This window comes from Schistocerca serialis, chromosome 5 (genome assembly GCF_023864345.2).
Source record: "Schistocerca serialis cubense isolate TAMUIC-IGC-003099 chromosome 5, iqSchSeri2.2, whole genome shotgun sequence".
NCBI lineage: Eukaryota > Metazoa > Arthropoda > Insecta > Orthoptera > Acrididae > Schistocerca > Schistocerca serialis.
Window position 1 is genome coordinate 465,173,672 of NC_064642.1, and position 72,089 is coordinate 465,245,760.

Sequence of the window (72,089 nt, forward strand, 5' to 3'; positions counted from 1 at the left end):
AGAAAGAGATTGAGTAACGTTCTCAAGAGAGAATCTTGCGCATTGAGACGTGGGAACCCTTCCAAGTCAACTCGACTGTGAACATCTGGAACTGCGTCGTGGGTCCTTCGAGAAAACAGTCACAGTTCCGAAAATTTTGGAATATGCTACACATCCTAATTGTAATTGGATGAGGTCCGTAATTTATTATTGAATGTTGCTAGTGTTTTCTCTCAGAAAAAACACATTCGCCAAGTATAACATCACTCAGTTTCCGCCGGCCGCTGTGGTCTAGCGGTTCTAGGCGCTCAGTCCGGAACCGCGCGACCGCTACGGTCGCAGGTTCGAATCCCGCCTCGGGCATGGATGTGTGATGTCCTTAGGTTAGTTAGGTTTAAGTAGTTATAAGTTCTAGGGGACTGATGACCACAGATGTTAAGTCCCATAGTGCTCAGAGCCATTTTGAGCCAGCCTCAGTTTCATGAACTATCCTTCTTGGGAAGACTTTTTTTAGTAAATTAGATATCGACTTTTTTTCGTAAATCGGAGAAGGTGTTGGTCCCGTAGCATTCAGAGCCTCCTGAAAAGAGAAGTAGAATAACAGTAGGGTCATTTAACTTTTCACTAGAACTTTTCAGCAAATGCCTCGAAAATATTTTAAACTGGGTGCCCAAGACATCAGGCCCAGCACAGTTATGGATGTTGGCATGCTAATACAAGCAGGAGAACAAGGTTCTGTTACGCATGCGCCTCGAGTTTATCAAACATCCCAGCTATTTTTTGCCGATGTTTCTCAAAAACGAAAACAATAAAATATAAAAATGTTTCCTGCAGTATCATGGCATATAACCTTACTGTGATGTCTCGATTTGCTTATGAAATCCTCGAGGTGTTCGAAGGTCTTGTTTCCGTTTGAATCACTAGCAGTTTGATAAGCGATCTGATTGTTGATGAGAGGCAGACGTTGCTGCTCCCGTTGTTCGCTTAGTATACTTCTCCCAAAACAGATGCTGGTGGACGATTCAGGATTTTCGAGTTCTGTGGGTACAACTGACATATAATAACAAATGCTAAGCTCATATAGGTTGTCTTGTATTAAAATTATAGCAATAAAAGAGTTAGATGATGTTTCTGTTTCTGTACACATACAGGAGGAATGGAAGCCATCATGATCCAATTTAGACCATCGCAAATTTTTCTGATATTCCAAATAGCGGTTACGCCAAAGAAATTGTTGACAAAGCTGATTCCTTCAGTTAGATTACTTGGCCTACAGTCCGTTGAAAAGCTCCCACTACGTTAATGAAATCATCATCATCAACAATAGTAACTATTTTGTATCCTTTGCTACTCAAGGCCCCCTAATCTACTCTTTTCTATACATTACACTCTTCATCTATAGGCATCCATGTTGATTCTGTTTGATTTCTAATACCATCTTGCCGTGTAGGTGTTTACCCATCTCTTGGAAATCAACAGGAACGTTTGTGGCTCATCTACAATTCATTCACCTGCCTACATTTCCCGCTTGCCTACATTGTCAATATTCATAGTTATAGCTTCCAAACCAGTCTGTTTCCTGTTCCATTGTCTCTCTTCGTAATTCCCAATAGGCATAGCTCAGTTTATTGCTTCAGTGAAAGGATCAAAATCAGCATACTCCTACAGCAGATAGTATTGGTCAAAACTACAATAAAAGTTCCTATATTGATATGTTCAGAAACCGGTACCTGTTGAGATGTAGGTCGATCTGTCCTATAATTGCCATCTCTCTGTTTCGAAGAAGTAGATACTAGAGACAGTGGTTCCTGACACATCCTTCAGATCTTCTTTGCACTGAATCACGCTGATTTTCAAATACACTTCGCTCCACTCGGATTGCGTTGCATGCATTCGTTACACGACCCTGTAACGTATGCACATTGTCGATGAAGTGTGCATAGACCAGTGCCTTTAAAAATGCCGATAGCCAGAAACCCAATAGAGCCAGTTCCGGTTGAATGATGAGACCATGCTATCAGACTTCGACGAACACAACGCCCATGAAACATTACGGTGAGATGCTATGGCACGATCTATAGGAAATGACGTGGTGGCCCGCCGTACACAAACTGCAGTCGTTGTCTTTCAGCAAGGCTAATGTTGTCTAATAGCGCTGGTAATTCATCGTTCAGAAATCGGTGACACGCAGCACCTGTTAATGGGTTCGGTAAAGAACACTGAAGAGCCAGGCAAACTGGTACACCTGCCCAATATCGTGTAGGACCCCCGTAAGCACGCAGAAGTTCCGTAACACAGCGTGGAATGAAGTCGACGAATGTCTGAAGTGGTGCTGCAGGAAAGTGACATGAATCCTGCGGGGCTGTCCATAAATCCGTAAGAGTACGAGGGGGTGCAGATCTCTTCTGAACAGCACGTTGCAAGGCATCCCAGATATGCTCAATAATGTTCATGGCTGGGGAGTTTGGTTGCCAGCGGAAGTGCTTAAACTCAGAAGAGTGTTCCTGGAGCCACTGTTTAACAATTTTGGACGTGTGGGGTGTCGCATTGTCCTGCTGGAATTGTCCAAGTCCGTCGGAATGCACGATGGACGTGAATGGATGCAGGTGATCAGGCAGGATGCTTACGTCCGTGTCACCTGTCAGAGTCGTATCTAGACGTATCAGGGGTCCCATATCACTCCAACTGCATACGCCTCACATCATTAAAGAGCCTCCACTAGCTTGAACATTCCTCTGCTGACATGCAGGGTCCATGGATTCATGAGGTTGTCTCCATATCCGTACACGTCCATCCGCTCGGTACAACTTGAAACGAGACTCGTATGAGAAGCTAACATGTTTCCTGTCATCAACAGCCGAATGTCGGTGTTGACGGGCCCAGGCTAGGTGTAAGGCTTTGTGTTGTGCAGTCATCAAGGGTACAGGAGTGGGTCTTCGGATCCGAAAGCCAATATCGATGATGTTTCGTTAAATGGTCCGCACGCTGACACTTGTTGGTGGCCCAGCATCGAAATCTGCAGCATTTTGAGGAAGGGTTGCACTTCTGTCACGCTGAACGGTTCTCTCCAGTCGTCGTTCGTCCCGTTCTTGCAGTACTATGAGTTTGTCACCGGAAATTCCTGTCCACACATTGATACTAAAGGCGAATCTGATACCTCACTTCGATTAACGCTCAAGGAACTGCATCTGCCCACACGTGTGTATTGCGGTAATTTACTGTTTCATTTATTGTGAATCCTACCTCATCTATAAATAAAATGCAGGCTGTGAACTACGGCTCGTCAATGGCAAGTACAGGGTGATTATAACTGAAGCTAAACTTTCAAACCGCTGTAGAAATAACACCACTGGTCAGAATGACTCCAAATTGCAACGGAATATTATTGGAGAATGGTGAAAACGTATGGCAGAAGAAAAATAAATAGTTACAAAATGTAGCAATAGATGGCGCTGTAAGCATCATCATTTAGTAGTGGTAGACTACAAATGACAAATGAATCATACAACAATGCCTAAGGTGTACGTTTGATGTTAAATAAACTGTACTACTCAGTGTGTGTGGGTATACAGCTGTGATAATGTTAGTTATGTAAGCCCATCCACCACGACAAGGTGATATCACATCGGATGACAAAAAGCGGTTCTTAATTGTGCTGAGACCAACAACCGCACAAAAAGCATTACTAACATCGGTTTTTAATTGTGCTGAGACTAAAAACCGCATAAAAAACTTGACTCACATCGGTTTTTAATCATCCTGAGGCCAAAAACCGCATAAAAAGCATCAATCAAAATCAAATCGGATTATTAATTTCCGTGTGACTGGGGCAAAACATGTTTAATATGCTGTCCACCGTATTCTGCAACAAGTTGAAATCGAGAAATAGTATGTTTCACAACTGGTCGAAGTACAAACTTTACTTTTTCGTGTCGGGAAACCAGGTCACAATCTTTCAGTCAGTATAGGGCCACGTCGAAGGCTTCTGTCTTGTCCAGCCATAAATCGTCGGGGTTGCACCTATAAGCGCAGTTTGGGCAGGCGAGCAGATCTCCATATCGTGCACAGCGCCACAGTCACACTTATTATCCGTGGTTACAAGACCCCATCTAAGCGTATTTGTCTTCACTGTGGCCACCCCTGTCCTTATTCAGTTCAGTATCCTCCATGTCCTCCAGTTTTTGCTGAACCCACTTGTCACTTCCTGTGCAGGTGGGCAATCAGCTGGTGGTTCTTCTGTTATCGTGGCTAAGAACCTTTTATGGGATTTCAATCGACCGGGTTTACATTCACTGCCAAAAAGGGTATACCGATCGTCAATAGTTTGTCAGAGCCTCTCTGTGAATTCATGTGATGTTCTCCGAGATTTCAGATTCGCAAAACCGGCAGCTCTATGTAGTTTTGATATGGAAGAAGGTTTCATGCATCCCGTTTTTAATCGACATGTTTCATTAAGACTTATGTCGATCTTCTTTGCATGGTTTGATCTGGATCATACTGGGCAGGCATATATTCAGCTGTAGAGAAGCACAGGGCTTGTGCGGTGGTTCTTAATATAGAAGGTTTAGCACCACATTTGCTGTAAGCTAGTTTCCGCAGACTATTATTTCTGGCAGTTAACTTTTGCCGCGTCTTTTCGCAATGGTACCTTTAAGTCAGTGACCTGCCGAGCACCGCGCCCAGGTAAGTTGGTTTGTAGGTATGCTCCAGTGTGGTATTATCCCAAGAGACGTTAAGTTTGCGGTTAGCTTGTCAGGATCAAAGGTGGATGGCGCTGATTTGTCTTTTGGATGGGTTTGGCTTAAGAAAGTTGTTTTTATAATTCTCTGACATTTCTCTAGGAGCTTTCTCCAGCCTGTGTTCTACATCCTCAGAGGTCCTCCCCTGTGCTGTAATTGCCAGGTCATCCGCATACAGAATTTTTTTTGTATGCTTAGGCATCGGTTGGTATTTGGTGTACAGATTAAATAGGGAGGGCGCCAAAACGCTTTCTTGGGCCAGACCAATTTGTTGGTTTCTCTATCTGCTCTTTTCCCCATTGAGGATAACATAAAATTGTCTATTTTGTAATAGGGACTCGATAATCTTAACAAATCGGTAGTCTCTTAGTTTATTGTAGAGCTTCTGGAGCAGCAGCCTGTGGTTATTGTATCATATGCAGAGCTAAGGTCGGCAGGGCTAGCGCTGTTATCTTTTTATTTTCATATCCTTCCTCTTTGTGTTCTGTTAAGCACAGAACTTGGCTAGTACATGATTTTCCAACACTAAAACCAGCTTGTTGAGGAATAAGTTTCATCTCAATAGAGTCTATCATACGATTTAAAATAAGTCTCTCATACAGTTCGAAAGATGACATAGGAGAGATATTGGGCGATCGTTCATTGGTGAATCAGATGTCTTCCTGGGTTTCAAGAGTGGCACTATTCTTGCTTTCCTCCACATCTTGGGGATCTTACATGTTTAGAGACTGATTGAAAAGTCGCAGGATCCAGTTCTTTGTGCCGCCCAGTCCAAAGCGTTTGATCTGCTCCGTGCCGCTTTTCATACTGCTGAGACCCTTGTTGAGTTCCTTCATTGTAAAGGGTGTTAAAAACGTATTAGTTTCTGATTCTAAAGTCATGTTAACTTTTACTTTCTGTTGTTTTGTATTAGCCTTTACATTCAAGAGCAGCTGATGAGCCACTTGATTAGGTGTTACCGTGACAGACTTTTTGGGACCATTTGGATCTCCGTCAAGTTTTTTAATAAGTTTCCAAGCTATTTTGCTGCTATGTGTCATATAAATCCCCTCCAGGGTCCCCATCCATCTATTTTGCCGAGCTTCACTCAGTATTTCCATCAAAGCCGTACAACATGCTATTGTTTCTTGATTAAGGGGTCCTTTTGGTATAATTCCTCGCACTTGGCTAGGAGGTGCCTGGAGCCATGTGAGAGACGTGGGATGTACTGCTGCCGGCAGCCTCGTGTATGTTGTCTGGAGATTCTCTGTAGCATTCGCACAAATGTCTGGTTGTTCTCTGGGGTTTACTACAGATTTATCCAGTTTCTCTGCAAAGTTTCCCAATCGGACTCTTTAAAATTAAATATTCTGCGAAAAGGTACTGTAATGGTCTTGACTGCTGTATACACCTGTATCCCTGCTGGTCTATGCTCTGTTCGAGGTGCAGGTTGATATACTACTTTAGTATAGCAGTCTATTATGTTGAGATGGTAATGCAGTTGTCGGGGTTATATGCACGATTCCATTTTTTACTTGTGAAAGAGGGGGGTGAGTTTTGGATCATGGAGGATACAGAGGTTCCTTGTTTCTATCCATTCCTCCAACAGGTGCCCGTTCTCGTCTGTTTCACCATACCTCCAAGTGGTGCAGTGACATTTAAAATCTCCTACAATGAATTTGGTGTTTTGGTTTGTGAAGTTTTTTGGTGGGATGAAAGCAATGTTTTTTTCTGGAGGTTTATATACGGATGTTACTGTAAAGTTTCCAATTTCAGCTGTTAGTATTTCGATATCATTGGCTGTAGATTTTCCGACAGAAATTACCGTTATCTCAGCTCTGTCGAATATGGCACTGCCGTGTTTAGGATGTGGTGCTTCCACAGCCAGTCACATTCCTTGTATCTCAGGTGTTTTTGCCTCTGCAGCTCTGTGGGTTTCTCGGATGCATAATATATCTCATTTATGAGTCCGATAAGATGTCGTGTTTGTTGTTTGTAATTCCCTCGACGTTTAGGCTTACAATCGTCAGGATCGGCTCTGAGGAGTGCCTATTTGTTACCTTCTTCCAAGGTTTCCGATGGTGGAAGGATTGACCTATCGTTATTGATAACGTTTCCAGGGGACTTTGGCATGCTATAATCTGATGATGTTGCTATAGAATGCTCTCGCGGAGGCTCCTTCCTTATCTCCCACTGATCGAAGTGTTTCCGGAGTCACGCTCAGATTGTGTTGCGCAATGCGTGCCTTCAACGCAACTAAGTTTGCAATCGGAACACTGAACTCAACATCTTTCAGATAGCCCCACAGCCAGAAGTCACACTGATTAAGATCAGGTGATTGGGACGGCCAGCCTGTAGGGAAACGGCGGCTGATAATTCTAGCATTTCCGAAGTGGTGCTTCAGCAGCTGGTTGACTGGATTTGCAATGTGCGGAGGTGCGTCGTCTTGCATAAAAATGATCCCATCCACACATCCACGCTGTTGCAGAGCTGGAATGACGTGGTTGCGCAAAAAGACGCTCGTAGCATTTACCAGTGACGGTACAGGTAACAGGATCGGAAGTACCTGTTTGTTCGCAAAAATATGGCCCTAATGATAAATGGTGCCGTAAACCCGAAGCCCACAGTGACCATTTTTGATGTAGTGGTGCTGGTTGATTTGACCATATTCGACAATTCTGTGTATTGACATATCCTGTCACATCGAAGTGGGCTTCGTCTGTCCACAAAATTTTCTAAAGCCCATCATTGTCCACTTTCATGCGAGCAAGCAATTCTAAAGCAAAGGTCTCTCTTGCTGGCAGGTCAACAGGAAGCAACTCGCGCACATGGGTAATCTTGAATAGACAGCAAAGAACGATGCTTCGAAGGATTTTACGCGCCTTGCTCAAGGGTATGTCCAATGTTCGGACAATTCTCCGTGCACTACACGTTTGCACAACACCACTCGTCTCCTCCTGCATTGCTGAGGCCACTGCTTCCACTGACGTCAGATCAATGCGTTTTCTCCCTCTACCAGGTTGCACACCAAAAGAGCCCGTATTTTCGAATTTCCGAATCATTTTCTCCACACCCACGGCAGTCATCGTGTCAACGTCTTTTTTCAAATCCTTCAGTGTCCGGAACTTCTGCAGAGCGACGTGTGCACAGTCATCATCCTTGTAACAAAGCTTTACAAGCAGAGCGCGATCCTGCTTTGAGACAGTCATGACGAACGTCGCAGACGCGAAAGGAGGAAAAGCCGCGTACCAACTTCAATGGCCAGCGCGCATGACAGGTGTTTTCATTTACACATACAGCGCCATATATTGATCAATTTTCACACTACTTTTTTTCCTTCTGCCATACTTTTTTTCCCTTCTCCGATAATATTCCGTTGCAATTTAACGTTATTCTGACCAGTGGTGTTATTTCTGCAGCGTTTTGAAAGTTTAACTTTAATTATAATCACCCTATATATCAATGGGTATTGCCTCCCGGACGTATCAGTATAGAAACATTTCTTCTTGTTTTGACTAATACTACCCTCTGTAGGATTGTTTGCCAAACCGTCGAAAACGTTCGCCATTAATTTTAGATAGCTCACAGGTGGCTGACATCACGACATTCTCCTTTTTTCAGAGTAAGTCCATTAAGGAGTTAAGTTGCATATCTGGTGACTGAAACAAATACCAGTGCAAGAGCTAATCATTTGTGGGAGTGTGGAAAAATCACAATTTAACGTAAAAACACGAAAATAAATAAATAAAAACTGTAACAACAGCGATCAATATATTTGAAAAACACTTGTAACTGAGACAAGAAAATTAGAGGATGGTATCTCAACTTCCATTAGACGTTCAGCAGTGCTGATAAATGATAAGAACATCAGTTAACGTGCCGTCAAGGAGTTTCCAAATTCTAATGTCGTCCTGTCTTCAAAACAGTTTATCAGAACTACTTAAGTAGGTGTTATCTTTAGCGAAACATGTTTCACACACACACACACACACACACACACACACACACACACACATACACACACACACTCACTCACACACACACGAAACACAGAAATAACCCTTCAGCCCTTCTTCCTCCTTCCAAAGACGTATGCACATATAAGCACAAGTTCAAGAATACTGCCGGCCGGGGTGGCCGAGCGGTTCTAGGCGCTACAGCCTGGAACCGCGCGACCGCTACGGTCGCAGGTTCAAATCCTACCTCGGGCATGGATGTGTGTGATGTCCTTAGGTTAGTTAGGTTTAAGTAGTTCTAAGTTCTAGTGGACTGATGGCCTCAGAAGTTAAGTCCCATAGTGCTCAGAGCCATTTGAACCATTTCAAGAGTATTAAAAGTCCACCCGAATACAGATTTAGCAAGCGATGACCGCAATCAAAATAGTGGAACAAGTGGGTCCTCATCAACACACGTATAACACCAAGTACAGGGAAATAGCCTTCGAACCATATTGTCAAACGAGTAACTGCAAAGTCCGTGAATGAGCACAAGGAACCTGTAAGTTAACATCGCTATAGGTCTAGAACATGATAAACTACTAACTGCGTTTTGCAATCAGCTGAATATATACAGTGAACTGACACCATCAGATTGCCAAAAATGCGAAACATACGATAAGAATACCAAGAAGCCTAAATACCCGTCTCATAGGGCTCAGAACATGTCCATCACTTTAACAGTAAGTGTCAAAGTTCATATAAGCCAACTTTTATTAACTCGGTATCCGATGTTATAATTTAGACTTGGTTTTCCGGCCGAGATACGGCCTGAGCAGATCTACGCTTCATCTGGCGTGCTAGACTTATTATAGATCTGTAGGTGACGTCGACGTACAATTACAGACAACACTGAACGTAATCTGAAGGTAAGATTTCAATAAAATGTAACGTAAACAGTAGCGATAACCGAGTGCCCATATATCCCAGTTTCACAAGAGTTTCTGCTACAACACTTTCAAAGGAAATAAAACTATCTCACAGAGGATGCCACAACAGTGGAATCACTTGCGTGGATGAAGACAAGCATTTTTTAACTATAATATGCTAGATGGCGATCCTGTTATGCAAGCAAGGTCACAGATCGTATAAACATCCAGCATGAGTTTATCGCAGCTGTTGGAGTTAATAAATAATGTGACCATGTTCCTACTTATTACACTGCATGATTTAAGGAAAGGAAAGGAAGAATATATATATATATATATAATTAAAAATTTAATTACACATGTAAGGTAAATATTATATTTTTATTGAGTATCCCTCGTGGAGAGATGTTACAGCTTTGTTCTGTGAATCTCTCAATGAACTTCATGCAACTACATAAACGCCTCACTTTCTCTGTCGAGTTCTCTTGAAGGTTCAAGCGAATCATGAAATAAAATCATGCATGCACACCTCATATCATAGAGTTTACTACAATGACGTCTTATAATACACCCATTCAGGTTTGTACAAGACCTTGTTAACAAAATAAACGTAATTCCCTCTGAAAAGAAGAACTATTTTGGTTAGTTACAAAAAATCGCTGCAAAACAAACCAGGCTCTCTCCTAAGTGTACATCTTGAAGACAAAAACAATGAAAATCTTTATCTCATGCTGATGATTGTCAGTATTTAGTAGTGAGTATGTCCTCCCCGCACACGGATGAGTTATTCCACTCTGCGAGGTTGCTCTGGACGAGACCATCAAGTTTATCTTGGGATATAAAGTCCCACTCTTCAATGGCAGCTTCAGTGAGGCCCTGAAGATTGTCAGATGGGCTCGGACATCGTGCAGTAGCCATCTTCAACAGGTTCCAAGCATGCGTTGCATTGATGTCTGGAGGCTGTGCTCGCTAATGCATTCGGTTGGTGTTGTATCTTTGAAGAGACCGAGACACTGCTAGAGGACGGCGTGGTGTTGCTGTGTCATCGGCTAGGATGAAGTTGCCACTGACGTAACGTCTTTAGGGCTTTACAGTGGTTTGTAGGACCTCTTAGAGGTATTCGGGACCAATAAAATTGCCGTAGATGGGAATTAGACGGTTTCAACGTCCCACCATTATTGCCGGCCAGAACATTACTCTTCCACCTGCGAACGGACAGACTTCGAATCGGTTTTCCTGGTGTCGTCTAGCACTCCTCCAAACCCTAACACATCTTGTGTCCGATCGTAATCCAATCCTGATCTTGTCAGCAATCAAGACGTTACACCATATTGCAATGGTTCAATGCTGATGTGCAATAGCCCAGGTCTTTCGACTGCATCGGTTCCACTGGTTCAGTGGAAAATTTCTCATTGTTCTTATGGAATGAAGCCCACCCCGATGCAATCTTTTACACACTATTCGGTCTGAGATATGGATCCCTGTTGCACGGGAGAAGTCATTTCCAATTTTTCTGGCAGCTGATGGGCAACTGCGATCCAGCAGTTGGAGGAAACGACCCTGCATTAGTGTTGCCGTACGAGGATGACCACTACGAGGTCTATCGTTCACATTTCCCGTCTCTCTATACTTTCTCCACACCTTAGACACACCACTTTGAGTGACATTTAACCGATCGGCAGCATCTTGTTATGTATGACCTGACTATATCAGAGTGTTGTATGTGTCTGCGTGGCAGACTGCAGTGCTGAACTCAAACTGAATGAAGCTGTTGTTGATACTGCACTGCTCGCTTCACATGACTGTGAAACGGCCACAAAGCATGCCAGCGGTAAACACCGCCCAGTATATGGGCTCTAACTGGATACAACGTGAAGTGCCCAGGTCAGTGAGACCTGTAGTGTCACTCACTCCATTTCATCTAGTATCGTTGACTGCATTTTATGATAGTATTCAAACTTTTGTTGAGGAGTGTATTTTTGTCTTCTTACTTTGTTAGTACTGCATTACCACTGCGCCAATTGTGGCACTGTGATTGAAAGTTGGATGTACAGTGTTGGAGGACTGGAGGGACTAGCCGGACTAGAGAGAAGCGTGGAGGTATAATAAGAGCAGTTGTTAGAACGTTACGAACTTGCAGGCCCACTTATGCCATATCAGTTGCCCCAAAAAGTTTCTTGTGAAAGTGTTTTGATAAAAAGAATACCAGCGTGCGTTATTTATGGGTGAACTAGTCAGTCCGACTATAATCTAAGCTGTAAATGAATCACATTTCATTTGTAATTCTTTTTTTCCTCATTCAAGTGATTTATATATACCTGAATTTTGGTTGTGCTGAATGCTTTTATGGTAGTGGCTTTATTTCCGTCACTCTGCTTTATACTTCTTACCACTATAACTCTAAAATCTCTTTGGGTGAACGCTACGAGAAGAAAAGATTGTAAACCGGCCAAAAGTAGCAAAATTTGTTCTTTTCTAGGAAGAAGACATAGACTGTATGTCGCGTTCGTGGTCCCTGTTAAGGAAAATTCTGAATTACGAAAGCTACCCTGTCATATTACGTACTTCTATTCTTTTTTACTCTAAACGTGTAACAAAAACAAAATGACATTAACGAGACTAGATGCGTCAAATTACTGAATAAAAATTACATACATCACCGGAAAGAGACTTAAAATACCTTCCTGAAACAATATTATTCACGGAAGCACTGTAACATTTACCACTGAAAACAAATGTTGAACGCACACGACAGAAAATACGTACAACAAATAATCGTAAATAGTAGTCTGCTAATGCTCTGGGGCATCCAATATGGCGGCGCCGGCTTCAAAGAAATCACAACTGCTTTTGTTTCTTTTCGCTTCTCGAGGTAGAAGACGAACTTTGAGATAATATTCACAAAAATGTTACAACATTCTATTCTACCACAAGAAAAAAAAGATTTTTCTTATCTCACCTTTCATTCCCTCTCCCAGAGGAGAGAGCGCGTGCGCGTAGAACTTCGTTCTTTTGAGCCTTGCGAAAGCTGGAACTAGGGCAGAGGGATACCAATTAGACTATAAACATAAAAAAACTTTAAAAATCTGTCACAGAAACAAACGAAATGCCGCCTTCCCTTCTAGGGTGCGAAAACAATCTGCCACAGAATCAGACTATAGAGGCTAAAAACACAGCTTTTCGGGTTTCAACGCTTCGTAACAATATGTCACTCAGACTAACGATATGCAGCTTTACATCCCCGTTAGTGAATGTCATTACTGATCGGATCTGCATGGTTCACTTACCCTTGTCAAATGTCCACTGTGCATATTAATTCATTTTAAGAAGTGATGGATAAATTTATTTTAAAGAAGAAAAGACCACGAAGTTTTAGTCCCAGTGAAGATAAAAAAATGACGTACAAAAGAAACAAAACCTAATACTAACAAGGGCGTACCAAATAAACAATTAGTGGAAAAGTGGGAAGCATTCTGTAAGTGGTGCAATGAGCAGTATTCTGGAAAAATTCCAGTATTTGTTTTAGTTTGTCCGCAGCTCGTGGTCGTGCGGTAGCGTTCTCGCTTCCCACGCCCGGGTTCCCGGGTTCGATTCCTGCCGGGGTCAGGGATTTTCTCTACCTCGTGATGAATGGGTGTTGTGTGATGTCCTTAGGTTAGTTAGGTTTAAGTAGTTCTAAGTTCTAGGGGACTGATGACCATTGCGGTTAAGTCCCATAGTGCTCAGAGCCATTTGAACCATTTTTTTTGTTTTAGTTTGCGCAAGAATATAAAAAAGAAGAACTGCCTGGTGTCATCATCAGACAAGCAGTAGCACTTATTAACATTCACAACAAACGTGAAAACTTATCAGGTTAAAACTTTTAAAAAAAATTTTGACAGCAACTCAAACGATGATTGTAAAATCATTCTTTACGTCTAACGCAAAGTAGATTGCCCTGAAAAAAGAAAAAAAATGTGTTTACGGTTCAAATTATAAATATCGACCTACTTAATTTGTTTATACAGCTCTAAATTATTCCCGGATTAATAAACAATCTTAATTTCATATATTACAAGAACATCTTACTTCTAGATCCTGCTGCTATGCTAGGAACAAGTAAATCCGTGACCACTAAAGGTTCTTTGTTTTTCTTTTACATATCGTGTTGTCAAAGCCAATCCATTAAGGACGCCTGAAAGTTTGCTGGTCCATAAGAATTCAGTTCGAGAGTCCTCAAAGACACCAAATTTTGTTGAATTCACGGCTGTGACTTTTAAAACCTCTGAGGAAAGTGTAATAGCCGCTATGAAAATCGTCTACACAATGAGAAAGGAAAGTATTACTAAAAGAACATACTCCGTATTAAAAGAAGTGTATATAGATTTATGATGTCTTTCTTTGGCCAAATTGACTTTCAGTGACAATGCAAATTACGACAGTTATGATAGTATTAATGATGTGGAGGATGCCATGTGTATAATAATTACCGATGATATTTTATGAAGATAAAGTCAGCCAGGTGGTATTCTATTATGACAGACGAGTCCAGTGACATTACTCAAACAGTATCTCCAATTGTATATGTAAAAATAGCGGAGAAGGGGGAAATGTGCACGCACTACTCAACACTGTGTCCGCTAACAGCATGTTTCGAGAGAGATATTCATTTTTTGCTGTAATTCCGGTCAGGCATGGCACCGACACGAGCAAATACTCCTCAGTTGCTACTGATGGTGCATCTGTTATGGCAGGTAGCTCGATCTGGGGTGGCAACTCTCTTTAAAGACAATTACCTCCATATATTATCCGTGTATTGTGTGGCCCATCAGCTAGATCTAGCAGTCAGTCAAGCAGCTGAATGCTGTTTGGAGCTTGTAAAGTTTCAAGATATTCTAAATAGGCTTTATAGCCACTTTGAACAGTCACCAGAGAATTCCAACAAAGCAGAAAAAAGATAAGCAAGAAATCAGCGCCAAGGAAAAAATTTATTAAAAGTTTTTCCATTCGCAGGCTCTCACTGGGGGGGGGGGGGGGGGGCGGTAAATTCACAGTACGTAAACTGGAATTCTTTGGTATTTGTGTTGGAAGAAACACCAGTAGCTGTAAAGTGCCTAAAAGTTCAGCCAATTTTATTAAAGACGTCATGTTTCTTGTTAACAAATTGTGTTCGACATTTCGAAAGACAAATGTGAATGAGAAATGCATGGAGATACGCACACAATGGCTCAAGGACTTTCAATTGAAATGTAAGTACCTCCAGAAGTTCAAGAAGGTGAATTCGAGTTTCGTGGAAACATAATACAAGTTTTATTGCAGCACAGAAGTGTTATTAAACACACGATCCGCAAATCTTAGATAACTTGCATGTAGATTTAAATGAAAGACTAGGGGATTTAGACAAGGCAGGAGTATTTAATACATTGCATCCAAAAAACTACGGAAATGGCGAAAAGTATGGTAATAAGCAAATCAGAAAAATATATGAACTCATTAATTCTGCCACATTTATAAACTGAAATGATCTGTTAGAGGAATAGGCATTCTTTAAGAAAGTGTTGAACAGTAGATGCACTGGAATGAGTTTCGATGAGCTGGCAGAGTTATTTTATGTTAAGAGTTTATTTATGTTAATAAGATGAGTGAAAAATCCCCTATTATGGATTTAATTATAGAATAAACCGATAGTATTAACTTGCACAGTTGGAAGCGAGCGATAGTTTAGTCACGTGAACAACACAAAAACAGAAATCAGAAATCTTCATTTTGTGGAAAGAATTAGTAAACTTCTGATCATTAATATTGAAGGCCCATCTCGCAATGGCTTTGTTTTGAAAAGGTGTTAAGTGCTTGGAGTATGCACAAAAACCGACGTATTGTAATGTTATAATGCAATGCAAAACACGCAAATCAATACTGTCAGTTTACTGCAGTGTAGTTATGATATGGACTGTCTGGATCGATATGTGTAAAAGTAAATTTAAAAAATCAGTTTCATTTAGCAGATTACTGTTAGCTTCAATTCTAAATACTCATGATTCGCTTTTAAAATCCTCATTAATAGCATAATTTACAAACTTTTTTACTATCAGGATTTGGCAGAAACTTTTCAAATTTTAAACAAATGTAAATTCTGATTTACGCCTATTGGCAACATTATTTTGTTTTCTGGCTTAAACCCTGCTTCAAAGCAGCGTTCAGACCAGATCTCTAGTTTCATTCCCCCTGTTGTACCTCCGTTGTACAAAGAGTGCTGTCACCGCCGGACGGTGTGTATGGCCAGTGGGAAAATCAGTCTTGGCAGGCGCCGACTGCAGTGTGATCAGTGAAGTGAAGATTCGATGCTGGTCCCATGCAGTGTCTGTTTATTGCTTATGAAGTTTACTGCAAGCTGTATCAAAGTCTGCATCTCTGTGTATGGAATACAGTAGTCTTCCAAGAATCCTCAGAACAGCCCATGGCCCTGTCTGAATGTGTGGGTAGGATAGGTGGTTTGCCGAGCTAACGTCAAGAGCAGCTGGGGAAAGCGTTCCAGCTACCAGAACTGACAACGGAAAAGGGAAGTTACAGTAGGCTACTACGGTATATTGATAAGTTTCACTTATGGACCGTCTGACAGCAACTCAATAAAACACAATTTTAGTGCCATACGCGTTTCGCCTTTATTTTCTGCAAGGCATCATCAGTGGCAGGTTGCGTGGACAGTTTCTTACATATTACGCTCCTGTTGCATTTTTGGTGTTGTTCTTCTTCCTATGAGCGCCAATTTGCTGTTTTTTCCACATTCCACAGCACTATGCACTGAACGCTTTACTGCAGTAAAACAAGCGTTCAGTGCATAGTGCTGTGGAATGTGGAAAAAACAGCAAATTGGCGCTCATAGGAAGAAGAACAACACCAAAAATGCAACAGGAGCGTAATATGTAAGAAACTGTCTACGCAACCTGCCACTGATGATGCCTTGCAGAAAATAAAGGCGAAACGCGTACGGCACTAAAATTGTGTTTTATTGAGTTGCTGTCAGACGGTACATAAGTGAAACTTATCAATATACCGTAGTATTACGCGCAACTGAGGAGGACAGGACCACAAAAGTTGAAGATACAGTAGGCTAGTTAATTTTCCTAGTCGTTTAACTACTGTTCCTGCATTAATGTTGCCTTAAAAGCATTCATGAATGGCCTGGTTCAGAATAAGAGTTGTAATTTGTACTGTCTTAGTTCAGCGACGAAGTGTTATCTGTTGATTGTTTTGCTAGTCCAACTAGAGGTGGGTGTTGGATTACAACTAGTCGTCAACTTCCTTATTGTTTTATATTAAAACAAAAAAAAAACCATTTAAGCGTTTCAGTTTTAAAATTTATAAATATTTTCTCATTTCAAACTGTTGTTTTTTATACGAGAGGAATTGCTCTTAATTACAAAGTCTGTTAAGGTTTTACCTGTTGTCATAATTGTGTTTGAGAAATTAAACTAAATCATCAAAATTGCTCTAACTTAAATTTTGTGGATTTTGCTTTGCTCAAGCTGTACCATCAAGGCGAAGGTTCAAAAATGGTTCAAATGGCTCTGAGCACTATGGGACTCAACTGCTGAGGTCATTAGTCCCCTAGAACTTAGAACTAGTTAAACCTAACTAACCTAAGGACATCACAAACATCCATGCCCGAGGCAGGATTCGAACCTGCGACCGTAGCGGTCTTGCGGTTCCAGACTGCAGCGCCTTTAACCGCACGGCCACTTCGGCCGGCCCGGCGAAGGTTCAGTAGCACCATAAGTAGTGGTAGCAGAGTGTGGTTTCATTGGGTTTCAGGAACATACAACTAAGTAAGCCAGTAGTAAGATTAAGTATTCAGAGCGGACAGGTGTCTGGATTGCTCCAGAATGCCAGTGGAGGTGATGAAGGACATGGCCTCTTTAAGCTAAAGTGAGTTATGCTAAGAGCTACAGAGCAAAGGGATAGAACAACAGGGAAACATAGTGCCGCTGATTGAGCAGTTACAGCAAAATATGCATTCCGTGTTGTGCAGAAGATAACCGACACATACAAGTTAAGTGCGGCCACTGTTGCTATTTATGCGGCTCTAGAAGAAATTTCGGGAACTGTGGAGGGAAGTTGTAGTTCTCTGGCAATGGATAACCAGATTAGAAGATTACAGAGTAGATATGCCTATTATAGTGAATGATTGAAGAACTTGGAGGGTGTGGGTCGTGGGAGTGTGAAGAAGGGTGGGGATTAGAATGTATAAAAGGGCATGTATCATTCTGGCAGACTAAATTATCATTCGAGTCCATTAAAAAACATTCCTCAGTTTTGTGTTTTAAGCATGGGTGGTAGATAATGAACACCTAGTGATATTAATTAGTAGCCGCTAAAGAAAGAAGGAATTTTTTGAAACGCGTTTTAGTGGCGCTACAACTCAGGAGTGCAATAAATCAGTTTATGCTGGAAATATGTCGAATTTTTCCACCTCAGACATTGCAGGAACTCATTTAAAGACAATATGACAGAGACCAAGGTTCTCAGTAATCTTTTATTATCTATATAGGGGAGCCAGAAAAAGTGCGTTACCCATGTGTTTACCATATTCCAAAAAATAAGTCGCCCAACACATCTTACACATATTAACAGAAGAAGAACGATATTTTGTAAAATCCCAGAGACATTGAGACAGTTATATGAGTTGGTGTAAAACGTTCAAGCAATGGAATATGTAGATTTTGGAAGGATAAAGCGAATGCTTGTTTTGGGGACATGTGTGTGAAATCTTATGGGACTTCACTGGTAAGTTCATCAGTCCCTAAGCTTACACACTGCTTAACCCAAATTATCCTAAGGACAAACACACACACCCATGCCCGAGGGAGGACTCGAACCTCCGCCGGGATCAGCCTTTTTGGGACAGAAAGCAGTCGATGAAATAAAGAATACAGTGCAGAATGGAACGTGAGACGTATCTCTTTTGGTCTTGTGTGTGGAAGTATAAGAGTGAATGAGAGAGAGTGTAGCAGGGTGGCCGAGGATTGCATTTTATGTTTTACCTTTAAGTGCATAATTTTCGCATACAAAAAAGGCCCAGATCTCAATTTCTTTTTGAACCCGTACAAGCAGCAGTAGTTCAGTTGATAAAAATGCCACGAGCGTTGATCATACGACAGGAAAATACTCAGTCATTTGCATATTGTGCTTCAAGGGAATCGAAAAAATCCCAGACTTGATGTCGTTGGCAGTACACTTACTGCACGACAGATAATGCGCTCCACCAAGAGACAGTGAAGATGATTCGATGATGGTCAATGACAGGGACGCAGATGTACTTGGCTTCGCGGTAAACTTGACGTGTAAAATGTGGACTGAAAACAATTTTTTAACTGTCTATGTCCGAACCAGGTAACATGAATTATATGTGTAATTTGTGCATGAAGGAAAAAGATCCATCATCAGTTACAAACCGCGATTTTTGCTGATCTTCGGTTAGATGATGTTACAATACAGAGAGAGAACTTTTTTTGAATTTACGAGTTTGAAATACAATAAAAATGATTCCTTCACAGGAATTTCTACAAAACGCAAATGGCTGTGGAGTGGTTGGTGTTAAGGTGATGATGATGATTACGATGTCGACGATGATCCATTCGGTCACTCGCTTAACGTTATAATGTAAATACCGTTGTTGTGTAGTACTGCAGAACACGACATACAGAAGTAATATATAGTCCGATACATAAGTGTATTTCATATTCATAGTTTATCTATTCAGCCTTTGCATTATCTTTTAGTGTTTCATAGGTAACTCTCATCCGTCATTAGAATTTTCTTTTACTTGAAACCTGAATTGGTTAAACCAACGCAATCTGATAAAAAGTACGGATGCACATTGCAGTCCGTTGTTTACAGCAGATAAATTACTAAATCTTAAAAGATTGTAAATTACCGGTAATCTCAAAGGAAAAATTAATTTCATATTCCATTCAATGTTAAATAACTGAAATGATGTGGGCGAATGTGTGGGCGACTGTTAAAGACAGATATCAATGAAATAATTTATATTATCTGAGAAATGGAAAGTAATTTAGTAATACTTAATATTTTTGCCATAAAAAGATTAATTGTAAAGAAAAAAACAAGAAATTAAATGTCATATGATGTAGAAAATAATGTAAAAGATGTGTTAAATTGTAAAAGCAATTGTATTTAACCTAAAAAACATATACTCATAATAAGCTGTTATGTTTGGTTTTTTTATATAGGTATGTGGCTGATGCCACTGAGAAGTTGTTGTGGTCATCGATGATCATGTAGGTGTCTGTGTATTGGGCAACGCTGTAACTGTAGCTGTGTCGGGATCTGTAACTTTCTCTTGCACCTAAATAAAATATAAGAAAAGTTATTATCAAATAAGAATCCAAGTGCTGTTAAGCCTGCACCAAAGATAAGTATTGATTTGTCTAACATTCTTCGCTGCGTTTGCTGAGATCTGGTGATGTGTTTTGGTTATTTCGTAAAATAAGTCACCAACTGAAGTAATTAACCTGAAAAAAATCAGTATTCTGTTAGTTTTGGATACAGTAGATACGTTAGAAGGTCAGCTAATACTAGATGCTATGTCAGTAGGAAGGAAGGAAGGAAGGAAGGATGGAGAGATGATGGGAGTGGCAGTGGATGGTATGAAGGGACTATAGAGATAAGTGAGTCGCAATATCTGAGGACGGACGGTTGGAAGCTGGGATAGGATGTATAAATGGTGGGCAGACCACTAAGAAGTAAGGGACGGATTTGAGAGGACTGAGTAGAGAGTTGGGTTATGATCGTAGAGTTTGCGATGTATTTGAGACTTACGAAGATGTTGGAAGAATTTAAGGAGGAGGAGAATTTTATCAGCTGATAGGTGTAGGAGAAGGAAGGAAGATCGAAGCGCGAGGTGGAATTTTGGAAGAGCAGTGATCCAGGCTGCATTAGCTAATGTCAAGGTGGAACAAGTATGGCTTTTCGTAGGTTTCGAGTATTGTGGGAGGATATAATCTTCATATACGGCCTGTAAATAATTTTAGTAAGTGTAATCTATTATAGGCTTTTTGGTGGATCATCGATAGATGGAGAGAAGGCGGAGGATTAAAGTTTAACGTTCCTCCGACAGTTTGGAACACAAGCTCGTCTTACGGAAGAGTGGAGAAGGAAATCGTCTGTGCCCTTTACAAAGGAACCATCCGGGCATTTATCTGCAGCGATTTAGGGAAATCATCGAAAACCTGACTCTGGATGGACGGATGGGCATTTTAAACGTCGTCCTCCCGAATGCGAATTAGTAGGTTGTGTAACGCTATTGTCGATATTACATATAATTATCTGACCTAACCTTTTTGCCTGTTTTTACTTAACGAGATTTCTGTATCACCAAGCTCTTTCATGTAACGTCTCCGTGAATGTTTATTCACTATTTACGACTATTTACAAAGCTGTAGGTAATCTAAGGACGTATTTTCAAAAGAAATATATTATGAACGAAAGTGAATGTTAAAACTTTAGCCGACCGAGGTGGCCGAGCGGTTCTAGGCACTACAGTCTGGAACCGCGTGACCGCTACGGTCGCAGGTTCGAATCCTGCCTCTGGCATGGCTGTGTGTGATGTCCTTAGGTTAGTTAGGTTTAATTTGTTCTAAGTTCTAGGGGACTGATGGCCTCAGAAGTTAAGCCCCATAGTGCTCAGAGCCATTTTTGTTAAAACTTTACATGTAATACTGGTTCATGCATAGTGCATGTAGGTTTGTAATCATGTAAAACTTGGAGCGCAGTCGCTCCACAACGAAACTGGTTTGGCGAGAATAGAAAATGTTGAGCTGGCGGACGAACTGCGTGGGTCCTCTGTCAAGAGCTAGTCGGTGGCTAGCAGGTAAAGTGTTCACATCTTGTGAACTGAACGAGGCAAGAAGATCTGCAAGATTGTGTAATATAGTCTTGGATGTGGACATAATTTGTATTATTGTTACTGGCAAATTTTGGCTATCTCTGTATTACGAAAATCCGACGCTGAGCAGAGTATTTTCAGGCTTAGCTACACAGCAGGAGCCATGAATACCTTTGTCTCATTTTTTGAATAGTATGGTAGACTCACATTGCCATCAACTTCATCTCATATTACCAGTAGAATCCGCTATAATTGAATGGATCAGTTATGCAATTTCTTTTGCAATAACAAGTTCGTGTCTGTACATTTTGTGCTGAGTACCTGTATTTTATCCTCAGTCCTTTACCTAGACAGAGTCCTATCCCAAGTGCTGCGTTATTTTCGAGCATCCAATTTTACTGAGCTGAAAAGTCATTTCATTAAAATTTTCACTACAGTTAATAAACTTTGTGAACTGGTAAATTTCATAATTATTCAGTGATCAAAAGTTTTGAAGTACTGTCTAGCCGACTTTGAAGGGGCAGTATGAGGACTAGCCATTGTGCAGGTTTCGAAGTAACAGTGTTTGTAGTTTCATGTGTATAAAGTTAACTGTGTTTCTCAAATCTTGTTGTGACTACAACGTTCAGCCTTGATCTAAAGGTACTGATAGATTAGTCTCTGGGTCCCCTTGCTAATTTTTGCGCCAGATTGAAATTTTATATTACGAGGATTTCCCAGAAAGTAATGCACCGCATTTTTTTTCTCAGCCGAAAACAATGCTACGGATGCGAGACGTTACGTATGTATTACTTGAAATCTCCTGAGTGAGCGCGCCAAGTTTCCGCCACTTCCGACAGATAGCGTAGTTGAAGGACAGTTTCAAAATGGCGTCTGCAGGTGACGTCCGTTCCAAGCAAACCAGCTGTCACTGAATTTCTCACTTCAGAGAAAGAAACCGCGGGAAATATTCACAAATGCTTGTGCAAAGTCTATGGAGCATCTGATGTCGACGTAAGTACAGTTAGGCGCTTGGCACGGAGGGTAGGGTCATCAGAAGGCGGTTCGACGGAGCTCCACGATTTACAGTGGTCGGGGAGACCATCCACTTCTGTCACACCTGACACACTTGACCTAGTCCCCTCAGACTTCCAGTAGTTTGGGACATTAAATGATGCCATTCGTGGAAGACATTTTGAGGACAATGAGGAGGTGATTCACACAGCGAAGCACTGTCTCCGCCACCAGGACAAGGATTGGTACCGATAGGACATGCATCCCCTTGTTTCCCACTGGAAGAATTCTATAGAATGGGATGGAAATTACGTGGAAAAATAGGGTTGTAGATAAAACACCTTCCTTTCGCGTGTGTGATTCTGATTATGTTCAGTAAAGAATTGTTGAAGAAAAAAATTCTATGCATTACATTCTGGACCACCCTTGTACAACTACAGCATTAATAAAGTGTACTTGCCAGCTCTCTAACATTTGTGGACTATAATAACCACTGGTTACAGCTATTTAAACTATACTAGATCTAGGTACCACATGTTCCATTTGAGTTAACTAGTATAAGGAAGTGAATACTCCTTGAGAATAAAAATAATAATAGGCACAGATAAGGTAATTACCGGAAAAGCATTTAAAGGACAGTATTTTCCAATAATTAAGCTGATAAAAGAATCTCTTGTCTAAATTAATATTACTCCACAACTAGTGATCATTTACGTATAATGATCATTAGCTTCCCACTGTATTCTACTGATGGTTAGTGTTGCTGAAAGCCAGTTGTTGCCTAAATGTGTTAATACTCCTCCTGTGTAGTTCCTGTCAAACAACTGGTACATTACTTGCTAAATTTGGCTACTGCCAGAATTTTAGTATCAAATGAAGTCAATTCCAATAGTTAACTTTCTTTACGAACCTTGCTAGTACCTCGTACAACTCTGCTCAATTATGCTAGCGACCGCTTCCTTATACGTTTTTACAGTTCATTTTATTACTAATTAGAACCTTGGATCGTTCCCCTTTGTTCTGCTACTACTTTCCATTCAGTAGAAATCTTTAGAGAAACAAACAGTCCAATATCTTTCCATTACACACGATCAAATAAGTATCCTTTCACAGGAGTAACATTGTCGGTGTACTACTAATTTAGTAGTAACTGCTAGTGTTATAGTGGGGACGCCAGGATGGTTTGTGGCCGATATTTTAATGTTTTAGCAATAAGGATGGGATGGTTATGGATCGAAAAAGTTAATAAACGATCAAAAATTACAAGTGTGGCAAAATAAATAGGTAAGACACTTCAGGCACAGGCAGGAGAGCATGCGCCTTTCCACCTAACATCAACGAGGGACTACAAGTGAGATTTCTTAACCCATCGAGTGGGTTGATACATTACCTGACGGTCATGGCCCGTGTGCTACCTATCTATACAAAATCTAAAGACACATGAATGATAGTTGCACCTGCAGCTGTGTGGTCACTCCAGAGCATACATTATGGGACTGTGCGCTCTACAATGATGCAGCGGGTGATGGCCATCAGGAATTAGTTTTAGTTTTAGTTTTAGTTATGTTATGTTCCGTAGATCATTTTCCCGATTATTTTATCGATATGATGTGGAACAAGTCAGATTACAAAATATATGTACACACATGAATAACGCTAATATTAATATTACTGAAATGTTTAGTTCTACGCATGCAACTACATTTAGAGGTACAATTTTTTTTTACCATTACTGAAACAGAAACTCATCCATGGCGTAGAAGGAGCTGTCCAAAAGAAATGATTTTAAGCTAGATTTAAAACCTGTCAGACACTTTGTTGGGCAAATGATCAAAGATTTTTGTTGCTGAATAATGTACTGCTTTTAGAGCAACTGACAGCTTGAATAACGGATAGGAAAGGTCATTTTTCACTCTAGTGTTGTACGTATGAACATCACTGTTCTTCGCGAATTGAGATGGATTATTTGTAACAAATTTCGCTAGCGAATATATGTGCTCTGATGGTGCAGTTAAAATGCCTAACTCCTTAAAAAGGTGCCTACATGACGTCCTTGGGTGACCACCACTAATTATTTTCACTGCTCTCTTTTGTGCAATCAATACTTTAGGTCTAATTGGTGAGTTACCCCAGAAAACTATTCCATGAGACATTATTGAATGGAAATATGCAAAGTACGTTAGGAGGCTGATCTGTTTATTACCAAGACTAGCGATTATACAAAGAGCGAAAGAAGCTGATCTTAGTTGATTGAGAAGCTCAGTAATATGCTTCTTCCAGTTCAAGTTGCCATCAATGTGAACACCCAAAAATTTGGAGAAATCTACCCTGTTAACTGAGCCCTGTTCATAAGCTACATCAATTGTGAATACGACTCTATTTGGTGTACAGAACTGGATATAGTGAGTTTTTTCAAAATTAAGGGAGCGTCCATTTTCTGGGAACCACTTAATAATTCTTTGAAAGACATCCTTAACAATATCTTCAGCTGCTTTTTCTGGAATGGGATTTATTATAACACTCGCATCATCTGCAAAAACTACTAGTTCCGATTGCTGAACGTTAAGTGGGAGGTTATTCACATGAATAAGGAACAACAGGGGATCTAAAATTGAACCCTGTGGGACTTCCTTTATAATAACTCCCTATACACTAGAATTTACCATCCAAGATTATTTGTGCTATTCAGCACAACTTTTTGCTTTCTGTTCATTAAGTATGATCCAAACCAGCTGTGTGTATAGCCTTCAATTCCATAAAACCTGAGTTTTTCTAAGAGTGTGACATGATCCGCACAGTCAAATGCCTTGGAGAGATCACAACTATTTGATGGGCAAATGTGTAGTTAGCATTCTCAGTCGAGTAACCCTTCTGAAATCCGAACTGTGACATGCTGAGTAAATTATTTTCACTTAAATGTGAGATTACTCTTGAATATATACCTTTTTCGAATATTTTAGAAAATGAAGTCAGCAGTGAGATTGGTCTATAATTATTTAAGTCACCCTTGTCCCCTTTGTTATAAAGAGGTTTGACAATTGGGTATTTCAATCTGTCTGGAAAAATTTCGTGTGTCAGCGAAGCATTACATATATCGCTAAGGACACCACTTATTAAATCAGAGCAACACTTCAAAATTCTGTTGGAGACTCCATCAACACAACATGAGCTCTTGTTTTTCAGTATATTTATAATTCCCTTTATTTCAGTGGGGATGTTGGTGCTATTTCTAAAGGCCTAAAGTCCTGGGGAATGACATTTTTAACATATTTTTTTGCTTCTTCAACTGAAACCTTTAACCCTATTTTTGCTGCTACATTCAGAAAGTGATTGTTAAAAATACTTGCAACTTGTGAATTATCACTCACAACATCATCATCTAGCTTTATTGCTATGGTATACTGCACACTATCAGGCTGCCCGTCTCCCGTTTGACAATATTCCATATACTTTTAATCTTATTATCCGCATTATTAATTTCTGTCAGAACACTTAAGCTTCTCGGCTTCTTAATGACTTTCCTTAAAATATTACAGTATCTTTTGTAGTAAGCAAGTAACGTCGGATCCTGAATTATTCTGGCCTGTCCATACATTTCCCTCTTCCTCTTACCGATATCTTAATTCCCTTAGTAATCCATGGCTTATTTGACTTTGTAATGGCTTTTTTGGATAACGTTTCAGGAAAGCAACTCTCAAATATTGAGACAAATTTACAGTGGAATAAATTGAATTTGGCATCAACATCATTTTCTGTGTATACTTCATCCCATTCTACCTCTTCTAGGCTGCTCTTAAAGCTGTGTATCCTGTTCGCATTAATAAGCCTCTCTGCCTTGTATGAACCTGCCTGAATCCTGTAAGGTGCTATATGTATTATTTCCATTAACTGTGCATCATAGTCAGATAGCCCATTGACAAATGGGTACACATTAATTGTTTCTGCCTGAGCACTGTCTATGAAAATGTTATCGATAAGTGACCTACTATCCTGCTGCACACGAGTTGGAAAATTTACAACAGATACTAGATTGAAACAATCGAACAAAGATTCTACCTCATTTTTCCCATCCGTATCTTTTAAGAAATCTACATTAAAATCACCACAAAACACTAACTGCTTCTTTTTGTTTGACAGGTATATCAATCATGCCTCAAAATTTTTCATGAAAGCTGAAAGTTACTTTGAGGGAATCTGTAGATCGTTACAACTGCTATAGAAGTATATTGCTGTAGCACCTCACAAGCACATGCTTCAAGGATCTGATCTACACAAAAACTATTTGTTCCAATATTTTTGACTTTGTGTCCAGTTTTTTATAAGTAGCAACTCCTTTTTCCACGTTGACTCTACATGAATAAGATACTAATGTGTAATCCCGTAAGGATGTTGAACCCAAAGCAGTGCTCAGGAGCGAGTAAACCTGGTGTATCTTGGACGATACTCAGCCACAGTATCGAGGAAGACCAAGGAAGACTTCACGAGGTATACAGTCGCAGGTCAGCATGCTAGACAATATACTCGGCAGATGGAGAGAAGACAACTGAGGTCGGTGACCACTGAACGAAATGGTTTTAACAATTTACATTTCGTTGGTGTAAGTCAGCGGGAAGTGCGGATTGTAAGACGTAACAGTGAACCATGGAATTTTTTGTTATAGTGAAAACGCTGCTGACATACCGTCCTCGGAGTCTTTCGCGGCTGAATATCTGAATAAAATCTTCTCGGTTTTCTAGCCGCGTCATCCGAATAAAATCCTCGAACTTTCGATGGCTATCTCCGCCACCGCCGTCAGTTTCGTGTACCCGTTGAGTACAGTGTTCTTTACGGGTGCGACAGCATCTACATAGGTCAAAAAAATTGCACAATTGCGGAGCGTTGTGCCAAACAAATGGTTCAAATGGCTCTGAGCACTATGGGACTTAACTTCTCAGGTCATCAGCCCCCTAGAACTCAGAACTTCTTAAACCTAACTAACCTAAGGACATTTCACACATCCATGCCCGAGGCAGGATTCGAACCTGCGACCGTAGCGGTCGCGCGGTTCCAGACTGTAGCGCCTAGAACCGCTCGGCCACTCCGGCCGACTGTGCCGAGCACAAAAGACTTATTAAACAATGGCAGCTTGACAAGTCGGTCATAGCTGAGCGCTGCCTGGAAATCGGACACAAAACACAGTCTGAAAAGCAAAAGGTCTAGCTCATGCGTCATCATATTGAGATTCCGTTAAAAAAGAAGTAATTGAGATGTAGAATAAACGGCGACAATGTTAACAGAGAACGGCGGTACACACTTAATAGGGAATGGGGTCGGGCTTTGGATACCGAAAGGAAACAAAGACGGCTTGTAGGGAGGCGGGAGCGGCGGTTTCAGACGTGCCGCCGGCCCCTACCGCCACGTGACGTCACTTTTTTCGACACAACCTCCGTTCAATGCGACAGCCTTACGCCACCTTACTGTGTGGGCCTGTATGCCCACGTAGTACCACTCAACTGCTCGACAAGGGAGTCTACATCTTGGTGCATCAGTAACCTCCCCTTCATACACGTACTGCTTTCTTCAATAGGCGAAACAGATGGCAGTCGGAAGGCGCGAGATCACGGGCTATAGGATCGATGAGGAGGACAGTCCAGTGAAGCTTTGTGAGATGCTCTTGGTTGCACAGACTTGGGTGAGGTCTTGCGTTGTCATGGAGAACGAGAAGTTCGTTTGCATTTTTGCGCAGATCAACACGCTGAAGACCAACAATGCTGGAGTAGCAACTGTGTGCGGGATATCGAACGGGTTTGCGCGGCCTTATTGCAATACTGACAAGGGAACCTCCCCATCGCACCCCCCTCAGATTTAGTTATAAGTTGGCACAGTGGATAGGCCTTGAAAAACTGAACACAGATCAATCGAGAAAACAGGAAGAAGTTGTGTGGAACTATGAAAAAAAAAAAGCAAAATATACAAACTGAGTAGTCCATGCGAAAGACAGACAACATCAAGGATGATAAGAGCTTAGGAGCGCCGTGGTCCCGTGGTTAGCGTGACCAGCTGTGGAACGGAAGGTCATTGATTCAAGTCTTCCCTCGAGTGAAATGCTTACTTCCTTTATTTTCGCAAAGTTATGATCTGTCCCTTCGTTCATTGACGTCTCTGTTCACTGTAATAAGTTTAGTGTCTGTATTTTGCGACCGCACCGTAAAACCGTGCGATTAGTAGACGAAAGGACGTGCGTCTCCAATGAGAACCGAAAACATTTGATAGCAAGGTCATAGGTCAACCGATTCCTCAACAGGAAAACACGTCTGATATATTCTATACGACGCTGGTGACCATGTGCGTCACATGACAGTAATATGTTGTCGACCCACCTAACTTGTACACTTGGAGAATGGGTAAAAAGATTATTCTATCTTGCCCGATTTAGGTTTTCTTGTGGATGTGATAATCACTCCCAAAAAAGTGATGAAAGCATAAGAGTTTGTCACATAAACTGCAACAAATGAATGCAACAGTTTCACAGTGGCACAGTTTTCCCTGTGCTCTGTCAAAACATACGTTTTTAACGTTTTCAAATTTTTCCGTGTATAGACCGTCAAATCCTGCATATGTCCAAGCAAACCTGAACATGTCCCGGAATTTTGGAGAGCGAAGTTGATTATGTGTGAGTGCCTGAACTTTGATAATTGTCACACGATCACGTAAACAATACTGCTCTGTGCACCTGTGCAGCTTCGCAAAATCATAGAATCTTTTCACAAAGTATTTCACGGACGGACGGACAGATAATAATTGTCTGAAAATAAAAAAATAAACTTTTCACTCGAGGGAAAACTTGAACCAAGGACCTTTCATTTCGCAGCTGGTACGCTAACCACGGGACCACGGTGCTCCTCAGCTCACATTCTCCTTGATGTTTCCTGTGATCTGCATGGACTACTCAGTTTGTATATTTTGCTTTTTCTCATAGTTCCACACAACTTCTTCCTGTTTTCTCGATTGATCTGTGTTCAGTTTTTCAAGGCCTATCCACTGGGTCAACTTACAACTAAATCTGAGGGGGGTGCGATGGGGAGGTTCCCTTGTGAGGAGCACCTCGCCCAGCAACTCACCGTCCTTTTGTTCACTGATAGGTCTCCGTAGATATTCTGCAAGCGTCTATGAATATCTGCGATGCCGTCTTTTCCCGCCAAAAGAACCTCAATGACAGCTTTCTGCTTGGAACGCATCTCCGACACAGAAGTCAGTTTGAAGGCTACGTTTAGCGCCGCCACCTATCGGGACCTCACGAAACTATAGGGTCTGAAGTGGGAAAATTCCACAATATCCCACAACAAACGTTAGAGTTTTTCAATCTAAACTGGCCGAAAGAGAAGTGTTGCATTACTGACTGAACGCCCGTCGTAGATACCGTTACTCCCATCGGCTTCGTGCAGCTTCGCTTTGCATATCCAGGTATGTAGCACTACGTGGAAATCGGATGTTTAGTGAAAGTTGCCTTCATAGTGTTGAAACTTTAACGAACAGCATTGTAATAAAAACTACTATTTGTGACACAAGTGTATCTTTTTCATTTAGTATTTTACCAGTCAGAACTCCGAAAATAATTGCAGTGGATGAAATTAAGGAATATGATCTAGCCGATTGTTACAAGAATGTCAAAAATGATATTTTTTTCTACCCTGTAATTGCGAAGGGAAGCGGTGGCGTTGACGAAACAACAACCCTGAACGGGATCCAGCAGTAAAAGCTGGCGCACATCGAACGCCACAAATCACTGCGCACAGCGGCTGTCAGCTTCGGAGGACGCCGCGGACTTGCGTGGGCAGCTGGACTGGCGTCTGGCGGGCGCAGCTTCGATCGCAGCGCGGGGGCGGCGCGGCTCTGGCAACAGCAGTCCCGTGCGGCCTTGGGGGCGGCGGATCTCCCGCCACGGGTCGAAACTCTGGTGCCACTGGGCGACGGTCCTCTGACGTCAGGCGGGCCGCAGTAGCTCACGTAAGCATGCGCCCTTTCCTGGCATGAATGGCCTATTTGTCCGTAGGTCAATGGACTCAAACGCGGAAGATTTCATGCACGATGATATACCCTCTGGTTTCTTTAGCGAAGCGTAGTGTTACTGGACTCCCAATTTGGGAGCAGGAGGGACGAATGGAGCAGCAGTACTGCTGTTCATCAGTCAGCGGCAATAAAAGATATGGTTTATATCCAGCGAAACCCATTAAGACAATGGGATTAAAATGCAACAAAAGAATATTTTTTGATAACATTACTATAAAGACAGTGGAAGAGAGAATGGCGACGAGGAAATAGGAAAAGTCGGGGCGAGGAGGAAATGGACAGAGAGAGGGGGGAAAGAAGGAAACGGTCAGGGAGAGTGGGTGACCAAGAGATGGACGGAGTCAAGAGAATGAGGAGAAGGCTGGAGAGAGGGGGAAAGAGGAGACGAACAGACAATGAGAGAGGAGGAGATGGGCAAAGAAACGGGCAGGATGGGGCAGTGTAGGAGGCATGTGGAAGATGAAAAGGGAAGTCAGCAGCTGAAAAAGGCGGAAGAAAGACAGTGTGAAGTGGCAGTTGGGGAGTGTGTGACGAGGCAGGGGTAAGGAGGACAGGTTCTTAGGAGACATGTGGCATGAGGAAATAAATAAATACCCAGGCAAAGTCAGGAATGAACAGAGAGATGGACGAGGAAGGGACAGACAGAGAGAGGGGAAGAGGAGATGGACACAGTGGAGTTAAGAGGGGGAGATACAGGAGGCAGAAGGTGTAGACGGAGAGTGGTCAGATGGAAAAGGAAGAGGGGGATGGTGATATGAACAGAGTGAGAGAGAAGAGGATATGGAAAAAAGATGGATGAGGAAAGTATGGTAGAGATGGGACAGAGGATATGGACAAAGAGAGGGGAGAGGAGGACATGAAGAGAAGGGAGAATGGAGAGAAGCAGGAAGTGAGACAGATGGAAGGAGGAATAGGTGGACATCAGGTGCCAGTAGGTGCTTACAAGCTAGGAAAGAAGAGTGAAGGGATGAATTGTATAGGTGGATCGCGTTATATTGGTGTGGGTGAGGTGGTGGTGGGGGAGGGAAGCGTATGATGATGATGATGATGATGATGATGATGATGATGGTGATAGAGTTGGTCATGGGATCAATAAGTAAAGTCTGGAACAGGAGGGTGAGGCGGAACGATGGGCTTCGGATTCAAGAAATTATAGGAAGTGTTAAAATTTAGGGATTTTGGAGATCCAAGCTAAAGTGGCGAATTTAATTGCGAGGTGTGGAGGATGGGACAGGTTTGGAGGCTAAGAGGGGTATGAAGCTTTTGTCTAAGGCTCTGATGAGAGGATGTTGGGGCTATGGATGTGGTAGGATGGATCATAAAGAGGTCTGGGCTAGGAAGAGGTTCCTGAACTTTTCTCGGAATGGAATACGAATGGTGTGGAGGTGGATATAGAGGGGGCATATAGATACAGGCATGGCGTAAGCCACATTTCGAGAGGATTCGCGACACAAAAGAGTCTTAGACTTTAAATTTACTTGACAAATAACATTTGTGAAGAATTTCAAGACAGAAGGAAACTTAACTGGCTGCTAGAGGGTGCATGTGGGACACGGATGACTGGCACGGAAGGTGAGGCGGGACGATGGGCTTGGGATTCAAGAAATTATAAGAAGTGTTAAAATTTAGGGATTTTGGAGATCCAAGCTAAAGTGGCGAATTTAATTGCGAGGTGTGGATGATGGTGCATTGATGTAATCCCTCACTTACGGCCTGCTAGTAGTTTTAACAATTTTATTCTATTGTCGGCCTTTGTTGGGTGGTTAGCAGAGATGGTCGAAGATTAGCATAAAGTATTCTGATCTTTTAGTAACACATTTAAAATGATTATGGCAACCAGGGTTAGTGCATCCTTTCATTATTACCCGATTTTTGACGCTGCTGATTTCAAGGTACCACATCTACTGTGAGCAGGGTATACACTGCCTGACAAAAAATGTGAAGCTGCCAGACAGGGTACGTGATGTTATTTCAGTGCTTGGCACTATGACCCACTTATCGGTATGACGTTATACTCATCTGGTCTCGATATGTGCGCTGATGCTGTTGGGAAGAGTGTCGTAAAGCTCTTTTATCCTCTCCTGGCCCACAAATGTTGTAAAAGGTCCTTGATATACTGGGGTCTGGTACCGGGACGTAGATGTCGTTTCCACACACGTGCTGTTGGGGCGGTTCTGAGGTTCTCGCTGGCCACGAGCATCACGCAGTGTCAGGTGACACATATCTTGTGTGATCAAGCACTGTCCTGTTGAAAAATGGGATCAGAATACTGTCACTTGAGAGGTAACACAGGAAGTCCTAGGATGCCTGTGACGTACAGTTATGCAATCAGAGTTCCCTCAGTCATTACTATCCTGAAGTCATACGCAATGGCTCCCAGCACCGTAGCTCTAGGAGCAACACTGATAAGTCACAACTAGACTTGGGACAACTTAAGGAAAAAACATGGAAGGTGGACCCACACATTTGTCATTTGTTGTTTCGTATAATACACTTAATTACTTAATGACAATATTAACAATGAAATTTACAAACCTATTAAAGGTATCAGAAATCTGGGCAAAAGTTGAACAATGATTTTAAAAAAAAAATAAAACAACTTTATCAATTATACCATTAATAGCAGGACATGAAAATCAGGAGCACGTCACACAGCTGAACATGGGCGCAAGCAGGCTCAATAAACAATTCTATCACCTAAATGAATTACGATAACAGCCGTTAAATGTACTAACAATTGCTGAATTCATTGAAAAAACTGTAACAACTACACCATTAGGAGCAGAACTTTAAAACTGGAAGCACAGAATTCCCGAAAACAAGAAAAGTTACGTCAACTGAGAGGGGCTGCAAGCAGGTTCAACAAACAATTTTATCAACCAAATGAATTACAATAACAGCTGTTAAATGTACTAACAAATTGCAGGCCTAGCTGACTGTTACACAGTTGGACAACATTCATCCAGATACCGGGTTGCTCACAAGACACGCCGCTGATTGTAGCTGTTGGAAGGCCTCTTAGCAATGCGTAAACCTTAATAAAAATCCCCTAAACAATAAAATACACAGTCCCTCAAACAGAACAACTGGAAAGTTACAAAATTTAAACATAAATGGCCACCCAAATATCGCAACCAAAAGTTAACAGGCCGGCCGAAGTGGCCGGGCGGTTAAAGGCGCTGCAGTTTGGAACCGCAAGACCGCTACGGTCGCAGGTTCGAATCCTGCCTCGGGCATGGATGTTTGTGATGTCCTTAGTTAGGTTTAACTAGTTCTAAGTTCTAGGGAACTAATGACCTCAGCAGTTGAGTCCCATAGTGCTCAGAGCCATTTGAACCATTTGAACCAAAAGTTAACAACAACGCTCAATAAATGTACAGTTGCCCAAATTTCAAGATAAAGTGAGATACATGCACCTGAAATGTACTTCAACAAGTACAGACCAGCAGAAACCTGACACAACCTCCAATAACTATACAATTGACCAAAGTTCAAGATAAGTTGAAGTACATGTAATTGAAATGTACTTCGAGGGTACAGACCAGCAGAAGCTTTGACATAATTCTCAATAACTATACAATTGCCTAAAATTCTAAGTAGGCGGAAAGCTACAGCAGACGGCTACCACAGCCAACAAGAAACGAGCAGCCAAATTTCACAGCGAGTGTAGTAGCTAACGACTGTGGATCAAGGTAAGGTTCGGCAGTTTACATTGTTACGTAACAGGTCTTAAACTTAACACTCTGAGAAGTAGTAATACGGGTGCCAGAACAGTTACAGAGGTATACTGAGGAAAACCTCAGGCTTGGCAAACACGCCTTAACCTACTGAGCTTTTTAAATTCATTAAACAGATGCAACTACTGGTTCTCACATGAACGATGACACACCGCCGAGACACACATCAAACGATCACCTTTACTTAACTGGAGCCACACCGACGAGGCTAATAGGGGCGGCCGACTGTCAAACAAACCAGACGGCGTGCGACGACCGGAGTGCCTCCGCGCCAGCAAACAAACGCGCCTCTGCTCTGGGACCAGGGAACAGGAACGCATCGTTTACTGCTAGAGCTACCCTGCCAAGACACATGAAAAGGGAGCAGTAATTTTCACAAGTAAAGCTTCACACAAGAACGGCTAGGGAGTAAAGAAAAAACAGAAATATATAGATTAATATTAAGTGGGTACCAATAGGTTAAATTTAACACTCCTTAAAGTTATTAGTATTCACTAGTGGTTGCATCCTCGTCTGCTGATTCAATAAACAAACATACGCATGTACCACCTTGCCTCCCACACAGAAAGAGCCCAATTTATTACCTTCACGAAACCTCTACAGGGAAAAATCTTAGACATGCACAAGATATGGCCTTGAACACAAATAAGAAATAGTAACACTGGTCGATGGTCATGCGCTCAATCATTGGTAGGTGCGTTAACATAACAGGCTCCATTCCATACAGGGTGTTACAAAAAGATGCGGCCAAACTATCAGGAAACATTCCTCACACACAAATGAAAAAAAGATGTTATGGAAACGCTTAATTTCCACGTTAGAGCTTATTTTAGTTTCGTCAGTATGTACTGTACTTCCTCGATTCACCGCCATTATTTCATACGCGATACTCTACCTGTGCTGTTAGAACATGTGCCTTTACAAGTACGACACAACATGTGGCTCATGCACGATGGAGCTCCTGCACATTTCAGTCGAAGTGTTCGTACGCTTCTCAACAACAGATTCGGTGACCGATGGATTGGTAGAGGCGGATCAATTCCATGGCCTCCACGCTCTCCTGACCTCAACCCTCTTGACTTTCATTTATGGGGGCATTTGAAAGCTCTTTTCTACGCAACCCCGGTACCAAATGTAGAGACTCTTCGTGCTCGTATTGTGGACGGCTGTGATACAATACGCCGTTCTCCAGGGCTGAATCAGCGCATCAGGGATTCCATGCGGCGGAGGATGGATGCATGTATCCTCGCTAACGGAGGACATTTTGAACATTTCCTGTAACAAAGTGTTTGAAGTCACGCTGGTACGTTCTGTTGCTGTGTGTTTCCATTCCATGATTAATGTGATTTGAAGAGAATTAATAAAATGATCTCTAACATGGAAATTAAGCGTTTCCGGACACATGTCCACATAACATATTTTCTTTCTTTGTGTGTGAGGAATGTTTCCTGAAAGTTTGGCCGCACCTTTTTGTAACACCCTGCATAACATAGGCACGGCCTTACAATATCAAGTACTCGAAACAAGAAAACAAGACTTAACTCCACTTAGGTGAGAAGGAGCTGCGACTTGCAGGATTCCAAGCAGGGCGTTATTGCCTCCAACCCACACAGGCGATATTCGAGTTGGCGTAAACCTTAAGTTTGCAGAGTAGGCCGGGAACTTGTCAATCAGGCTGCATGCGACATCCATCTCTCCTCGCGCCGCCCGTGACTACAAATTCTTAAGCGAGCCGACCAGCCTCGCCCCCGACGGAGTTAACCTTACACGGTTCCTCGAGACCCGCCCCAGACAACCGGAGCCCCCGAAATCCCAGAACTGGCCAGCCACGCGCCCCTCAACCAACTCACTTCTCCAGGCCCCACCAAACTAACAACACACACACCCCGACCAAAGACCTTAGCTCGCGATTCACGATCGAATCGATATTAGCACCCTAAGTTGTTAGCGGCGTCAGTGAAATGCCGTACCGCCAAAATTAGAGCCGCCACGACTCAAACACCACTGCTCCTCCCCAAAACATTGGAAAGAAGGGATGGCTCCCGAGGTCGCCGCCATAGTCCAATCCCTGACGATGGTCGTCCGGGCTAGTGCTGAACATTTATTAATCACTGAAATCAATGTGGGCTACTGCAAGTTTTCAGCCGCTGGTGCGGGATGACTCGGAATGTTGCAGAGAGTCTATAAATTGTTCTCGGATGGCAAGCGCAGATGTGACGGGTCTAGTACATAATCGTTGCACAATATGGTGATCCTTCACAGTGGTGGCCAGACATTGTCGACAAGGACCTTGACGACGAGTATGCCTGCCCTAATCATGCCATGCAGTCCAATAACGGCCACTGTTATACCTGAATGCCCCACAAATCTGGATATTGCACTATTCGACCAGATAGCCAAATGGGGACCAAGAATGAAGCATATTTCAAACTACATGTGGTGATAACGCTGTGTCAGTCAAATACTTGGCATCTCTGTATCCTTCACAGTGATCCGTCAACATCTGATGCTGTTCATGCCTCTTATGTATCCTACCAGGTCCGACCGCTGTGGCCGAGTGGTTCTAGGCGCTTCAGTCTGGAACCGCGCTGCTGCTACGGTCGCAGCTTCGAATCCTGCCTCGGGCATGGATATGTGTGATGTCCTTAGGTTAGTTAGGTTTAAGTAGTCCTAAGTCTAGGGGACTGATTGCCTCAGATGTTAAGTCCCATAGTGCTTAGAGCCATTTGAACCATTTATCCTACCAGGCCTGGTAATAACACTAAACACGAACAACACTATATGGCCGTCCCATCCGCCACAGAAATTTACAACTCTTATCATTTACATAGGCGCCGATGGTGTGCACGTGCACGAAATTACATTGACATCCGATCATGTATGGTTTCATCATTGTTTGTCAGGCAGTGAATGTGGCTTCAAGTTAAGGGGTTCAGATTTACATACAGTATGGACCAGTTCGGAATCGACCTAGGCCGCTGAAGTTCCGTTGTTAAATTTGCGACGGATGTGCTGCTGTGTCAAAACATTCGATTTTCTTATTAGCGCCAGGATAACTGATACGCTTTATTTCTACGGCCATGCAACTGCAACAGTCTCCTGTTCCACCCGAAAACGTGACACGTCGGTCAAAAACTCACATTGTAGACTCCGATACGTCAGTGCTGGTTCGCTAATACGAGAACTGAAACGGAACGTCACGTAACCCGATTCTGAGAAGCAACAGTACTGTGGCACTTTCTTCTAACGCCGCACTTCATCCCACACCCACGCTGCCACATACTTTTGGTGACAGTATGAGGAGTACAACAAATGCGACGCCAGTAATCGACTTTATTCTGCTGTACACACTCACGCACGATCTCACTCACTAGTGTTAAGAAACAGAGAATGTGCATTCCTAGAAGAGTCTACGTCTCTATAGCTTATTCCCACTTTTATGTCACGAGAAGACCATTAAAGCAAAATTAAGAGAGATTTGAACTCACTCGGAAGCTTACCAACAATCGTTCTCCTCTTGCACGGCTCGCGACCGTAACAGGAAAAGGGGGAAATTTTGGAAATTTGTGGTAAAATCCTGTGGGACCAAACTGCTGAGGTCATCGGTCCCTAGGCTTACACACTACTTAATCTAACTTAAACTTACTTACGCTAGGGACAAAACACTCACCCATGCCCGAGGGAGGACTCGAACCTCCGACGGGGGAGGTGGGGAATAGGGGAAGCGACAGTGCTACACACACTATCCTCCGTAACACACCATTGCTTATGGAGTGTAAATGTAAATGCAAATGTTGGTATTTCTCTGTAGAGTATCGTTCCATAAATAGCGTAGAAACAGCTCCAGGACAAGTACTTCGTTCCTCCTTTGACGATAGAACTTTTTGAGAGCAATCAAGAAATGCGCGAACGCCATGCACAAACTCTGTAAGCCCCACAATACTCCTCACAACAGCCAGAGTGTCAGTGAAACACTTCTTGTGAACGTTTCTAGGAATAGTCTGACATATTCGTGTGCATTACTCGATAGCAAAGTTTGTGCACGGTGTTCGCCTAAGCATTTTGCACTTTGTCTCAGAATTTCATACTGCCAAAGAAGGAAGAAAACATCGATCATCGGAGCACAATTTGGACCAGACGAAATGTTGTACATCTATGTCTGCTTATATACTCCGCAAGACACTGTGCACAGAATGAAGGAAGGTATTCCGTACCAATATTATAAATTTTCTGTCCTATTCGATTAGCTACGAAAAAATTGCCTCTATAGGCGTCTTAAGCTCTCTTGTCTTATTGTCATGATCCCTAAGCTAGACATACGATGGTGCCAGCAGAATTGTTACACAATCGTACCCGAGCACAGCTTCTATAAATCAAACTAATACGGTTTCACGAGTTCTAAATCATTCTTCCAACGATACTCATTAAACTTTCCAGAGTATTTATCTCATTCTTTCGTGTGATCACTACAGACCTCTTAAAATCTTGCCACTGTGTTTCTGAATGTGTTCGATGTCTGTTGCCACGTCTACTTGAAAAAGACTCCAGAATTGGTGTGCAGTGGTACGAACTTCCTTGTTAGGATAAGTGAGTTGTGACATCTGTGGAACGGATTCATGTAGCGTGACTACCTCTCGTAATATACGTTCGATACACGTACGTAGATCGAAGTCACTTGCATCCGAAGACATTCATCAATGTAAACAGATGCATGATGCTTTGGAGTTTAGCTGTGGGCAGTCAATAGTATATGGGAACCAGACAGATAAATCAGTCTCCAATTTCACTTGTGTTTGATGTCTTAATAATATTGTTTTTCTTTGTTGACATCGCTAACAGCCATCACTTTTGACTTCCACGTATAAATATGCCGCATTCGTGGGAAAAGTTAATACCTTTTCGTATTGTGAGTTAATCTGAGATTATCTCTAGATGCAACCGAAAAAAACTCATTTCCTCTATTGATTTGTAGGTTCTGACACGAGTTTGGATACTGAAATCTGTATGAAATATATTAATATCGGCTTGGAAGTAAATTCACATGACAAGGATTCTCCAAGAAGCTACAGTTCATCGGTAACTCAGTGTGGTTGCATCTCTGAGTCGCAATGCTGGACCGACACCACCTGCTTGGTGCTGATCTCGCATAGTATATTAAAATCTGCTCCAAACATTTAATTATTCATTTCAAGATATTTAAATTAGGCAGAATTCAAGCTTAGTTGACCAAAGAATTTGAAGATTAGGCACTTCTTACTAGTCCTAGTTAATTCCTATAAAATCAGTCTCCCTTACGCAGTTTTCTAAAACCAGAGAACAGCTGCGTCGCCAACTTGCGTGTCATTAAACTTGAGAAAACTTTTTTTTTAGCAACTGCTTGAAATCACATTCGAATTTTTATTCAAATATCCAAGCTTGAAGTTAATTATACTCTTTCATAAAATTTGTATAGGTATTCAACCCACACAGTTCCAAAAGACGCAATTCAGAATCTTCGGATAAAGTCACAACATTTGATTTGCATCTTCTTGTACGAGTAATTGTTATGTGACTTCAATATAATATCATACACCGTATAAGTACAGCATACATGTACTCCGACTGTACAGCTCCAGTTCGTGATACAGACTCATACAGACAGATTCCATACAAAGCAGATTTACAGTTCATTATTTCATTTTTTACTCCTCAAAAATCGGCGCAGCAAGAATTTGATGCTCCCAACGATCTTCTTTGTCCATGTGGCCGTCGACCATCACGCGAAAACGTCCAGTGGCTGCAATGGCTGACTGGGAGGCCGAAAACTGCCCTTGTCGCCAATTCCTTTCTGCGTCGCTCATGAACCAGGGAAAAAGACATAGTGTGTAGTTCTGGCAAAAAGTACATTAAATAACAACAAAACTTATTACCTAAAATATTCACAATCTTTACGAACCATATATCGTTTTTGCTGGCAAGGAAGGTGGTTACCTAACGAAACGTGTTTTTTTCTTTTTCAAGTTGCACTAATATCTCCTATGCACTTCTCTTTACATATATACTGAAATGTCCCATGATCCTTCCAGCAAATGTAAACTTTCCATTCGCCTTCCGTAATTCTGATTTTACGTTGTCGTCTCGTTTTGCATCACTTATTATTACCCCTAAATACTTTTGGGGTACGGCATACTCATGATGTTCTCCAATAATCTTGTAATCAAAAGAATTTCATTATTTCTCTTTGATATAGAGGTTATGCCAGCTTTATCTACATTTAAAGAGAGCTGCCATTCATTACACAAAATAGGAATTTTGTCCAAGCCTTTCTGTGTTTCCTTACGACAGACGAACGAGTATTGCTTTCTATAGACAACAGCGTCGTCAGCGAACAGTCTCATACAGCTGATGGTCCCACTTAGTGAAGACACTGTCAATGTATGAAAAATAGTTTTAGTTATGTGAAGATTAGTATACGTCCTCGTCTTACAACATCCATCATGGACACAGTAGACATAAGCAAGTAGCGAGTGTTTTTCTAATGGTTCATATAGCTCTGAGCACTATGGGTCTTAACATCTGAGGTCATCGGTCCCCTAGAACTTAGAACCACTTAAATCTAACTAACCTGAGGACATCACACACATCCGTGCCCGAGGTAGGATTCGAACCTGCGACCGTTCCAGTCGCGCGGTTCCGGACTGAAGCGCCTAGAACCGTTCGGCCAACACGGCCGGCTGCGAGTGTTTTTGTCCACAATACATGATAAGGTCGTTTCTTGAAACAGCCTGAAAAGAAATAACTTGGTAAGCAGGCTAGAGATGGTGTTAAATGGCATTAACATATTGTCTCCTTGGGAAGATATAGTCTTTGAGTGGTGTGCTTGTGCTAAGTTGTATGTTAGTGATATTTTATGTGATTTGTTTTTATGACTGTGAGGAGAGGTTATATAACAATATAAAAATACAGCGTAATCATATAGTCCACGAAACATTTTAAGAAATCTGTTTAGGAAAACTGCTAAATAAAAGATAGCAAATGATGCAGTACGTGAAAGACAAACGCTCAAAAAAAAAATTTTTTTTCGAACGTGATGCCAGCAAATTCGTTTGGAAAACCACCAATAGTGGTGCCACCGACAATAGTTGCTAAAAATGGCTGCGAACCAAGCAGAGAACTCATTTTGTATGCTAGAATTTACCCGTTCCCATTCGGTAGCGTGTGTGCGTAGGACTTTCCGTGGCAAGTTTCACAAGACACCACCAGTTGAAAACAGGCTACTGAAGTTGTGAGAGAAATTCGAGGAAAACTGCTGTTTGTGGAATGCGAAACGTTCGGGCCGACCGGGCGTTTCAGAACAGACAGTGGACCGTTTGAGGGACGATTCGTTGCGAAGATCAGGAAGTCTGTAAGTCTATGTACCGAGCTAGTGCAGAACTGAACATCTCTCAACCAACCGTATGGAAAATCCTTCGTAAGCGACTAAGAGTGTTCGTGAAAATTCAGCTTTTGCAGCCCATAAGGAAATATTGCGCCATCTGTAGCTCTTTTCTGATAGGCAGAACCATTTTCAAAATAACGACTTTGCAAGCAAAATTAATCTTCAATGACGCAGCCACTTTTCAGCTTTCAGGAAAGGTCTTCCGACACAAAACACGCGTAGAGGGGACAGGGAATCCACGTGGAACGGTCGTACACATTCAGGGTTCTGAGAAATTTGTATGTTCTTTGTAGACAGTCTGTGAACTCTGCTTTGCTAAGACGTCAAAACTTGGCAATGATAGCAGGGATTTCATTTTTCAACAAGACGGCGCCCCAATACATTTCTGCTATTGTGTACGAGATTACCTGAATGAGGCATTGCAACGTCACTGGATAGACCCTGCTGCAGCCACTGACCTACGCTCTGTCTGGTATGTACGGATTTGGGCCACCGATTAGACAGTGTGCTGTGAGATGAAGGGTGGACACCCATAACATTTGTAAACTTTGAAAGAGAGTTTTGAGAGTTTCACTTAGTGCGTCATTTGTTACGTTGTTATTGGCTATTTATTTGCACCGCATTTTTTTAATGGTTCATGGACTGCAGGTTTGCCCATTTATTACTGTAAATTTGTAGCAGGATATTTACAAGTGCAATATTTACAGTATGAACGAAAACTGCTAGAAACAGGTAGGGCAGAACCATTTTTTTACCGAATATAGCAAATAAAAGACCAGCGAATCCCTATGTCCCTTTGCTGCGATGTTGTAATCGCAGGTGTCATGTGCGTTAAGCACTCTACACAATGAGCAGGACAACAACAGAGATCTGCCACCTCCAGATTTCACTACAGCCACTACTGAGCTCGACTTTTATTAGGCATTGTACAACAGCAGTTTACCAACGAAATGGAACCTGAGGCATCACTGCACAAAACGTCTTTTCACTATTTTACGACCCATTAGCGTCGTTTCATACACCACTGCACTGGCATTTGTCAGCGAGTTGAGCATTTTACTGGAAGTGCTCCTCCATAGAAACGGAGAACACACCTCTCGCATAGGAACAATAACAGTGCTAGGAATAGTCAATGACGCAATCTGGAATTCTTCTGTGGACACTTGAGAAGTACACATAGAGGACAAGTCGTCTACTTCATTCTGTTGCACATTCTAACAGATAAATATTCACACACTAAGCCATCATATTTTTGTGGGAGGCACGTTCTCCAAGATACAATTCAAAAATATCTCTAAGCCGTTATTTCGACAAACATTATCCGGACAAATGTAAGGATGTAGAGGCTTATCTCACTAGGGGTAAGATAGATACTGCCTACAGGAAAATTAAAGAGACCTTTGGAGAAAAGAGAACCACTTGTATCAATATCAAGAGCTTTGATGGAAACCCAGTTCTAAGCAAAGAAGGGAAAGCAGAAAGGTGGAAGGAGTATATAGAGGGTCTATATAAGGGCGATGTACTAGAGTACAATATTATGGAAATGGAAGAGGATGTAGATAAAGAAGAAATGGGAGATATGATACTGCGTGAAGAGTTTGACAGAGCACTGAAAGATCTAAATCGAAACAAGTCCCCGGAAGTAGACAACATTCCATTGGAACTACTGACGGCCTTGGGAGAGCCAGTCCTGACAAAATTCTACCATCTGGTGAGCAAGATGTATGAGACAGGCGAAATACCCTCAGACTCCAAGAAGAATATAATAATTCCAATACAAAGCAGGTGTTGACAGATGTGAAAATTACCGAACTATCAATTTAATAAGTCACACCTGCAAAATACTAACGCGAATTCTTTACAGACGAATGGAAAACCTGGTAGAAGCCGACCTCGGGGAAGATCAGTTTGGATTCCGTAGAAATGTTGGAACACGTGAGGCAATACTGACCCTACGACTTATCTTAGAAGAAAGATTAAGGAAAGGCAAACCTACATATCTAGCATTTGTAGACTTAGAGAAAGCATTTGACAATGTTGACTGGAATACTCTCTTTCAAATTCTAAAGGTGGCAGGGGTAAAATACAGGGAGCGAAAGGATATTTACAATTTGTACAGGAACCAGATGGCAGTTATAAGAGTCGAGGGGCATGAAAGGGAAGCAGTGGTTGGGAAGGGAGTGAGACAGGGTTGTAGTCTGTTCCCGATGTTATTCAATCTGTATATTGAGCAAGCAGTAAAGGAAACAAAAGAAAAATTCGGAGTAGGTATTAAAATCCATGGAGAAGAAATAAAAACGTTGAGGTTCGCCGATGACATTGTAATTCTGTCAGAGACAGCAAAGGACTTGGAAGAGCCGTTGAACGGAATGGACAGTGTCTTGAAAGGAGGATATAAGATGAACATCAACAAAAGCAAAACGAGGATAATGAAATGTAGTCGAATTAAGTCGGTGATGCTAAGGGAATTAGATTAGGAAATGAGACACTTAAAGCAGTAAAGGAGTTTTGTATTTGGGGAGCAAAATAACTGATGATGGTCGAAGTAGAGAGGATATAAAATGTAGACTGGCAATGGCAAGGAAACCGTTTCTGAAGATGAGAAATTTGTTAACATCGAGTATGGATTTAAGTGTCAGGAAGTCGTTTCTGAAAGATTTTGTATGGATTGTAGCCATGTATGGATGTGAAACATGGACGTTAAATAGTTTGGACAAGAAGAGAATAGAAGCTTTCGAAATGTGGTGCTACAGAAGGATCCTGAAGATTAGATGGGTAGATCACATAACTAATGAGGAGGTATTGAATAGAATTGGCGAGAAGAGGAGTCTGTGGCACAACTTGACAAGAAGAAGGGACCGGTTGGTGGGACATGTTCAGAGGCATCAAGGGATCACAAATTTAGCATTGAAGGGCAGCGTGGAGGGTAAAAATCGTAGAGGGAGACCAAGAGATGAATACACTAAGCAGATTCAGAAGGATGTAGGTTGCAGTAAGTACTGGGAGATGAAGAAGCTTGCACAGGATAGAGCAGCATGGAGAGCTGCATCAAACCAGTCTCAGGACTGAAGATAACAACAACAACAACAACATATCCGGAAGTTTCCCTTTGCAAAACTGTCATTCCCTCTATAAATACTGAAGGAAATACAAGTTCACCTACTCGTAAAGCTTACAATACAGCTCCTGGTGTTTTTTAACAAAAGCAAAGAGCGTATACGTTCATGGGATCCTCAACTTGTAGTACGCTAAAGACAGAGAGAACTCGAAATAACAGTAGGTTCACCAAGCTGAACGTGGTGCTGACGTTCTCTACAGTGTTTCACAGTCAGCAGAGAGTTATCAATACACTCCATGATGGTTTCATTTGAACAATGCCTGGAGGCAACAGCAATATTAATATCAGAATTGTCGAGGTACATTGCGCTGGCACATATGGGCAGACAATTCTGAAATTTGCAGAGATGATCCACACATTGGGGATTCATTACACGAAATTGCCATTACTTTAACAGTGTTTATTGCTGACTGGGTTATAACCCATGCTCAATATTTGTCAATGAAAGAAATGATCAACAGTGTGTGAGAAGTGTCAACACCCCTGCATTCCACACACAACACAGAGCCATTATATCGCAGATAGAGCCATCAAAATGCCTTGCCGGCCGGAGTGGCCGAGCGGTTCTAGGCGCTACAGTCTGGAACCGCGCGACCGCTACGGTCGCAGGTTCGAATCCTGCCTCGGGCATGGATGTGTGTGATGTCCTTAGGTTAGTTAGGTTTAAGTAGTTCTAAGTTCTAGGGGACTGATGACCTCAGAAGTTAAGTCCCATAGTGCTCAGAGCGATTTGAACCATTTGAAAATGCCTTATTGTAACACTATAATGGATATTACCTATAGTTGTCTTATCTTTGTTTTTACTTAATATGACTTCTGTAAAACTATGTCCTTTCAAGTAACTTAATGTATGTAAATGTTTTATTCATTGTTTATGACCATTTATGTAACCGTAATCAATCTAAGCTTGCAATTTCAAAATCAATACACTGTGAAAGAATGGAAATGTTAAAACTTTACTTGTAATGCTGGTTCAGATATAGAAACGTAGGTTTGTAATCATGTTAAACATGGACGGAAGCCTCTCTGCAAAGAAACTGGATTGGCGGGAGTAGAAAAAGTGGATTTGGCGGATGAACTGCAAAGCTTCTTTGTGGCATGAGTCAGTCGGTATCTAGCAGGCAACGTGTTTGCGTCTTGTGAACTGAACGAGGCAAGAAGAATAGAAAAATTATATGATGTGGACTCGGATGTGGAAGTAATTTGGCTTATTATTCATGGCTTACTTTGGCTGTCCCTGTACTACGAAAATTCGACGCTAAGAAGAGAACTTTCAGAGCTAACTACACAACAAGAACCGTGGATACATTCGCCTCGTTTTCTGAATAGTAGTAGCAATCATCTCAAATTATCAACCGAGTTCTGTATAACTGCATGGATCAGTTATGCAATTTCTTTTCCAATAATAAATTTGTGCTCTGTAAGCTTTGTGTTGTGCACGCGTATTCTGTCCTTAGTCATTTACCTAGACAGGTTTACCCCAAGTATTACGATATTTCCGAATATTCTAATTTATTGAACTGAAAAGTCATTTCAATAAACTTTCAGTACAGTTAATAAACTTTATCGAGTAGTAAATTTCATAATTGTTCAATGAGTTTTGAAGCACTCCACGTATTTTTCATAAAAGGATAGTTAAATTTTCACCACAGTTCAGTTAGCAAGAAAATATTTATAATATTCAGCTTACAATTTGTTATTATTGAAATCTCCATACAGTATTGCAGTTACATGACAAACGATGATGTTCCAGAACAGTTACTGGCTAGCAATCTTTGAAGAGGCAGCATAAGAATTAATTATTATGCAAGTTTGAAAGTAACAATGTCTATAATTTCATGTGTCTGTGGTTAATAGTTTCTTTCATGTTGAGAAGTGACTAAAATATTCAGCCTTGTTACCTGCTGAGCCTGATTTAAATTTCATATTACGATTACAGCATTAATATAGTACACTTGCCAGCTCTCCAACATTTATGTGCTATAATAAGCAAGTGGCTACAACTACTCAGCTATACTAGATCCTGATACCACATGTTCCATTTGAGCTATCTAGTATAAGCAAGTGAATGCTCTTTGAGAATACAAATAATAATAGGAATAGAGAATGTAATTACATGATAACCACTTCAAGGACAGTATTTTCCAACAATTAAGCCGATAAAAGAACCTCTTGTACAAGTTGTTTACCTATAATAATCAGCTTTCTGGTTTAATATATGTAGATAGTAAGTGTTGTTGAGAGCCAGTTGTTGCAAAAATCGGCTAATATTCCTTCTGTGTTGTTCAAGCCAAACTATTGTTACATTGCTTGATAAATTAATTACTGCTTGGTATCTTATTGGCAAAACATAAGTTCTGAACCAAGTAAAGTCAACCAAAACGGCCAACTTTCGTCGTGAACTATACTATCACTTGGTACAACTTTACCTATTTAGACTGGCGACCGTTTCCTTTTCCTCAATTGCAGCTTACTTTATTACTAATAAAATATTAGTTCGATTCCCATTTGCTCTGCTACAGCTTCCCTCCAATACAAATCTTTAGAGAAACAAAATTAGTTCGATACCATTCCTCTATACACGATCACGGTCAAATAAATATATTTTCAGATGAGTAACATAATGGTTCAAATGGCTGTGAGCACTATGGGACTTAAAATCTGAGGTAATCGGTCCCCTAGAACTTAGAACTACTTAAACCGAATTAACCTAACGACATCACACACATCCATGCCAGAGGCAGGATTCGAACCTGCGACCGTAGCGGTTGCGCGGTTCCAGACTGAAGCGCCTTAGAACCGCTCGGCCACAACGGCCGGCTCAGATGAGTAACATTATTATTGTGTTGCTAACTTGGTAATAGCTGGTAGTGTTATAGTACGAGTATGTTTGCAATTTTCTGTCAACAACCTAATAACGACCTAACGATATCTAGATCCAACCACGTTCATATTAACAGTTAAATGTGCTCTACTTTCACAGTGAAGTTTTCCATTACTGCATTTCGTTTGCCAACTAATCTTTCATGCTATCACAGTCCACGGTAGCCTTTGCAACCGTTCAGTTAATACAATACGTCTCAACAAAGGCTGTTACTGACTAACAATGACGATACCGATTTATCGCTGATTTCGTATGCAATTACTCGCGTTCTCCGTGAATAAACTGAATAATTACTCACTGTTGCTCAACCAGTCGGCGGAAAACTCATATTTCATCACGTCAGCTAGCTGTTCAAAAATTTTGATGCGAGTTCACTGTGCGCGACCGTTCAGGTTTTATTTCACCAAAATTATTCTCTGAATTTCTGCTATTTGTTTGATATTATAAGTTACCTTAGGAACAGTTATGAATAAAAAATTATTCTTTCATTACTTTTATTTATTAGTTATTATAAAAATGTTACATAGATTGAAAATCATATTCTGTGGCAAAAAAATTAATAATAATTTTTTTATTTGTTTTGTAACACAAAGTCATGGTTCAGACTGCTCCACTTTTCGTGAAATAACTTGAAACAATCCTTTCCTTTTGCAAGACATAAGTACTGATTGCACTTTATGCATTTTGTCTTTGTTCTGGAACTGCAGCGCTCATACTGAGATGTTCGTGGTGACAAAATATCATCCACTGTCGGCCAGTGATCATACCCATCATATCGCTTGTCCAAACCTGGTTTCTGATGGGGTTTGTAAACTTTTGCCTTTGTGGAGGGACTTAACGTATCATCTAACGGTGTTTCAAACTCTTCAGCTCTCCTCTTTCTGTCTGTACGTGACAGAAGAGCCACAGCTAGATACATTCTAAATTTCAACAGATCCATAATGTTATTTTTGGCAGTCTGGTTTTCACGACAGTGCTCTTTGTAGAGAAACTAGCAGTTGACCACTGAAAGGTCTATGAAATGCTGCAAGCACTTGAGTGTCCATTTTCTGGTTCTGAACCACGTTCGGTAACACTCAACCTGCTGGTCATGAATGGCTACGCCACCTATATTGGCATTGTACTGCTCAATTACAAAAGGGCAATCTACATCAAGATAGTCACCCTCCTGCTTATCCCACCTTTGAACTTTACATTTTGGCTCAATGCCAGCACAGGTGGATGCTATCACGACTCTCTGACTGTCCTGCCACTCAGTAATTACTACAGCTTCATCTGCTCTAACATATGAATGACACTCTCCTCTCTTCATTCTTCCCTCTTTCAAATTAACATTCTTAATTCTGTTTACCATGATTGTGCCAGTAGCCTCAATTCCTTTCTCCTTCAGCTAAAAAAACTTCCTTGTGGGCGAGTCTGTGTTAGTCGTAAAATAACAGAAGGGCCTAATCCTAATGACTTATCACCCAGAGCTGTAGTAGCCCCCTGATAAATTTCAAAATCCAACACTATACCTGATGCTGAGGTCATGATAAAGTTTTTAAGACCTAAAGGCCTTGGTTTTCCTTTTACATATTTCTTCAGTTTGCAACGCCCAGTAAAAGGAATCATTTGCTCATCAATACTGTAGTAGTTAAAGCTATGAGGCAAACTGTGACATCTTCTTACTGTGTCGATCACTGGCTGAACTTTCCACAGTCTATTAGTTTTAGCCTCTTCAGGTGCGCATTATTCCTGAGTGCAAGCGACCGGTCTCTAGACATAGTGTCACTAATAGCTGATAAAGAAATTGATTTCTTCCAGTACATGGGTAGCCTAGGATACCTCATGCACCCTATCATTAAATTTACCCCAAAAAACACCTTCAGTTCATGAGCTGTAGTCCCTAGGGATTTCCCTGTCTTTGCAACACTATACATATTTGTATATATCGCTACCTCTTCAAAAAAGTTTTCACTGAAATATTCACAGAAATATTCAGCAGGAGTTTCAATTGGTGAAGGACTCTAGAGTTAAAAAGAAGATATTTTGCTAAGAAATTGGGAATGATAAACGAAATAGATAACTCAGATCGCACCTCTTTGTCACTGACCTCAACAGCACTGTAATTAATGCTTGGTGGATGAAACTTCGGAACAAAATTTGATCTCCGAGAAAGCAGTGGTCTGACACCTTCTGTGACACTGTGTGAACTCCTGCGCTCTTCAGGAACTTCAGGAACTTCTTCGGCACTCAAATCATCATCAGACGAGTCGTCTGCCTTCTGAATATTTGAAGGAGAAGGAACAAACTCGTCGTTTTCATCTGATGAGATGCCACTCAAATCCGAATCCTCTAATAGAGAACGGATTTGATTGTCTGATAAACCTGCATACAACAACGGGAATGTGCATAAAAACTTTCCTATTCAAAACTGTATGAAAAGCAGTAATATAAGGAGGCTAATGGCACAATCAACAACACACACTCGAGGATGAAGTTACACAGTCAACACCTAACCCGCAAAATCGTGCTAGTACAAATTTAGCGTACAATTACTGTGCAGAGATATGAAGTTAATAATAATAATCAGTATCACAACGTTGTACACACTATTACAAATAACTAGATCCAACAAATCGCCGAAACAATTCAATTTAACTTAATTATGAGCTACTAACCGGGCGCCTGCATAATGCTCACTTCTCGATCAACTTAAACAACATGTGCCGCAATCTGTTGGCGCCCAATGGCAACATAAACATGAGAAACGCGTAGCAAACAACCTGCACGATCGTTGCAGGTCGGTTGGAAGCAAGGCAAGTTTGTCGTAAAAAAATAAAACCCGAACCTGCACGATCGTGTGGGTTCGGGTGGAAACGGATAGGACGTTACGCCACGCTTCTGCTGCAGCTGACGCCGGGTACTGCCAGGGTCGAACTTGAGATCGAACGAGGTGGCGCAGTAGTTAGCACACAGGACTCGCATTCGGTTCAAATTCGCGTCCGGCTATCCTGACTTGGGTTTCCCGTGATTTCCCTAAAATCGCTTCGGGCAAATGGTAGGATGATTCCTTTGCAAGGGCACGGCCGATTTCTTTCTCCATCATTTCCTAATCCGAGCTTGTGCTCCGTCTCTAATGACCTCATTGTTGACGGGACGTTAAACACAAATCTCCTCCTCGAATATGACAAAGTCGAGGTGCACAAAATCTCGGTGTAGGGCTGCGTTCGGCCTGGCAGCTCCCTTTTCGATGATTTAATGGGGAAGAGGAAAGGGCAAATCTTAAAAATTTTGTAACTATTTCACTTTAAGAAAGAATAAAAATATGTTTATGAATCAAAAAAATCTCTACAATGCTTTACGCTTTATGCTCTGTAATTTTTATAGGTAAATTCCTTCAAGTGTGCATTTTGAAAGAGGGCGTCTAGGGCACAACAGTATTTGCGTGAACCAATCAAAAGGCCTCTTAACGTTAATACATTGACAGCCACGACGCCGCCGCCGCCGGCCACAGCCTCCGCACCATGCAAAAAAAATAAATAAATAAATAAATAAATAATAGAAAAGAAATGGTTCAAATAGCTCTGAGCGGTATGGGACTTAACATCTGAGGTCATCAGTCCCCTAGACTTAGAACTAATGAAACCTAACTAACCTAAGGACATGACACACATCCATGACCGAGGCAGGATTCGAACCTGCGACCGTAGCAGTTAAGTCACTAACGAGACACATCAGAAAAATTATGTTTATAAATTAAGGAATGATTATATTATTCATTATTTAGGAGTCTGTAACCATTCAACTGAGTTAATGCGTCAAGTGTTGTTCAGTAGAAGCAAGTCAGAACATGATAAGTATGTTAAAAAGAATATTTAAGACATTTATAATAAAGAACGGCAGATGAAGGAAAATGCCAATGTATAAACGAGAAAAGGAAATAAAAGAATTCACAAAGTATTCTAGAAAGGGAACTCAAAGCTGGTAAGCAACTTAGCTAAGAGAATAACCTAACGATTTTGAGAAAGGAAGGACAGAATGCAGAACTGGTTCTTCACAATCAAAAATTAATTACCGTTTCAAGCAAACGAAAAGCAGACCTCTTAGTAGCAGAAAGTGATTTACTCGTGCAATATGTAGAAAACCTGGAAGGAAGTGAAAGAAAAAACCGCAGCGGAATTTGAAGTCACAAGGAAAAATATAAAACGTTGCTGCTGCTCGCAGGCAACATTTTCCTTCTCGCTAAATGAACAGAAGATAACAGCTACCACATAATTGAACAGAAAGTGTTGTATGGTGTATATATATACGATGATGATGGGGTATATATTTGATGATGATGTAGGAAAGTCCCCAACCAGGCCGAGAATCGGACCCGAATCCGCGTGATCGAGAGGCAGCAACGCTAGCCACTAGACTATGAGCCGCGGACGCTGTATTTATAAAGCTAAGTATTTATTGCAAAGTGTAACGAAAGAGGATAATAGCTGAAAATCAAAATCGAAGAAGAAGTATCCTAGTACTCTGTACCAAACATATTTCACACGAGAATACCCTACTCTTCTTCTCCCCCCCCCCCCCTCCCTATCGCCCCCCCCCCCACAAAAAAAAGCGACTGCTACCAAATATTGGCCTAACTTTGAAAGAGACTAGAAGCATATCAACAGGAGACCCATTCTCTGAGTGTGCCTGCGTCATAGTCTGGATTGAAATAATAGCCTACGCTTCGGCTACATTGGTGGTGAAAGGTTTCACGGGGAATGGCAGCCCATTCTTCACGGAGTGCTGCACTGAGGAGAGGTATCGATGTCGGTCGGTGAGGTCTGGCATTACGTCGGCGTTCCAAAACATCCCAAAGGTGTTCTATAGGGTTCAGGTCAGAACTCTGTGCAGACCAGTCCATTACAGGGATGTTATTGTCGTGTAACCACTCCGGCACAGGTCGTTCATTATGAACAGGTGCTAGATCGTGTTGAAAGATGCAATTGCCATCCCCGAATTGCTCTTCAACAGTGGGAGGCAAGAAAGTGCTTAAAATATCAATGTAGGCCTGTGCTGTGATAGTGCCACGCAAAACAATAAGGGGTGCAAGCCCCCTCCATGAAAAAAATGACCACACCACTACCTCCGAATTTTACTGTTGCACTACACACGCTTGCAGATGACGTTCACTGGGTATTCGCCATACCCACACCCTGCCATCGGATCGACACACTGTGTACCGTGATTCTTCACTCCACACAACGTTTTTCCACTTTCAATTGTCCAATCTTTACGCTCCTAACACCAAGCAAGGCGTCGTTTGGCATTTACCGGCGTGATGTGTGTCTTATGAGCAGCCGCTCATGAGTTTTCTCACCTCCCGCATAACTATCATAGTACTTGCAGTGGATCCTGATGCAGTATGAAATTCCTGTGTGATGGTCTGAATATCTGTCTGCCTATTACACATTACGACCCTCTTCAAATGTCGGCGGTTTCTGTCAGTCAACAGACGAGGTCGGCCTGTACGCTTTTGTGCTGTACGTGTCCCTTCACGTTTCCGCTTTACTATCACATCTGAAACAGTGGATCTAGAGATGTTTAGGAGTGTGGAGGTCTCACGTACAGACTATGACACAAGCGACATCCAATCACCTGACCACGTTCGAAGTCCGTGAGTTCCGCGGAGCGCCCCATTCTGCTCTCACGATGTCTAATGACTACTGACGTCGCTGATACGGAGTACCTCGCAGCAGGTGGCAGCACAATGCACCTAATATGAAAAACGTATGTTTTGGGGGTGTCCGTATACTTTTGATCACATATTGTATGATGTAGCAAAGAAATGTAAACTAAACGAACACAGAAAGCAAATACAGGAGAGGTGGTCGAAGTAATGCGAACTAAAAGCGAAGGAAAGACACCATTTTTCCGTTGAAAAACCGTGTTTACGTTGTACTGAGAAAAAGAGAATTCCATGCAGATTAAAGAAACCGAGCACTGAAATGTGACAACAATTTTTTCCCTAAAATGACGTTTGGTATTGTACACGTCGCTTCATCACAGGCGAAATGGCCGAGAAAGGGCATTACACTTTTTCGCCAAACATAGCATTACTGATTACCCCCGTGTCTCAAAGTAGACTGGGTAATCGTCAACTCACTGAGGGACAAACACACGTCTGGCGAACAGGAACTGCAAACACTGGGCACCTCACACAGTCTGTCCACAGCGCCCAGCCCACACGTTGTCCATTCCTATTTTCAGTTGCCATCAAATGACTAGGTCAAGAAGCTGCGTTAGTGCCACAGGTAACACTACACAGTGAACTTGCTTTATGCATGTTAGTATTTTCGGATACGTCGTAATCTCTCGTTCACTCCTGGGTGGGTACAGACATCACGTTGCGCTGATCTTTCAGTCGCCTTGTCTAATAAAAACGTTATGGAGATAGCTCCAAATTTCGTCGTCATCGTATCTGAAATTCTGAGAAATTATTTATGCAGTATCTGCATAATAGTAATCACTTTCACACAGTCTCAAAATCTGCTTCGCAGTTTTTTAATTTTTTAGGTTTATTTACTTCATTAAGTAACAGATTTTCAAATATATAAATTTCTCACCGTCTATCATGTCTACACAATCTCAAGCATTTAGTTTCGAGTGGAAATACCTTAAAAACCGCCAACCCATTAAAAATTTACTCGTATATAATTGTAATGGTGATTCGTTGCTGTAATGCCCAGTATCAGCATGAATTATTCCTGTAAAGTTATGACCATCACTAATCTTATATACTTCAGGTTTTTTCACGTATATTTTCGTTCTTCAATTTAGATAAGTACACTCGTGTTTTAATTTTTTTGTAAATTCCTACACCTGTCAATTATGTCTTAAAATGCTTTTCTCCTGTTTCTTCTCCTCCTTTTTTCCTTCTAGTTCGTCTGTCTCACTTTTTAATTTACTATTTTTTAATTTTTAGACAATTTCTATACAACAGAGCGAAAAATATTCCCAGAATTGTCGTTTTAGTTTTATGTACAAATACATATCTCCAAAGTGTTCGTGTTTTTCTCCCCTCAGGCAGTATGCACTAGGCCTGTCGCAGCCCCTATTGTCGCACTCATGATTTAACTGTTAATCTGACGTCTTTTGTCTATACAGAGTGACAGTTTAAAACAGTTCGGGCCGGCCGGATTGGCCGTGCAGTTCTGGGCGCTACAATCTGGAAACGAGCGACCGCTACGGCCGCAGGTTCGAATCCTGCCTCGGGCATGGATGTGTGTGATGTCCTTAGGTTAGTTAGGTTTAATTAGTTCTAAGTTCTAGGCGCCTGATGACCTCAGAAGTTAAGACGCATAGTGCTCAGAGCCAAAACAGTTCGGGAATCCTGCTGTAGTCTGTCAGTTGTAGGTAGATTCTACATTTGTATCGGTACTGGTCAACTGTTACTAGTACGCTATATATTTTAATACCGTCTATGACTCTTTTTATTTTGGACAGTCTAGCTCCACCCACCTCCCTAAGAAATCATATACCTCTACAGCGTGAAGTGCTAAAAATCTCATCAAATATAAGAGGAGATAAATAATAGTAAGTTTTTCTCAAATTAATGTTATTCCTAGTTGATAGTGATTTCTCTTCTTCATTTATGGAACGAGTGATGTGAATAAAAACGAGAAGTTGCTACGTCTTGCACCATTTTAAGATGAATCTAAGTTTTACCTTAAACGTTGTAGATTCTGATAAGCGAAGATGTGTCTTAGCTTTTCCGGGCGGGCTGGATTTAAACTGTGAACAAAGAGCAGAACCTAGTTACCACGCTGAGATACATCTGGTCATTCGTAAGACGGTGGTGGAGCATGCTGGCTCTTAAGCACTGTCCGTCGGTCCGCGCGTCAGACATGAGAACCGTTAACAGATTCGAAGGGTTTAGTGAATATGAAGAGCTGTTACGATTCAGACTTGAAAATGTTGAATTCTTAACTGCGTAATTTGTGTCAGTACGTGATGAAACGCATGGAGGAGCCTTGACTTCCAGAAAACGGGTGGAGATACTTCTTCGTTATGTGGGCGGTACTGAATTCCAGACTGGTGTGGGGGAGGATTTTGAAGTTGACCCGACGGTAGTATGTAAGACAGTGAAATATGTTGTTTACAGATAGTTTAAAAAGCTGGATTCGATTTCCGTCTGAAATGAAGGAAATTAATACGGCTGAGCTAGACTGGCAAGAAATATTTCGACTGCCAACCGTTCTAGGAGCATTGGATTGCACCCAAACAGAAATTAGAAAACCATTATCACATGGTGAAGAATACATAACTCGAAAAAGTTATGCACCTATTAATGCGCTGGCTACAGTAGATGCTGTGAGAAATTTACCAGCACAAGTGCGGAATGGCCTGTTATCGTGCGTGATGGTACAATATGAAGACATAGCCCACTTAGAAATATAATTTCGAGGTACAACAAGGATACTTGCTTCCTTGATGAGTTAGGATGTTATCTCCAAGGTTAGTCACTCCATTTAAGCCAGCAGTGATGATTCAGTTTGGTCCATGCCAAAGAAAGTGCGATACCAGGGATTGCCTTCGGTCGGTAACTATGTAAGGCTTTCTGATTTATTTAGGTTTTTTTCTTGCTTTAAATGTGTGCTACTCAAATGTAGCAAGCAACATATAGGCAATGTAATTATAAGTGAACGTCTCATAATTAGAAGAGAGCAAGAAAAATGTACGAATTGTATTTTTATTTATCTCTTTTACACAATAAAGAAAGGAACGGGAAGATGGTAATACGAACAGGCGAACGCTGACTCACAGTGAAAATCAAGACGTATTTCGCCCTTGGGCTGTACCTTCTCCTGTAGAATCTACTTCTACTTTCCGACTGGACGGGATACATCTACATAGACTAAGCTCTTATTACTGTTTTCACAAATAGTTATCGCTAAATGTAGGCTCTGGAGACTGCTAACTACACTCTATGTTTTATTCACCTCATTCATTGTTCTAGGTGGTGAAGTCAGAGATACAAACCTTTCTCCCCAAACTCATTCTTTGTCAGATGTGAGCACATACAAAGGTGTTAGAAAATCACCTCTAAATCACGACTTCCGCGGCCCCAGAAGCCAATTTTTTATTTTTTTTTTAAAAGGAAAAGAAAAGAAAAAGAAATGGTCATTGGCATCGATGTCCTAGAATCTCCATCGTTCGGCCACCGAGCTGCAAGTCCTTTCCATTGGCACCACACTGGGCAACTTGCGTGTTGATGATGATGAAACGATGATGAAGATAACACGACATTCAGTCCCCAAGTGGAGAAAATCTCCGACCCGGCCGGGATTCGAATCAGGCCCGCTGCGTGGCAGTCAGACGCACTGACCACTCATCGAAGGAGGCAGACTAGTTTAACGTTTCTTTTATATATATATATATATATATATATATATATATATATATATATATATATATCAACATTTTGTGTTCGCGTTGTGAAGCTCGTAGCACGCAGCATGTAATGGTGTTGCATAGCTCGTAATTACCTGTATTGTGGCAAAAGATCAGGTTTCTTAATGGAAATCTGCGAAGGCTTTGTTGACTAGTGGGACGAGCTTTTTTAAGTACTGCATAGCAGCTCCCTAAGAAATTAAAATTATGTTTCCGATCAGGCTCATTTCGTGTATGATGTAAATACCAGATGAGCTAACCCAACGTACCTCAAAATCACTCTCACTGCTTGTGACTCTTATTCCCGCTCTCCTGCTTTCCAAAGTCCGTATATGCACTCTTGCAAGGGCTCTAAGATCTCTGGCCTATCACCGTTGGGAGTAATGAAATGGTGAGGAAATGACTTAGCTGCAGATTATTGCTAGTTTCAAGAGTGAATCTTTCACTTTGCAGCGGTCAGTATGAGTGTTCAATCGGCCAAAGAGATCAAACCTGTGTTCCCAATGGGCAATAATATTGCCGCCGGAAGGTAAGAGAGTGGATCGATTGCCGTTACGACACACGTTTTATTTTGGAAATAACATCAAAAGACTTTACGCTGCCATTAAACTTACTCTTTACTGTGCCACCGGTTTCGGCTTTAGTCTATCAGAAAGTGATATTGTTGTAGATAATCTGCTTCAAGGAGAAACATACATTTCTGAAAATAAAAAACAATTCCGGGTTACTTGTTCTACTGTCAAAATTTCGTGTTTTTTGGCATAAACCGATGAGAATGAAGCTTTCAAGTCACACAAATTGACACATTGTTAATGTCCGCACCAATTTTTCTTCAGCTGCAACTTCAGTAACGCTTTATCATACACTGAAGTCACAAAAGTGAGGGAATACCTCCCAATATCGTGTCGGACCTCCATTTGTCCGGCGTGGTGCAGCATGGACTCATCAAATTACTGGAAGTCCTCTGTAGAAACACTGAGCCATGCTGCCTTTACACCCGGCCATAATTGCGAAAATGTTGCCTGTACAGGGTTTTGTGCATGAACCGACCTCTCGATTATATCCCACAAATCTTCGATGAGATTAATGTCTGACGATCAGGGTGGACATGACATTCGCTTGAATTGTCCAGAATGTTAATCAAACCAATTGTGAACAACTGTGGACCGGTAACATGGCACATTTTCATCGTTGTTTGGCAGCATGAAGTCCATGAATGGCTGAAAAAGGTCAATGATCAGTTTAGTTGCACAAGTGGACTCATTCCATTCAATGTAAACACAGCCCACACCATTAGGGAGCCACCGTCAGCTTGCACAGTGCCTTGATGACACCGTGAGTTCATGGCTTTGTGTGTATTACGCCACACTCCAACCCTGCCATCAGCTCTTTCCAACTGAAATCTGCACTCATCTGACCAGGCCACGGTTTTCCAGCCTTAAGGATCAAATCAACATGGCCAAGAGCCCAGAGGAGACGCTGCAGGCAATTTACTGCTGTTAGTAAAGCAAAGGCACTCTCGAGGATCGTCTACTGCCAAAGGCAGACCCATAACGCCAAATTTCGCCTCACTTTCCTAACGGGTACGTTCGTCGTACGTCCCGCACTGATTTTGGTGGTTACTTCACTTAGCGTTGCTTGTCTGTTTACACTGACAACTCTTCGCAAACGCCGCTGCTCTCGATTGTTAAGTGGAGGCCGTCGGAGGCCTGAAATTTGGTATCTCGGCACGCACTTGACACTATGGATCTCGGAATATCGAATTCACTAACGAGTTCCGAAATTAAATATCCCCCGCGTCTAGCTCCAAGTACCACTCCGCGTGCAAAATCTGTTAATTCCCATCGTGCAGCCATAATCATGTCGGATACCTTTTCACATGAATCTCATGAGAGCAAATGATAGATTCGCCAATGTGCTACCCTTCTATGCCATGTGTAAGTGATATTACCACCATCTGCATATAGGCATATTGCTAGCCCATGACTTTTGTCACTTCAGAGTACAGATAAGAAAAAATCCTGTCTTTTGCAACTGAACATTTTAGTAGTTATGTACCAAAAATGTTTTGCCTACAATATGGGAAACATGTTTTGAACACGCACGTATTACATTCAGTTGCGAAAGATGGAATTTTTTTCTTACTTACGTGGGTCTTTCAACGAGTAATGCCTACTTTTTCTCTCAGAATATATTAATTGTAAAGAGTCATAATTTGGTTTCAATTTACATCAACATGTCTTGTCCGTGTCCTATTTTTCTACGTAATCTCCATCACATTGTATGGCCGTGCGCCAACGTTGTACAAGAGCCTGTATTCCCTGCTGGTAAAAGCTCTTGTCCTATAGGCGTAGCCATATTTTCACTGCATTACTGGCACTCTCGTAATCTTCAAAGTGTGTTCCCCGTAGAGAATCTTTAAGCGGCCGAGAAAGATGGAAGTGCGTGGGTGCTAGGTCTTGACTGTGGGGTGGACGAGGCAATGATGCCCAACCCAATTTAGCGATGTGTTCCCGGGTTCTCAGACTTGTGTGTGGGTGTGCATTATCGTGTTGGAGCAAGATTTCTGCTGGATTCTTGTCCGATCGAACACGTCAGGAACGGTTCTTGAGTTTATTCAGAGTCTTCACGTATGCTTCTGAATTGATGTTTGACCCTATGGGCATCACATTCATAAAAATGACGCCATCACAATCCTAGAAGACTGTCACCATGATTTTTCCGGCAGCGGGGGTTTCTTCTTTTGTGGTGAATGAGGATGATGCCACTCCATGGACTGCCTTTTGTTTCCGGCGCAAAGTGGTGCACCCAGCTTTCGTCCACCGCAACGATCCGTGACAGAAAGGTCTCTTCGTCGGTCTCTTCCAACAATTTGGCTTTTCTCTGAATCTTGTGGTCCGCTGTGAGCATTCGTGGAACCCATCGTGAGCACATCTTTGAAAATCCGAGAGTCTCGATCATTGCAGACGCACTTCCAATGCTGACCGACAACTGTAGAGCCAATTGTCGAGTTGTAACGCGTCGGTCGGCACGAATAACGGCATCCGCACGATTCAGTTCGCCTGGAGTAGTGGCTGTGACAGGACTCCCGAGCGTGGCTGATCATCGAGTTCAGTTCCTGCATTTCCTGAGGCTGTAAATTTCTTTGCCCATCAACTGCACCATCGCCATACATTGCACACATAATCTTATGGATGTTCACCACCGTTTCTTTTTCTGCACACAAGAATTCAAAAACAGCACGCTGCTTGTAACGTGAGTCGTATATAGACGCTATTTTCACGCTGTACTACGGCTCTGCGATCTGCCAGAACGGTTCGAAAATTCCCCGTCGCACAAAACAAACATCAGCTGTGAGAGCACAAACAAGGACGTTTGTCTATGTATATTAATGGCTTTAAAACAAAAATCTGGGACATTACTTATTGAACGACTCTCGCATGTGACATAGCATAAAGCAGATTATTATGCTAGAATGACATAACGAAGTAGAAATCTACCACATTTCCCACAGATTAGTGACGATTTCTTGGACCGCGTATATGCTCGTGAGTGAATATATAAAATTACGCCGAAATAGATCTGTCTAAATGACGATCTAACAATAAATATTTGTAGCATTATTAGCTGACGGTTGATTAAGTAGTAGAAAACAATATATAAGCGCTTCATTATCACTGGGAGGCACAACAAACAAGGAGATGTGCATTGCAAAGAACCTTACTTACAAAACCACGAGGCTCTACGTTCAAACTCGAGCCAAAAAAACATATTAGTCACTCAAACTTCGCGTAATAACAATGGTGGCAAAATTAGATAACTTCGGGTTTATACTGAGGGATACCAAGAACCATTCTTTCTACCACTATTCACAAAGGAAAATGAATGGGGCGGAGGACGAGGGGGTTGAGAGGAATAAAATTATACTGGTTCAGCTTGTACGCTCCGACATATAGTTGTGGAGTTTAAAAGTGGTTATGTCTGTATCAACACTAATGCTACTGTCGGTACTAGGATAAAATCGTAGTTTGCTTTGGCTAGGGAAGAAAAACCGTGTTCTCCTAAATAATGCAATATCGATTATTTCTCGTGAAGACTTATTTCGTTTGTGGCCCAGGGCAGCTATTTGAGCGATGTGTCCATACAAATTCTGTTAAAGTATATATGCAAAGTCATTTTTTACATGTCTGTTAGTGATTTAAGAAATATATTGGAATTTATTTTACGTCATTAGTCTACTGAGATATTTTCGAGATAATCTACGGGCTGGCCTTTTAATGACCATAAGATTTTGTAAATATCTGTAAATTAACTCCGGCAACTTCACAGAGCAGGTTATAACGTCTTAGGCGTTGTATAGGATTAGATTGTGCATCAGGTACTATTATTTCTCGCGCGGCTAATGCACTAGTACTTTGCACGTTCAAAAAACGATATATATTATGTGCAGATGAAGCAATATATAGCAGGACATTATCTTTGACGTTTATGCTTATATAATTTTATGATGTTTAATTTGTATTCTTGCGAGTTAATAGAAGAATGAAAAGTTTCTGACTAACAGCAATTACACCCAATCTTTTAATATATGAAGATAATGTTTTGAGAAGCAGTTTAACTGTTTCACCTATTTAAATAAATGTTATTACCAGTTGATAATTTATAGTTCCTTGGAAGCCTAGCGGACAGAGAAAACGTAATATGCCTTACGTAATTTCAAAGCTGTTGAGCTGGAAAGAAATCAGAGTACAAAAAATGGTTCAAATGGCTCTGAGGACTATGGGACTTAACTTCTGAGGTCGTCAGTCCCCTAGAACTTAGAACTACTTAAACTTAACTATCCTAAGGACATCACACACATCCATGCCCGAGGCAGGATTGGAACCTGCTACCGTAGCGGTCGCGCGGTACCAGGCTGTAGCGCCAGAGTACTAAACACGTATATCTGAAACACGCTTAAGTCAGACAAATGTTTATGGTAAGATTTTTGTGACATTGGAAAAATAGTTAAGCCTTTAAAATTGGTATTCAGAGAAAATTCAACATTCAATTGTAATTTTGTATTATGAGTATCACAACAACCACCAAGATCAAATTCTTGGAGCTGTTACAAAAAGAGAAACGTTGAATTATATTTTCATAGCAATTCATCATTACAAAGAAGTGGATATATTATATGAGAGTCACTAATATATGTTTAATATTCGCCATAAATTTGAACGATTAATAGTAACCGACATAAACAAATTAAAATATAGAAGTTTTATTGTCTTTCGATCAAGTGTGACGTGTTTTTTACTGAAAGCCTGGAGGGACAGTTGCTCGGGAGTTGTGTTAGGACACAGACGCTTTGCATTAATCCTCTTCATTATGTAGTGTGCCGCAGTGTTGATGCTTGTGTTGCTACTTTCTTCGTTCTAAGATATGAAGTATGACGCGTAAAAAAATCAGGAAAATTATTGAAACTAACGGCCAATTTTTATTGATGACAGTTGAAGCCATTATTCAAGTTCCTGCAAAGCTGAGACTATGAGCCTGGAGATTCTGACTATGCAGCCTCGACTTCTACAAAACCATCGAGAACAAAGCTAAGAATTCGGGGCTTAATTGTTTTCTTAAACAGATTCGGAGTTCGCTGTGTCGAAATCACGCAAATGCTATTTCCAGTCGACAAATCGAGTAATGACCACAAGGTTGAGGTTTCATACCTATTCAAAGTACGTCAAATTACACTTACGTAGTGCTGCAATACTTAATCACACATCGAGTAGTTATACAACACTGCACTCATAATCGAGAGGACTGCGGTTCAAGCCGCCGTTCAGCGATGTTGGTTTCGGTTTCCCGTGGTTTCCCCAAATCTCCCCAGGCAAATGCCTGGACGGATCCTCTGAATAGGCACGGCCGATTTCCCTCACCGTCCTTGAAAACATTCAGAACTTGTGCACTGCCTCTAACGACCTACATGTCGACGGGATGTTATTCTTTCAGAGTCCACCACACCTGCTAGACTCAGTTGCCAAAGGTGGTCTTCATAGCACCCGAATGTATTTGCTGCTTCTACTTGTTTGTATTGGTTAGAAAATGAGAAAATGAATATTAGGTTTTAAAGTTCTGTCGATGACGGTATCACTGACGTCGGATCAGAGCGTCAATCCGTGGAAGGATGTGGAAGAAAATGGACCGTGTCCATTACAAAGGAACGATTCTGGTATTTGTCTTGATTTAGGCAAACCGCGTGAAACCAAAGTCTGGACAGCCATACAGGCATTTGATACTTCATCGCGTAGAAGGCGAATCGAATGTGCAAATAACTGCGCCATCTCTCTCCGTAGTATTAATTAGAAGAATCAAACTGTGCAAACACACGAGAAAGCAATTTTCGTACAACGAATAGCTTCCAATAGGGATATCATCAGCGAGTTTTTACTATTACCTAGATCGTCTGTTCTTTACTACTAAAAAATAATCATGGTGCCAGCGTGGGACTGTTGAAACTGAAGAGTAATTGGAAGGATATTTTGTCAATGACCATTCCAAATTGACCGGACTTTTGTTTTTTCAGGTGTATGTTTCCTATGTGACTGTTGTATCCATCTAGGAACAGTTGCATCTCAACCTGCAGGTTTACAACATTGCAAGAACTAAAAGTCTCCCTTCTGGAGTTACGAGCAGAAATTTTAAATGAGATAGTTGAAGACAGTTTATGATTGATTATCAAGAAATCTGTACAAATTTCCATCAAGATGAGGCACAACCGTTCTTCCTCAATGTAGTCCCCTATTTTCCCAGTACCCACTTTCCAGATTACAGGATAGGTCTTTCTCCAGACTTGCCACCCTGTGACGTGCCCCTCGCTATGTCCTTGGAGCTTCAGTGCTGTCGCGCAGTGTTCCAACGACGGCCGCGGCCAAAATTCACACGCTCTTGGCGACGTGCTACACGTATTACACGACGTAATTCTCAATAGTTTTACTGCCAAAAGTTAATTATAGGACCCAGATTAATTCTCTGCACCGCTACTTTTACAAGATCAGTATAAAAAGGGGCCGCCATCCTCGCAGTGTCTCTCGAGACGGGGTTAAACTGCCACAAGTCTTAAATCAACGGTTTGTGCTCTGTAGAACTCTAACTACTGTCAGAAACTTTGCGAAATCCCTGCAGTGGGCTGCAAAATGTGGACCGTTAACTTTTCACAGACCTCCTCCAGCTGGCTCCTAGCAGCTTCCGCCGTTAATCTTCACAGAGACCGAACACGATTTTAATTCAGAAACAGAAGGTAAAAAATCATGAAACCACCACACTTAAAATTTCCACCAAAACAAGTGTAATTTATTGGCTTCAGTTAAAACCCACCAACTTCGTAGCTTTTATCAATCACCGCAAATGGTTACACACCCTGATACGACGCCTGTTCTATCAAGCACAACCACACTGACTAAACCACAAGACCAGCCCTGAAAACCGGAAGAGTAAACAGAATACTAGGTCTGTGCATGAGAGCAGACTTGGGAACTCTTTACGTACTGGATGAACTGCGAGTGTTTTATTGTTCGCCGAGGACACTTTTTCCCTACCTGAAGTCGTTAACACCCTTAACAAACCATCTGTGTCCCACGGTCCCAGCTAACTGTCTTCAACTCCTCCCAGGGCTGTCAATCGACTCCTCCATTTAGCGAACTCCAAGCAGTTTCATGAAACTGATTTGATATTTAACTGGCCGGCCGAAGCGGCCGTGCGGTTAAAGGCGCTGCAGTCTGGAACCGCAAGACCGCTACGGTCGCAGGTTCGAATCCTGCCTCGGGCATGGATGTTTGTGATGTCCTTAGGTTAGTTAGGTTTAACTAGTTCTAAGTTCTAGGGGACTAATGACCTCAGCAGTTGAGTCCCATAGTGCTCAGAGCCATTTGAACCATTTTTGATATTTAACTCCTCCAGCCATCCAGCCACCGGAGCAGAATGGAGTCCTTCCATTGGCCAATTTCTGCTCCCGCGAATAGAATTACTCCGGAAAGTTCTTATTCAGGCGAGGACTTTTCAACAGTGTATTTCCAAAATCTGCTGGAAAACACATACTTTGATGAGAAAGTCATTAATCAAGCGCCGGACCAGTTTAAGGATTAAGTTAAGTTCGACTCATCATTTATAGGCTAGATAAAACTCCCTTACACATTTAACATTTCTGGATTTTGCACTTAAGATTGCTTTCTTGTCATCCAAAGCATCTCACCTGTTATAGCAGGCCCCTAACATCACAAAAGTGATGTTTGCGACCAAGGAGAACTGCTATGACACAGTTTCTGTCTGTAACTGACATGGGACCAGCGCAGCATGCTACATCTTAATTGTCTACTGGTTATGGCTTCGTGCCAAAACCTGTATAACTTCTGTAGTAGTCATTAATTAAACAAGACATCAGACAGGAATTTCTAAAAGTGTAAAAGTCTCTCATTAACACGCTCATTCTGATATCCTTATTAAAAGAATCCGATTACAACATCTCCGTATATAAGAAGTGATATGAAGAGTCCAAAGTCTCTATCAGTGTTGTCGGGTTCTCACGAACAATGCTCCAAGAAGTGATCCACGGTGGCAAGCAGTCATAGGGTGTTCGCCTTGTGGCAGAAGTGATGTTGCGTGTTGGCGCGTCTGCGAGCTATGCAGCCCAATAACAAATTATTAGAACTTTTTTATTCATTGAGCACGGGAAGAACTTTTGTAATACACGTGAACCATGTTGCATATAATTTATAGATCGTTGACCATTGTGAGTGCTCGACTTTATGACTACGGTTTTGCTATTTTGACCAACTTCTTCGCCGTGAATAAAATAACTGGCATGCCTCGTCAAATATCGACTACGTCACGTAATAGCCTGCCTAAGCCTAAATATCCGAGTCACGCATAACAGCAATCCATTTTAGCCAACAGTACCTAATCGAGAAAAGATGCATGGCCTATCATTGTGCTGGAACAAACTACTTGGAGTGAAGACAAAATACGAGCGTACGGAATATTAGACCAGCTGTGTGATTGGATTGAAGCGAACAGAACACAAGACGTCATTCTGAGCCGGCCGGTGTGGCCGAGCGTTTCTAGGCGCTTCAGTCTGGAACCGCGTGACCGCTACGGTTGCAGGTTCGAACCCTGCCTCGGGCATGGATGTGTGTGATGTCCTTAGGTTAATTAGGTTTAAGTAGTTTTAAGTTCTAGGGGGCTGGTGACCTCAGATGTTAAGTCCCATAGTGCTCAGAGCCATTTTTGAACGTCATTCTGAACGGATGGAAGTCTCCAGACATTAGAGTAACTTCAGATATGCCCCTGCAGAGTGTTATGAGACCACTACTTTTGAAAACACTGTATATACGAGGCCTGTTCAGAAAGTAAGCTCCGATTGATTGCCAAATTGAAACCACAGTGAACATCAGAAATGTTTTACTTGTAACAATTAGCTACACCTTTCAGCTACTTCTCTACGTAGTCGCCGTTCTGACTTAGACTTTTGTCATAGCGTTGTACCAACTTTTCAATAGCCTCATCATAGAAGGCAGCCGCCAGTGCTTTCCGCCAATTCTCCACGCTGGCCTACACCTCGTTGTCTGTGTCAAAATGTTGTCTTCAAAGACAGCGGTTCATGTGACCAGACATGAAACTCAGGGGGAGACAATTGCGGACTGTATTGTGGGTAATCTCACATTTCCATTTGAAAACGATGCAGGAGCATCTTCATTGCCCCTGCAGAATGCGGCTGAGAATTGTCTTGAAGAAGAAGCAGCACGACAGTTATGTAATGTTAGCTGCATAGCTTCAGGCGAAATTTCTCACCAGGCCCTCGTACTTGGCGGCAGACACTATTTTCTAGACATCTTTACGCACTCACTGCGAGCTCAGAAATGAGAAGAGCGACGTGATGCTAACTGGGGTTATACTAGAGACACTACCCAACACATCTGTGCAAAGCTTTATCGGATGTTCATAGTCGTTTCCATTTCGCGACCGATCGGAGCTTACTTTCTGAACGCCCCTCGTATAATAATGACCTATTAGTTAACGTTTGGAGTTTTCCGATGCTTTTCGCGAACGTTGCTGTTATACAGAAAAGTCGCAACACTAGAAAATTGTAGCGAAATGCACGAAGATCTGCAAAATATCGACGCTTGGTGTAGGGACGGCAAGTGACCCGCAACATAAACGAATTAATAATAGATAGACAGAAAGACCCTTTTTGTATGATTACATCGACTGCAGAGCAATCACTGGAAGCAGCTACTTCCCTATAATATCTAGGAGTATGCGTACGGAGCTATCTTAAGTGGAACGATCACATAAAATTAATGCTGGATAATGAAGATGCTACTCTGTGGTTCATTGGAAGAGTCCTCAGCAAATGTGGTACATTAACAAAGGAAGTAGTCGACAAAACACTCGTTCGACGAATACTTACATTTGCTCATCAGTCTAGGTCAGTCACCAGATAGGACTAATAGAAGTAACAGAGAAGATCCAAAGAAGAACAGCACGTTTCGTTATAGTTTCATTTGGTAATCGCAAAAGCGTCACGGAGGTGGTCACTCAACTTCAGCGTCAGACGTTGCAAGAGAGGTGTTGTGCTTCACGTTATGGGTTACTGCTAAAATTCCGAGAGTGTACGCTCCTAAAAGTGTCAACCCTTATACTGCTTCCTCCTACGTATATCTCTCGAAAAGACTGTGACGACAAAATGAAAGTGATTCGAATCCACGCGGAGGCTTATTAACAATCGTTCTTCCCGTGAACCGTACGGGACTGGAACAGGTAAAGGTGGCATTGATAGTGAAATTTCCCTCCACCATACATCGTAAGATGACCTGCGGAGCTTAGACGCAGCTGTAGATGTATATGTCACCACAATTTACAGAACTTTAGAATCTTTACTGATGCCTTACAATCCAATTAAGAGCCACAGTTGTACCGCAATCTCAGTACCAATGAGAGCAGAGTCGTGTACTCGGTGATAACATTTCTAGGAGGAGGGTTTCTTACGAATTACCGTCGTACACATGATACTGGAAACCGATCCTGGCGTCCAGAATTGCTCACAGACATGGGCAGAAATAGTATGATACAAACCCTTTACGTTCACATTTGGGATTCATTAAGTTCTGGAGATATACACTGATGAGCCAGAACATATGACCACTGACCTGCTATCGATATAAACCCGTTAAGGCCATAGGAGAACTGCTGTAGATATAAACCCGTTCAGGCCATAGTAGCATCACCTGGCGAGGAATGACTGCTAATCAGATACACGTACGGATCCGTAGTATCAGTGAGCGTGTTGTCCGTATGTAGAATGGGGAAGGCGCACTATCTATCTGAGTTTCATCGAGCGCATATTTTGATGGCTCGGAGGATTGGCACGAGCATTTCGGAAACTTCACGACTTGCCTGGTGTTCAAGGATTACTGTGGTGAGTGTCTTAAACAAGTGGCGAAAACAAAGTGAAACCACGGCCAGGCGTCGTGGGATTGGGTGGCCATCCATGATTTCAGACGTCGGACGTCGTAGGCTTGGTAGACTGGTGAAACAGGATAGGCGGCGAACTGTGGCGGAACGAATATCAGACTTCAATGCTGGGCAGAGTACAAGTGTGTCTGAAAACACAGTGCACACCTAACGCTCCAAACCATGGGCCCCCTCGGACGACGACCCATACAAGTGCCAATGCCAACACTATGACAACGGCAACTACGACTGAAATGGGTATGTGACCATCGGCACTGGACATTGGCGTAGTGGCAGAGCATTGTATGGTGTAATAAATCTCGATGCCTTCTTTATAATGCCGATGGGAGGACACGAATCCGTGATCTTCCAGGTGTCATAGAGATCTTTGACACCTGTACCGCGGGAAGGAAACAAGCCGGCGCGGCTCCATTACGCTCTAGGGAACATTCTAATGGGTCCAGTGGAGCTCTGTAAGGCACCATGGTGGCCAAGGAGCATCGTACACTGGTTGCATATCATATACACCCCTTCATGATGACCATGTTTCCCGACAGCAGTGACATTTTTAACAGGATAATGCGCCGTTTCAAAAGACCAGGAGTGTGATGGAGTAGTTAGAGAAAGTGGCGAGTTCAAATTGATGTTGTGGCCCCACATCGCGCCAGGTCTCTACCCGATCGAACACACCTGGGATGTGAATGAACGTGGCGTCAGAGCTCATCGCTCCATCACTCGAATTTACGGGAATTAGGTGATTTGTGTGTTCAGATGTGGTGCTAACTTCCTCCAGCGACCCATCAAGGCCTACCATTGGACCTACCATTGCTTCCATGCCACGAAGCATCGCCGCTGTTATCCGTGCCAAAGGTGAACATACCGTCTATTAGGTAGGTGGTCATAATGTTTCTGGCTGCTCAGTGTACATTGCCCCGACAGGCAAAACTGAGCCCAGAACAGAAATATAAGCTGTTTTCATGCGCTTTCAAGGGAACCCAACGCGGGAGTAAGTTTCAGGCAGCTGCAGCGACGCTGGAAGCAAGCCGCTGCTAGTTGTGTAACATCACGCACCACGGCGAAACGTGACCAGGCACCGTCTGGAGAACACGGCGTTCGCACGTGGGACGTGCGTAGCGTGCGTGCCGCCTTGTGCCTGCTCTGCTCTGCACTGCCACCGCTCGACACGTGGACCACGCAGTCGCTCTTAATGGCCTGTCCCCCCGCCAGGTTTCCCTGGTGCTTGGCAGGCGTGCACTCACAAAAGTGGCCAAAAGGCCTGTCTAAGCTGACAACAAAACGTAGAAAATGTTGTACCATCCTTGCAGTTGCAAACGCAATATCTGAAACTGGAGAAGCTGTCGCTGTACCATCGGACTCTCGTCTGTCTTCATTCTAAGCTACGACAAAACCATCTTCAGTTAAACAGTACGTTTCAAGAAAATTGTGCCATCCTCTTACAGAATCACTGGTGGGAACTAGAAAAAAACACTGCAAACAAGTCTTTGTTGAGATATGCGCTACTATGTGTCATGATAGCCATTAGCCTGTTGGCAGTACAGGAGACGTTAATGTGTTTACCATAATTCTTACACATCCCTCTCGCTTTCTTCTCAAAAAAAGGGTACGTGTACAGACTGATTTGAAGTGGAACGACCGCATACAATTAATCGCAGGTATGGCAGTTGCCAGGCTGAGATTCACTGGAAGAATCCACAGGAAGTGTAGTCTACCCACGAAGGAGGTAACTTACAAAACCCTTGATCAGCCAATACTTGAATACTGCTCATCAGCCTGGGACCTGCAGTGATGGACCCAACACAGAAGATTCAAAGAAGAGCGGCGTATTTCGTAACAGGTTTACGTAGTAAGCCCGAAAACGTCGTGGAAGTGCTCAGCCAACTCATGTGGGAGACGCCATAAGGGAGACTTTCTGCATCGCTATGTGGTTTACCGTTAAAATACATAGAGTGTGTCACTAGAAGAGTCAACTAATATTTTGCTTCCCACTACGTGTGCAGCAAGGTACTTAGCTGAGCTGTATACTAAGCGGTCATTAAACTCTTTCATGTAGATAAATTAAAATGTCTAATGCTGCAGTATCAGTTAATAATTATTTCATTCAAATAGCGTTTTCGGGTGTTGTACACATTACACGGAATGGATCCAGGTAACTAAATTCTAAAATTATCAATCCCATATATAAATTAATAGATGATATATATTCATGGTTATTTCTGGTCTGCGATAAATGCAAGGAAGGTGCAGTTCCTACTATATGTCACTGAACTTGAATAAAATAATTATTAATGGGTGCCACAGCGATCTTTAGCTACCATGCAGCACCTTTTTCGTGACAATCCCACTGGTACATCTTATTATACTACACATTTATATTTTGTCATCAGCTCTGCTTAAACGATGTTTCGGATTCTACATCTGCATGGATACTCTGAAAATCACATTTAAGTGCCTGGCAAAGGGTTCATCGAACCATCTTCACAATTCTCTATTATTCCAGTCTCGTATAGTGCGCGGAAAGAATGAACACCTATATCTTTCCTTACAAGCTCTGATTTCCCTTATTTTATCTTTGTGATCGTTCCTCCCTATGTAAGTCGGTGTCAACAAAATATTTTCGTATTCGGAGGAGAATGTTGGTGATTGGAATTTCGTGAGAAGTTTCCGTCGCAACAAAAAGGGCCTTTCTTTTAATAATGTCCATTCCAAATCCTGTATCATTTCTGTGACACTCTCTTCCATATTTCGCGATAATACAAAACGTTCTCCCTTTCTTTGAAGTTTTTCGATGTACTCAGTCAGTCCTAGCTGGTAAGAATCCCACATCGCGCAACAGTATTCTAAAAGAGGACGGACAAGCGTAGTGTAGGTAGTCTGTAACATTTTCTAAGTGTCCTGCCAATGAAACGCAGTCTTTGGTTAGCCTTCCCCGCATCATTTTCTATGTGTTCCTTCCAATTTAAATTGTTCGTAATTGTAATACCTAGGTATTTAGTTGAATTTGTTCTTTGACCAAGAGTCATGTGCGTGGGAATATAGGTATAGACGTTGACTATTGATGTTGTATCACAGACACAGTCCCTTTGACTGTTCAGAGACGTCACTAAACCCGCCCAAAGAAGTAAACAACCATGCATGAGTAGCGCCTATTAGACGGAAGGAGTCCAACAGCCGATCAGTTCCAGTCATTCCTCCACGAAGACGGTACACGGCTCGTGTTGTCTGTAGTTCAGCCATGCCTAGAAGGTCAATACCGTGGTTCGATCGCGTCTGCATTGGTACTTTGTGCCAGTAAGGGCTCTCAACAAGGGAATTGTCCAGGCGTCTCGGAGTGAACTAAAGCGATGTTATTCGGACATGGAGGAGATACAAAGTGACAGGAACTGTCGATGACATGGCTCGCTCAGGCCGCCCAAGGGCTACTATTGTAGATGACCGCCACCTACGGATTATGGCTCAGAGGAACCCTGACACCAACGCCACCATGTTCAATAATGCTTTTCGTACAGCCACAGCACTGACTCAAA